This window comes from Humulus lupulus, chromosome X (assembly GCF_963169125.1).
Source record: "Humulus lupulus chromosome X, drHumLupu1.1, whole genome shotgun sequence".
Classification (NCBI taxonomy): Eukaryota; Viridiplantae; Streptophyta; class Magnoliopsida; order Rosales; family Cannabaceae; genus Humulus; species Humulus lupulus.
In genome coordinates, this window is record NC_084802.1 from 154466449 (window position 1) to 154538537 (window position 72089).

A 72089-nucleotide genomic window follows, 5' to 3' on the forward strand; every position below is an offset into this window, starting at 1 on the left:
TATCTAAATAATCATATAAACATGCTTTTAATCATTTAAATCACATATAATCCAGTTATGCCCTCCCGGCACACTAATCAAGGCCCTTAAGCCTTATTAGTAAATTTGGGTCGTTACAACTATCCCCTCCTATTGAGAATTTCGTCCTCAAAATTTACTTGAATAACTCAGGATATTGATCCCGCATCGCTGACTCAAGCTCCCAGGTTGCCTCCTCGACCCTACTATTCCTCCACAACACTTTAACAAGAGGAATCGTCTTATTCCGTAGTACTTTATCCTTCTAATCCAAAATCTGAACCGGTCGCTCCTCATAAGCTAAATCAGTCTGCAATTCCAAGTCTTCATACCTCAGCACATGTGTCGTATCTGAGACATACTTCCGGAGCATAGAAACATGGAATACGTCATGAACTCCCGACAGCGACGGTGGCAAAGCTAACCTGTAAGCCACATGTCCGATGAACCTAGGGCTTAGCTTGCCCTTCTTTCCAAACCTCCTCACCCCTCGCAGTGGTGAAACTCTGAGAAACACGTGGTCCCCAACCTGGAACTCCACGTCCCTACGCTTGGGATCATCGTAGCTCTTCTGTCTGTTCTGTGAGGCGAGCATCCTAGCTCGATTCTTCTCAATAGCTTCATTTGTCTTCTGAACCATATCCGGCCCCAAATACTTCCTCTCACCCATCTCATCCCAATGAATGGGTGATCTACATCTCCTCCCATACAACATTTCATAAGGAGCTACACCAATCGTCGATTAGTAACTATTGTTATATGAAAACTCAATCAATGGAAGATACTTACTCCACAACCCTTCAAAATCGATCACACACGCTCGAAGCATATCCTTCAATACCTGAATCGCCCTCTCAGACTGTCCATCAGTCTGAGGATGAAAGGCCATGCTGAACTTCAGCTGAGTCCCCATAGCCTTCTGCAAACTACCCCAAAACTTGGAGGTAAAAATAGAATCCCGGTCTGATACTATAGACTTAGGAACCCCCTGGAGACGTACGATCTCCCTTACGTATAACTCTGCATACAGGTCCACAGTATAGGTTGTCTTCACGGGAAGAAAATGAGCTAACTTGGTGTATCTGTCCACTATCACCCACACCGAGTCATGAAGCCCTATTGTCCTGGGTAAACCTCCCACAAAATCCATCGTAATATCTTCCCATTTCCACTTAGGAATACCCAAAGGCTGAAGCAACCCTACCGGTTGCTGATGCTCAGCCTTCACCTGCTGGCAGGTTAAACATCTGGCTATGTACTCCACCACATCCTTCTTCATCCTGGGCCACCAATATAACGTCCGTAGATCCTGATACATCTTCGTGGTACCCGGATGAAGTGAGTACAACATAGTATGTGACTCATCCAATATCACTCGTCTAACCCCCTCATCAGCTGGAACACAAATCCGTCCATGATACTGTAGCAAGCCAACCTCAGAAATAGAATAGTCCTTAGCTACTCCCGCTAAGACATTCTCTCTAACCTCCAGTAACTGTGGATCTACCAGTTGACCCTCCCTAATCTGATCTAGAAGAGTCGACTGCAAAGTAATGTTGGTTAACCGGCCCACCACAAGTTCTATCCTCGCTCTGGTCATCTCATCATCTAATTCTCTGGAAATCTGAATAGAACTGAATAACTGCCCCGAGCCTCTCCGGCTCAATGCATTCGCCACTACGTTGGCTTTCCCTGGGTGGTAAAGAATGTCACAGTCATAATCCTTTACCAGTTCCAACCAACGTCTCTACCTTATGTTCAGATCCTTCGAGGTGAAGAAATACTTCAGACTCTTGTGATCAGTGTATATCTCGCACTTTTCCCCATACAGATCGTGCCATCAAACCTTCAGGGCGAATACCACTGCTGCTAACTCTAGATCATGGGTAGGGTACTGCTGCTCATACTCCTTCAGCTGTCGTGATGCATAAGCTATGACCTTCTCATTCTGCATCAACACACAGCCTAAACCCAACCTTGATGCATCACAATAAACCACAAACTTTCCTTCCTCCGAAGGAAGACTCAACACGGGTGCGGTAATAAGTCGTCGCTTCAATTCTTGGAAACTGTTCTCACACTTGTCTGACCAGACGAACTTTAAATTCTTTCGTGTCAATTTTGTCATTGGCGCTGCTATCTTTGAGAAGCCTTCCACAAATCGTTTGTAGTAACCCGCTAAACCAAGAAAACTTTGAACCTTTGAGGCGTTCCTTGGCCTCGGCCAATCCCTAACTGCCTCCACCTTAATCCCATCTGCACCAATAATATGTCCAATGAATGTCACTTCTTGTAACACCCTGGATAACCAAGACCGTTACACTGTGTGTTTGAAATAGTGCGAGACTTGCTAATCAAGTCATTTAAGTAAAAATGTGAGTCTAGCGACACAAACAAATTAGGTTTAAAAGATTTTGGTTATAAGCGAATAGTTTTTCATTAAAATCAATGTTTGGTACATGGGATCCCAAATCAGGGCTTAAATGACACATTTAAAGGGTTTCCAAATGTTATAAACAATCAAAGCCACTTTAATGGCAAAATACACGTTTTAGGTTTCCGTCCCTGTACAATCCCTCGACCGTGGCGGCCGAGCAGCTGACAATGTACACCTCACCCCCAGAGCTCTCCAACTCATGGTCAACTTATCTTACCCTTGCCTTTACCTACACCATGTAGCACCCGTGAGCCGAGGCCCAGCAAGAAAACATAATATCGTAGCATAGACAGTAACAGTAACTAGGTAGTTCACAGAGCATAACCAAATGATTTACAAGACATTAATCAATTACCCAGCAAGCCATAGCATTCATTCAATCCAGGTCATCAGGCAATAACCAACAATCTAGTTTCCAGATATTTAGCATATCATATACATCAAATTAACAAAAGTATACATGTCAAGCAACAACTAAGGTTAACGCCCGTAGGTCGCACCCTCTATTTAACCCACTGTTTTTGGCTCGCTTAGGCCAAGCCCAGTGTTCACCCCACTGACTTCGGCCCGCTTAAGCCGAGCTCAGTGATTATTAAGCTGTCCTCAGCTACCAGTGGCTGAGTCGCGCCCTGTGCGCAAGTATTGATTCCGGCACTCTTAGGTCGTTTATCATATGTCCCCATGGCATAATACCACCTCATGACATTCATACAAGTATAGGGAACTCTTAGTCCCAACATGCTCAAATGGTTTATCACAACCATATAACAGTGCATACAAATATAGGGAACACTTAGTCCCATCCTATCCACATATATGGGTGCAGTTTTCTTACCTTTAATTCCAAGTGCTTTGATGAAGAAAGGCGACCCCCGAGCACGATCCTGCCTCGAGCCCAAGCGTATATCTAGTCAAAACCATGATAAATGATTCCATAAATAATTGTATAAGGGTTTTCGGTTAGAGTTCTAGCCTCTGGGACATCGAATTCCACCAAACACGGTAGTGGGATCGATCCCGAGCACCCTAGGTCAGGTTCCCACGCTTAAAAACTCCAAAAGGCCAAAAATGCCCTTACGGGCCGCGGCTCAAACTTCCCATGCCGCGGCATGCCCCCAACCAGAGGCCCAGCCTCGCCCAGAAACAGACACGGGCCGCGGCTTAGCATACCCCATACCGCGGCCCGCCCTTCTTCCTTAGCCTCCATCTATTTCGAAGGGCCGCGGCATGCCAAGAACTGAGCCACGGCCCGACCCCTTCGAATCTAGAAAAACCATCATTTTCTCTACCAAAACCAAACCAATTACCCCTTAAATCAATCTAACAACTTAATTTAATCATCCCAGAAGTTCCACTATGATTCCAATGGCAAAACCTAACAAACTCTAGCTTTAAAACTCATCAAACTCAAGATTCAATCTCCAAATTCAACACCTCAAGAGAACTTGAAACCCAGCCAATAATCACAGAAGTAGATAACTAAAATCACAGTTTAATGCTTACCTTAGCTCTACTTGAATACACAAATTGACACAGAATAATCTCCAAGTTTTAGAGCCCTAAATCCTAGCTTTGTTCTTCAAAATTCCCCTTGGTATGACTTAGAGAAAAAGAGAGAGAGAGAAGAGGGTGCCTTGGGTCGGTTCACCAAAATTCTGAAAGCTTATTGGTTTTGTTTTATTTAACTTAAGTTCCTAAGGTTACCTCAAAGGCTCGGGGTACCGAAAACGTCCCCGAGGGCAAAATGGTAAAATTCCCCGGTATTCCCACCTAGGCTTCCTAACCTCAAATATATCTCCAATTATTTATTTTCATAACTCAGTAACCCAAATAAATGTCCATTACCCAAAATAACCCTTGACTCGCCCCGAGTCAAGTACCGGGTCCCGTTGTGACTTTCCCGCTACTTGCTCCCTAGGATCGCCTCGTGCCAAACGTTGCAAATATATATCCACGTAATAATGTGGTCTCAACAGTGTATCACAAATAATCACGTTTATGCCCTAACGGGACAAAATTACAATTATGCCCTTACAGACTAAACATGGCCCACATGCTTATCTAACACTCATAAACATGCATTCTCACCATTAATTCACATAACTTCCAATTATGCCCTCCCAACACACTAATCAAGGCTCTTAAGCCTTATTAGTAATTTTGGGTCGTTACACTTCTGGTAGCCAAAATTCACATTTCTTAAACTTGGCGTACAACTGATGCTCCCTCAATTTCTGTAGAACCTGTCGTAGATGCTGCTCGTGCTCTGCCTCTGAACTGGAGTACACTAAGATGTCGTCGATGAAGACAATGAAAAACTAATCCAGAAAATCCTTGAACACCCTGTTCATTAGGTCCATGAAGGTTGCCGGGGCATTGGTCAAACCAAACGACATGACCAAAAACTCATAGTGCCTGTACCTTGTTCGGAAGGCCGTCTTCAGTATGTCATCATCCTTGATCCTCAGCTGGTAATAACCAGATCGAAGATCAATCTTCGAGAACACCGTCTCACCCTACAGCTGATCGAATAAGTCGTCAATCCTTGGTAGGGGATACTTATTCTTGATAGTTAACTTGTTCAATTCCCTACAGTCTATACACATTCTCAGAGTCCCGTCTTTCTTCTTCACAAACAAAACTGGAGCACCCCATGGCGAGTAGCTAGGCCTGATGAACCCCAAATCCAGAAGCTCCTATAACTGTCTTCAATTCCTTCAGTTCTGGCTGTGCCATTTTATATGGTGCCCTCGACACTGGCTCTATCCCTAGCACCAACTCAATAACAAACTGAATCTCCCTACGCGACGACAATCCGGGTAAGTCCTCATGAAACACATCCAAGAACTCGCAAACCAATCTGGTCTCCTTCGGTCTTGTTGGCAAAACCCTAGTGGTATCTACCACACTAGCTAGGAAACCTATACATCCTCCCTTTAATAGGTCCCTAACTCTTAACGCTGAAATCCTAGGTACGCGGGGTCCATGCACCGCTCCCACAAAGACAAAGGGATCCTCGCCCTCTGGCTCAAAGGTCACCATCTTCTTCCTGCAGTCAATAGTAGTTTCGTATCTAACCAGCCAATCCATGCCTAAAATCATGTCAAAGTCCTCCATACCCAACTCAATCAAGTCTACTGACAATTCCTTACCATCAACCATCACTGGCAGTGCTCTAATCCACCTCATAGAAACTACCAGTTCTCCTGTAGGCAAAATAGTCCCAAATCCCGAAGTATAGTACTCACTAGGTCTACACAGTCTATCAATTACCTTACTAGAAACAAATGAATGTGTAGCACCAGAGTCAATCAATACAGTAAAAGGAGAGCCAGTGCTAGAAAGCTGACCTGTCACTATCGAGGGACTAGCCTTCGCCTCCGCCTGCGTCAGGGTGAACACTCGAGCTAGAGTCAAGCTGTCCACCTTCCCTGCATCTCCTTTCTTCACTGTTGGGCAGTCCTTCTTGAGATGTCCCACTACCCCGCACACATAATAGGCCTTAGCCTGACATTCGCCATGATGGCGTCTTCTGCACCTCGTGCACTCAGGATAGCTCCTCCATGAATCACTGCCTCCCTGACGGCCACCCTGAGTACCCCGACTTCTTCTATCAGGACCAGGAGCGGTCAAAGCATCAGGGGTCTTTCTTTTCAAATCACTGGGGCCTTCGCCCCTACCAGAACCAGAATATGGAGGCACCGCCCTACGACCCTCCCGCCTTGCTGCACTCTCTCTCCATATCTTATTCTCCGCTTTCTCAACGGTAAGAGCCTTCTCAATAGCCTGGGCATAAGTTGTCCCCCCCCCCCCCCCCTCCAGGAATTGTTGTAATCCTCACATCTCAGGCTATCATAGCATTAAGCCCTCTGATAAATTTGTCCTGCCTAGCTGCATCAGTAGGCACAAGATCTGGTGCGAACTTCGCAAGCCTGTCAAACTTCAGGGCATATTCTGTAACTGTCATGCTGTCCTGAACCAGCCCCATGAACTCATTGACCTTCGCTGCCCTGATGGCAACATTATAATATTTCTGACTGAATAGATCCTTGAATCCTTCCCAACTTAGAGTGGTAACATCCTTAGTCTGTGATGCCACTTCCCACCAAATACGGGCATCCTCTCTCAGCATATATGTGGCACAGGCCACTCTGTCATATCCTTCTACCCTCATGAAATCCAGGATTGTAGTAACCATGGTCATCCACTATTCAGCCTGCAATGGATCAGGTCCTCCCTCAAAGATTGGGGGTTGCTGCTTCCTGAACCACTCAAACAACGACTCCCATCTGTTCCCAACTTCTACTGGCTGTACAACTGGTACCACTATAGGTGGCACAATAGGGGCAACACTCCTTGATGGAGCCTGTTGTCACAGAATACATATCTGCTCATCCTGGTTCTGTAACCGTGCTTGCATGTCTGCCATAAGTTGTTGCCAGTTCTCAGGGACTGGTGGAGGGGTCTGGCCCTGGTCATCATCCCTTGCCTCAGACCTACTGCCGGTAAGTCGTACAGATTGTCTTGGACACATAACTATCCAAGTTAATCTGCAATCAACGACTGGGCGGTCAGGCTACGATGACAGGGTAATAATCCTTCCATGGTCCACCATTGGAACTCAAACATTCACAAACAATCAAGATATAACAGTTTATTCAAATATTCATTCACATACACATCAATGCTAATAAGCACGCCTCAATATCACCACACAGCAGTTAAGGGCCAGGCCCTATCAGTATCTCATGCTCCCTATTAATCAAGCAAATATCGACATTTATATTCCATTCTAATAATTTAAGCATATAAACATGTATGCACAATTACCAAACCCTGAGTCGAGCTTGTCTTTAACAACGAATGTAGATGTCCAACCAGTTTTCAGGAACCCTTAAACCTAGGACGCTCTAATACCAAGTTGTAACGCCCTGGATAGCCAAGACCGTTACACTGTGTATTTATAAAAGTGCAAGACTTACTAATCAAGTCATTTAGTTAGAAACATGTTACTGAAACTATAATTGAACTAGGGTTAAAAGATTTTGGTCATAAAAGTTGCATTTCATATATTTAAATATTTTAGTACATGGGATCCCAAAAGAAATAATGTTTAAAAGACAGTTTACAAAAATTAAGGTTATAGGTCTACTAGCCACTCTAAGGGCAAAATAGACATTTACGCTTTCCCGTTCTGTACCACTCCTCGACCGTGGCGGCCGATCAATTGACTATGTACATTCAGCCTCAAAGCTCTCCCACTCAGGACTGGTCCACCTTACCCTTGCCTTTACCTGCACCACGTAGCACCCGTGAGCCAATGCCCAACAAGAAAACAGAATAACAAAGCATAATCATCAATTAAACAATCAGATAACTCGAACAGTATAATCATATACTTAACAACCCAAAATATCCATAATCAGGTATTCAGCATACCAAGTTCGTCAACTCACATTAATAACCAATTCCCATATAATAACTAATTCACATATAATAACCAGGGTCGGCGCCCTTAGGTCGCACCCCCTATTTATCCTACTGACTCCGGCCCGCTTAAACCGAGCTCAGTGAATATCAAGCTGTCCTCAGCTACCAGCGGCCGAGCCACGCCCTATGCACAAATATTGATTCCAGCACTCTTAGGTCGTTTATCACATGTCCCATGGCATAATACCATCTATGACATCATACAGATATAGGGAGCTCTTAGTCCCAATACAATCACATAACCGAGTGCAATTTTCTTACCTTTGGATTCTGGTAGCTTTGATCAATGATGACAACCCTCAAGCACGATCCCTTCCGAGCCCTAACGTACACCTAGTCACGGTCACAAGTTAGAACCATTACCAAACTTCAATCCCAAAACTTAACCTCGGGACCAATCCTGAGCCCTCGGGAAGCCCTAATTCCACCAACAAGGTGGTGGAATCAAACCCCGAGCCCTCGGGCAAAAACCCTAAGAAATAACCCAAAAGCCCCATTCTGAAAAACAGGGTAGCGCTACAGCGCCATAAAGAGGACGCTATAGCGCTACAAGCAAAGCCAAAAAGATCTAAAACAACAAGGCCTAGCGTTATAGCGCCCAATGACTAGCGCTATAGCGCTAGTCACAGCACAGCCAAACCTAGATTTTCTTCCTTCGATTTTCCCCGAGCTAAACCTCTCCAAAACTCATCCAAACCTCAACCATATCCCAAAACAAGCCTACCAACATCTATAACTCATCCCATAAGACCCAACCATATGAAAATCAACCACATGCACCCCAAGATAAAGAATTCACCATGATTGAGCTTAAAGCTCAATACTCAGCAGAACAATAGAAATTCAGGACTTTGAAGCTATAACTTCTTACCTTTGATGGATGATTTAGACCTAGGTTATCTTCCACACCTTCTTAGCTTTCACTCCTCAAAACCACAGGCTTAATTCCCTAGAATTCCCATCAAAACTCAGCTTAGAACAACCATTTCAACACCAAAAACCAGAACTGAAAAACACTTTGAAACTTACCTCAAATGGACTGAATTACTCTTGCTAACTCCTCAAGCCAAATCAAGGGGCCAAGTGTGAAGTCTTAGCCTAAAGTTCCTCAGAATTTCAGCCTCAAATTCCAGCAGAAAGGGTGAGAGAAACCTAAACTGTGAGAGAAAAAACAAGACTTTTGTTTTTCCTTCTTTCCTTTCCTTTTCCTTTTGTCTCTTTCCTTCCTTCAGACTTCTAAAGTTTTCTACACATTCCACTAAAGCAATAAAGCAAAATTAATACTTATCTATGATTTTTAAACAAAATGACCAATTTTCCCTCCCATAATTCCTAAGCCTTTAAATCAATCTAGGGGCATTTTGGTCATTTGCTCCCAATTCCTGCTAATTCCTCGAATGTCTCTAATATTTACCGCTTACTTTCTGACACCTAACTAATCACCAATTATATTCCTCAATATCAAATAGACTCCAATATATTTCCTAAATTCCCAGAAATACCCTCAGGCTCGCCCTGAGCCGGATATAAATTCTCACCGTGACTTTTCCGCTAGATCGCTCACTAGGATCACCTTGAGTCTCAAGCTGCAAATATATCCACATAATAATGTGGTCACAACAATTAACACAAATATTTACATTTATGCCCTCAACGGGCCAAAATTACGAATATGCCCTTTAAACCTAATCAGGGCCTACATGCATACTAGTACACATAGTCATGTATCACATATATCTAAATAATCATATAAACATGCTTTTAATCATTTAATTCACATATAATCCAGTTATGCCCTCTCGACACACTAATCAAGGCCCTTAAGCCTTATTAGTAAATTTGGGTCATTACATGAGAACTCCAAAGTTAAGCGTGCTTGACTTAGAGTAGTCTCAAGATGGGTGACCTCCTGGGAAGTTTTCCCAGGAATCGTGCGAGTGAGGACAAAGTATGCTGGAAAGACTCGTGTTGGTTTGCAGGGTCAGTCGTCATTCTAGGAAGCATCCATAGTGACGTGGGGCGTTACAGGGTTGGTAACACTCTTACTTTGAGAGGAAGTGTTATTCTTCTTAGTCATGGAGGAGGCTGTCTTGGACTGCACTTCTTCATCCTGTCTTTGGGAAAGTGGCTTTGAGAGCGTCCTTGGGGTTCGACTCCTCCCTTGGGACTCCCTGTTATTATTGTCACGCATCCTTACTGCTTTGGCCTGAGCCTCCCTCATTGCCTGAGCAGCAGCTTCAGCGTTAGGTCGGGGTAACTGGGCAACCGCCTTCAGGGTCACAGCAGCCTCCTAGTTCCTCCGGTTAGCTTCTTGCTCCCTCTGGATCATCCTCTAGACCTGCTCATCTATCTCCTGCCGTTGTCATTCCATAGTCGCCCTCTGGAGGGTAATTTCTCCAGCAAAGGCCTCCTGCCTCGCCAGAAATTGTGCCATCTCCTCCTGGTGAGAGTCTTGTGGATCCTCCGCATCAGGTTGATCTCTAACCTCCACCCGAGGTTCGTTAATGGGATTGACGGGATCCTGAGTGGTGGACTCCCTGGGAGCCGTCTTCTTCGTCTGATTGGGTTTTGGAGGTATCGTAAAACTGATAAAAGTGTGTTTTTTGATTTCTTACTCTCAATGAAAACACCAAAATGTTGACCTGTGAAATTGGCCAACGATCGTATGTACGGTATATGATACCTTTTGAATGGGATAAATATAAATATATGAAAAAGTACAAATATCTAAACAAAACACACATAAATTTATAGTGGTTCAGCTCTGTTTTGATGAACAATAATAACCTAATCCACTTAGTCTTTAGTATTGAATCACTCGATTGACAATTACAAAGATGAACTGAAGAGTTCACTTGTCACAAATTTGCCAAGAGTTTCTCCTCGAAAAAATATCCATCCCAAAAAACCCATCCCTTTAAATGAAGCCCTGGGTCCTTTATTTATAGTACTTAGGGGATGTTACATGATCAGTAAGACTAGGGATCGTGGTTTGGTACACGGTCATTAGGAGTGGAGATACGTGTCCACCTCCCCATGATTATGAGATCGTGGGTCTTCTTGTTTTTTCTCTGGATCGTGGTTGACGATGCACAATTGAAACCTTTGGGAAAATGCTAAGTCTTGGTTGGTCTATGAGACTTAGGTGCTAGGTTCGATGACCCTTTAGAGCTTGGGTGCTAGGCTTATTGATCTTTTGGGTGCTAGGCCTGTTGATCTTCTGGGTGCTAGGCCTGTTGATTTTAGCTTGAACGAGCGTGAACTTTATCCAGTGAAGTATATTTGGGAGTTTAGGCCGACCACCCTATGAACAATAAAGTGGGCCGACCCACCCCATGCAGTTCTTAAGCATGCCAGACCGACCACCCCTAGGGGTTGGGGTTAGGTCTACCACCCCTAGGGGGCACGGGCCAGGCCGACCACCCCTAGGAGGTTTAGGCCTGGTCAACTTCCCTATAGGTCCTGGACCTATCCATTTTTGTTAATCGATCTTTTTTCAATACTTTGTCGTTTTTCCATGACTTGTGATACCATGTACGGCTTTTTCATTCGCCACGTCATCTCTTGAATTTTGAGGGATAACACTACCAAACAAAATTATAAAGAATTCCTATTTTACAAAAGAGTATAAAAGATAATTTATCTCTTCTCTATTTTTCTTAATCAGTCTATCCCTTAACCTAATCTAAGCAAACCATGGAATGTGCATTGTGCCTTCTACACACTAATGTATTCCATTATAGAACATATGACATGAAACTATGTAATGAATCATCTTATAAAGAAAATATAAGAACTAAAACTATAAGAAAGAATTATATCAAACTAGTTAATGATTCAATGAATCAATTTGAGTAGGTGAGTAGGGATGCAAATATGGACCTGAAAACCTGAAGGACCCGCCCAACCCGCACCCGAAAAACCCAAAAAAATGATGGAACCCAAATGCTCGGGTTGGGTCAGTCTCAACACAAGTGATGCGTCGGGTCAGGTTCGGGTGTAGTAATTTACATATGTCGGGTTTGGATTACGACCGAGTCTTATTATTATTTTCTTCAATTTTTTAGTTTTACTTTTATTACAGTTTTTAAAATACCAAAAAAAATAAAAAACTAAACCCTAAAAAACTAAAAGTCCCGAGCCCCCACCCTCTTCCTTTCCTTCTTCTTCTCCCTCTCTCCCTCACGACGCCATCACCCAGTCGATACCATTTTGGGCAAGTTCGGTATTAACTTCTCCCACCAGAAACATGAACTCGACCAACCCGTCGGATGTGCACCCAATATATAGAATTAATCAAAAAGCCATATAGTATTCTCAATAATTAAGGATTTTTTTTTGAGATACATTAATCAAGGATTTGATTGGTTAAATAGCCAAATACCAAATCTAAATTTTATTGGTGATCCCGCGCGTGTATAGTTTTTCTTTTTTCTTCTTTATTGTTTCGATGGGAGATCCCGTCGGAGCAAGCCACGTTGGCCATTGACTCTCTTACAACGACAACACATGCACGTTTCCCAAAATCTCTCGCACACTCCTCACTCACCGATCATCATCCCCACCAACCTTCCCTACTCTCGCCGCACCATATTCCCCCCTTCTCCCTCTCTCTCTCACTGCTCACCTATCAAAAATAACACCCTCCCTTCCTCTCTCTCTGTCTCTCTTCCTCCTCTGATCACCGAGCACCTCGCGGATCGGATCTACATCGTCCGTACAGCTCAGTACCCCGAGCCCCGATCGCTACGCCTCGGAAGAAGACTAGTCTATGACCCACTTCACCTTTTACTCTTTTGCTTTGAACAATTTATTTGTTATTTTTGTCTAGGGCTTTTGATTTCCCGCGCGATTCTCTTGGGTTGTAGGGGAACGATCATGAAGTTATGTGCAGACCTCGCTGTGGGTTTGATTCGTTGGAATTGTGTAGTTTGATTCAATTTAGCTTTCTCGGGGAATTTTGCAATTGGAAATGGCGGTTTCTCCCGTCAAGTTCCTTTTCGGCTTCTTGCTGTTTTGTATTCTATTGTGGTTGCTCTTCATGTAAGTATTTTTCTTTTCTCTTCCCTGCATTCTTTATACATGCACATTATATGAAATGATAATAATGTATAAGCATTGATATACAACTGTGGATATTATCTAGAGTGATAATTTGCTGTTTTTATAAATTATATTCCCCTGTTTTGACTTGATTGAATTCAGCCCAATTCGTTAGTTTTTTTAGGGTGGGGGACTTCAACTGATGCAACATAAATGGTTACGGAATAGTGTGTTAGTAATAATGACAGTATCGATTGATGAACTTTGAGTGCAAGTGTTCAATTTTCATATTTATTATTAGTTTTTTTAATGGGGGTAGACTCTAATTTTGGGGATAGTTGTGGGTTTCTTTTAATATTGACTTCTAAGATTTTGTTCAGGGTTCTAAAAAATCTGATATCTTTCTATTACGGGACTCTGAATTTTGTTTACTTCTTAGACGGCATGTGTCCTTATATTGTACAAATTCTTTTAGTTTTAATAAAGTATATAGTTAAAAATACTTTTTCATTATCCAAAAATTTCCAACGATACATGTACATGTTCTGCCCTGGACTTCGTGATTCATAATCTTGCCTAGGTTTGATAAGCTTTCTTATCAATCTGTCACACAATCTTCTGATGTCAATTGTGCAAGCAATACGTGTTCATAGGTAACACCTCTCCTTGCAAAACGGAGGTACCAAATTCGAATTCTAGCCAAAAGTAATTTCGTTTAATACCATTCTAAGAGAAGTAGAATGGCAAATGTTTGAAAGGAGGATATGTGAAAGTAACAGGATGTTTACTGTCCTGAAACATTCTTATAATTTCGCTATTTGTTTATTACTATAAACCAATGTTTGTTTCTATATTTTATTCTGTTAATTAAGGGTCCTAAGTAATTTATTCATTTCATCATTTTTCTAGTTTTTACGTCCTAAGGACTTAAGTGTTTAATTACCAAGTTCTCACTGAATATGCTTTCATAGATTTGCTTCGAGGCTTCTCGCTTGGTTTTTAAGTCGCAAAGTGGGAGCATCTGTCAAATTTCGTGTTGGTGGATGGAAATGTCTGAGGGATGTTGTTGTCACATTCAAAAAGGTTTTTATGATACTTTAGCCTTTGAATTTTTATAGTAAGAAGTAGGGCTTATTTCTTGTGTTTTTCTTTTGTCTGTTAGACTAGATTTCATTTGTCCAACTAATTGTTTCAGGTGAGATTTATGTTATTCTTCTAATGTACAGGGTCCAGTTGAATCTTTATCTATTGGGGAAATTAAAATAAGCTTACGTCAGTCATTGGCCAAACTTGGGTTTGGTTTTGTTTCCAGAGATCCAAAGCTGCAATTGTTAATATGCGAATTGGAAATAGTAATCCGACCTTCAACTAAAAGCACATCCGCAGCTAAAACTAGAAAGCCACGTGCTTCAGGCAGGGGAAAATGGATGGTTGTTGCCAATGTTGCAAGGTTTTTATCTGTTTCTGTGACAGATTTGGTTTTGAAGGTATAAGCACTAAGTGATATTTGCCCATGTTTTGGGAGGGCAGTTAAATTCACGGCATTAAGTGTTATTTTTTGCTGCTAATGTGTTTTGATATCTCAATTGCTTGTTTTTTCACAGTTGATTTTGTTTTCATTGGGAAAGTTTACAAGGATTTTGGTGTAGTGTTTTAATCCATGGAATCCCTTGTAAACAGCTGTGTGAACTTTAAATCTTTCTTCTAGTTCCACCCTTCTCTCCCTCCCTCCCTCCCTCTCTTCAACTACAAATCCAACCATAGATAAGCACAGATTTTGCTATCTGCTAAGAAGAGTACAAGCAAAACTTTTTTGCGTGTACTCTTCAGCAGAAACACTCTACCTTCTCAGATCTCAGTGTGTGTCTCTCATTTCTGATGGTTGTTTGTTTATACTTTTCTTATTTTATCTTGGTGATTTATATTATTTTGAAATGTTGCAGACACCAAAAGCTACTCTTGAAGTGAAGGAACTGAAAGTTGACATATCTAAAGATTCTCAACCTAAGCAAAATCTGTTTGTTAAGCTACATATATTGCCCATTATTGTTCACTTGGGTGACCAACGAGTTAGTAGTGATCAATCCTCCAATTTCAGCTCTGGAGGATGCCTTCCCATTGGCCTTTTGTCCTCTACCATTATGGAGAGATCACCTGCTCCTTTTATCTGTGAAGGGTTTTCTCTCTGTTGTGAATTTGGTCATGATAGGTACTGTCTAAATACCCTCATTTAGCTTTTTTATATGCAAATATATTTGATGTTACTAAGGTTCTTGTTTGTTATGCAGCTTTGTGGAGTTTTTGCGGGTCTTATTATTGTTTCATCTCTGTTATGTACTTATGTGTTGTATTTTTTTTTAAAAAATAAAAAATCAGTTCAGACCTATACTCTTCTTTAAAAAAAGCAGCTAATTATTATTATTTATTTATTTTCATTTGGACGTAGGGAAGTTGGTGTAGTCATCAAGAATATGGACATGACAAGTGGGGAGGTCACTGTGAACCTAAATGAGGAGATGGTGTCTAAAAGCAAGAGCTCATCACAATCTTCTTATCAGTCTGATGTAGCAATAGAGACAACTGTTCGTTCTTTGGACAATAGAAACGCAAACAAAAAACCACGCCCTGCTGCTGCACTTTCAAAGTACACCTCTATAATTCCAGAGAAGGTTTGTGTAGATTCTTACTCTGTGATAGCTACTTATCTTCTCTCTCTTTTTTTTTTTTGGATTTAAAAAATATTTTCTTTAAAAAGAGTTGCTAGAGGGGACCTAGGGGGTACAAGCCAGGTACTGAAGACTATATAAGCTGAAGTATCTGAACATCAAGCATTGTACCTGGGGTTTAGAAACATCTTCAGTGCGGAAGTACCTTTACTCCAGTGGCACTGAGTTATGACTGTGATTGTGTTGATAGTTCTAAGTTCTAATAGATAATGAAAGTTATTAACTTTTTGATTGAAACTTACGACTTTGGAATGTGGATGGATTTTATGAACTTATTAAACCAGTTAAGCTTAAGTTTGACATGTTCTTAAGTGAATTTGGGTTAGGAATAGGCCTCTCAACATGAAATTCAAATTAAACAAGTTATTCTTTTATTTAAGGTGGATGATTTGGTACTCATTTATTGTTACAATAATTTTATAACAAACAGACTTGTTACAAAAAAGGCTGAATTACAAAGAAAAGAGAATAAGATATTCTTATACATGAAAAGAGAACTTAAGAGGGGCAGCTCAAATTGTCAAGCCTGTGATTTGCATCCACAAGGTCTAAGGTTTGAGTCCCTGACACTTACATTGCAATTGATATAGTTTTCTGGTCACCAAATAATGCAGGGTTGGGCAGTGAGCCTAGCTTCAAATTAACTAAAATAAATTTTGAAAATAATTAGTGTTGCACCCCGAAAACTTGAAAAGAATAAAAACAAAAAAAGAGTATATGAAAAAGGATTAGGCAAAACTGAAATACAAGATGTGGAGGGGTGTTTAGAGTCATTATGAAATAGGGTCAAAGACTGGGTTGCTCTTTGGATATAAAAGATTTAAAGGTATATTGTTTTCTGATTTAGTTAAGAGTTGGATTAATTGTTTACATCTTTAAGATGATCCCCTGATTTTTATCTTTCTTATTGAAAACAATATTAGTCCCTGTTTCATATGCATAAAAAAGAAGAAGATGGTTTTGATTAATTAAGAAAGTGTTTTTTTTTCACTCTTGTCATACATTTATTGAGTTTTAGTATTTATTGTATTAGTTCAAATTTATGTAAAGAATAAATATCTCATTTCTATAGTAGCTATGGCATGTATGAATTTAAGCAATTGTTCCCATCTTTGACAATTGAACTTTCTGAAGAGGGAACTTTTTTCTTAGATGCAAAAAGTGGTTCCGTGACTTTTTTTGAATTGGTGATGTGGGTGTTCCATTTGGCATTGGATATTATTGTTTTATTATTTGTCTATGTTTATGAATTCAATTGTTTTGGGCTTCATGTACAGTTTTTAATAGATGTTTTGTTTCTCGTAAGGTGCAAATAATTCTTATCAATTTTATTATTTTATCTAATTATGGAAGAAAATTGGGTTTTCTGTTATTGCCTATAACAAGCACATTTCCTGGTTTTTGTCACTTGCAGTGACTTTTCTTTTTTTCTTTTAAATGTTAAATAAGATTTCACAGTTGTGATTAAAGGGACTTAAACAATGTCAGAAATAATTTTGAACTGACTTATAAATCATTGCTTCCCAGAAAAAATAAAACAAAAATTTCTGACTAACAAAGTTTTCATGCTTTTGACAGTTGTGCTTCAATTTACCAAAATTGGATGTGAAATTTGTGCACCGAGAACACAATATTGCTGTTGAGAGTAATATAATGGGAATCCAGTTGAAGAGCATCAAATCACAAGCCAGTGAAGATGTGGGGGAGAGTACACACATTGACATTCAGTTGGATTTTAGTGAGATTCACGTAAGGGTGCTGTTGTTATCGAAACACAATTAGTGTTGTTATGCAATTATGATGACAGCTTGACCTCTTCTTGACATTTTTTTTCCTATTGCATTTTAGCTACTTAGAGAAGCTGGCACTTCTGTTCTGGAGATACTAAAAGTGGATGTTGTCTCATCTGTCTACGTTCCCATACAGGTAACTATGGTGCTATAAAATTGTGGTATTATTGTGTCTGAAGTCTGTGCCATGCCTATGTATCTGTATGGGTGAGATTAATTTCAGTGGTATTAGAAATCTTTGAGCTGGTGATGTGGATAATATTATTATCATAGTTTAATTACTCACTGGATTAATGTATGCCAGTAAATGTTTTTGTTCTCATGAAGCAGTACCTCTTTCTTGATTAATCCATATACCATCAAATTTTTGTGCTCTTGAACCAGTAATTGACTACTTTTTATGTTATTGTTGAATGGTTGTGACATCTAAGAAAGACTATGATGTCCGTGCTGGAAAGAAGTTTAATGTTTTAAGTGTGCAAGAGGTAAAACTGTGTAAGAGATCTCATGATCAGATAGATGACACTAAATCAGTACCATACTCTGATAAAATGCTCATTTCAAATAGTACTCTTGCTAATGATGTCTATATAAACATAATATAGGAAATATATATTCTTTATTTCTGAACACAGTACATGGTGCAAAGAAAGCTAGTCTGCCATACAAATCATTCCTAAATAAGGAGTGAAATATATATTCTTTATTTCTGAACACAGTACATGGTCAAGGGATGCACAATAAAGCTTGCTAATTTATTAAATTTTGTTAAAGACGAAATCTTCTATTTTAAACAATTAAATCCTAAATATCATAACATTAAATTCAGAATTTCCACACTATGTTTTGTGGTTTTTCTTGGCCACTTGAGGCTAGCTCAAGTGGTTGGGTCTGTGAGTGTGTGCGTGAGTGGTGGGGTTTCAAATCCCTTAACTGTATAAAAACATGTTTGTGGTTTTTTTTGTACATGGATATGTAATTTTAGATTAATGATTTGGTTGTGATTTTCGAGTATTGACTGACTGATATAAATGCGAATTTACAGCCATCATTACCTATTAGAGCTGAAGTTGATGTAAAGCTGGGAGGTACTCAATGCAACATTATAATAAGTAGATTACAGCCATGGTTACGCCTCCACTTGTCTAAAAAGAAGAGAATGGTGCTTCGGGAGGAGGTTTCTTCTATTAAAAGCCCACCAGTTAGTGATACCAAAGCTATTATGTGGACTTGTACTCTTTCAGCTCCTGAGATGACTATTGTCCTTTACAGTATCAGTGGCGTGCCATTATATCATGTAAGTGATGTGTTTAATAGTGTGCCTAGTTATTTTTGTTATATGTGTTGTATATTATTATTGTTATTTCCAACCTTTGGGTTTGTAAGCGTCTTTCCTCTGACACTAAATAGCAGGAGATTTTGTTTGTATGTTTGGGTAGTCAGTGCTCTTCCCCTGTTATATTGGTTTTATTTCTAGTTTTTTTAACATCATTGGCCATTATTATCTTATGCCCTTTAATACTTGTTTTAATTCACAGTTGATTTTGATTTTTCTACTATAGGGTTGCTCTCAATCATCACACATTTTTTCAAATAACATTTCTGATACTGGAACCACTGTACACATGGAACTTGGAGAATTAAATTTGCACCTAGCAGATGAATACCAGGAATGCTTGAAAGAAAACCTTTTTGGTGTTGAATCAAATTTTGGTTCCTTAGTGCACATAGCAAAGGTTAGTTTGGATTGGGGCAAGAAGGATATGGAATCATCTGAAGAAGATGGTCCCAGGCGTAAATTGGTTTTGTCTGTTGATGTAACTGGCATGGGTGTTTATTTGACTTTCAAACGTGTTGAGTCAATTATATCAACAGCTATGTTTTTTCAAGCTCTTTTGAAAACTCTATCTACCTCTGGAAAAAGAACATCACAGGGGCGTGGAGGGCGTTCGTCCAAATCCTTGGGGAAGGGAACTCGACTTTTGAAGTTTAATCTTGAAAGATGTTCTGTAAATTTCAGTGGTGATTCAGTTCTGGAAAATACTGTTATTGCAGACCCTAAGCGTGTAAATTATGGATCACAAGGTGGTCGGGTTATAATAAGTGTCTCAGCTGATGGCACACCTCGATGTGCAGACATAATGTCTACACTTTCTGATGCGTGCAAGAAGTTAAAGTATTCCATTTCTCTTGACATATTTCATTTCAGTTTGTGTGTAAACAAGGAGAAACAGTCAACACAGATGGAACTTGAACGAGCCAGATCGATCTATCAGGAATACTTGGATGAACAAAAACCGGAAACAAAAATGACATTGTTTGACATGCAAAATGCTAAATTTGTACGTCGTTCCGGTGGTCTTAAAGAGATTTCTGTCTGTTCTCTTTTCAGTGCAACTGATATTACAGTTCGGTGGGAGCCTGATGTACATCTAATGCTCCTTGAACTGAGTTTGAAAATGAAGTTACTTGTACACAATCAGAAGCTTCGGCAACATAGTAATGAGTTTATGGGAGATGCTTGTAGCATGAGAGATGCTGAAGAGAAGAAAGATGCCACTGCTGAATCAGGAACTTCTGATAAGCACAAGAAAAAGGAATCTATTTTTGCTGTTGATGTGGAGATGCTGATCATATCGGCTGAGGTTGGAGATGGGGTTGATGCACTGGTTCAGGTTCAGTCAATTTTTTCTGAAAATGCTCGTATTGGAGTACTTCTTGAAGGACTTATACTTTGTTTTAATGGTTCCAGAGTATTCAAAAGTAGCCGTATGCAAATATCACGTATTCCTAGTGTCTCAATGGGTTCATCTGACGTGAAAGGACCTGTAAATAACACATGGGATTGGGTAATTCAAGGCCTGGATGTTCACATTTGCATGCCATACAGGTTGCAATTGCGTGCTATTGATGATTCTGTCGAGGATATGTTGCGTTGTCTTAAACTAGTAACTGCTGCTAAAACTAGTCTTATTTTTCCGGTGAAGAAAGATAACTCAAAAGCTAAGAAGCCCAGCTCAATAAATCTAGGCTGTCTCAAGTTTTGCATACGCAAGCTAACTGCTGATATTGAGGAGGAGCCACTGCAGGGTTGGCTTGATGAACATTATCAGCTGATAAAGAATGAGGCCTCTGAGTTAGCTGTTAGACTGAAATTTCTTGACGATTATATAAGCAAGCTGAACCAAAGCTCTAAAACTGCTGAAACAGGTGAGGAAAGAAAGGTTTGCTTCAATGGAACTGAGGTCCATTTGCAAGACCATTCAGCTGTTAGTAAAATGCAGGAAGAAATTTATGAACAGTCATTCCGATCATATTACAAGGCATGTCAAAATCTATTACCATCAGAAGGTTCAGGAGCCTGCCGTAGAGGGTTTCAGTCCGGTTTTAGACCAAGCACTGCTAGAACATCTCTTCTCTCCATTACAGCTACTGATTTAGATTTAAACTTGACAAGGATTGATGGTGGGGATGATGGCATGATAGAGGTTTTAAAGAAGCTTGATCCTGTCTGTAGTGAGCATAATATACCATTTTCTCGATTATATGGAAGGAATATTAACTTGCATACAAGCTCTCTTGTTGTACAGCTGCGGAATTATACTCTTCCCCTATTTTCTGCAACTTCTGGGAAATGTGAAGGTCGTGTTGTGCTTGCGCAGCAGGTAGGTTTCCTTCTGTCTTGTGCCAAATTGTCATTATTCCTCTTTTTTAATGTGCGATTGTCTGGTTGGTATACTTCTATAAGGAAAGAGGTAAGTAATGCATATTGAATAGGGTAAAAGGAGTGCTGAATCCAGGTTTTTACATGAATATGCCTGTTGTGTGTGTGCTACTAAAATAGCAAACTTGGTGTTTGTTGAGAAGTAATCTTGTTTGGATTATCGAAAGTCTTGCACAAAACCAAAATTTAGCATGCGTCAAAAGCATAGAAGATGCACACTCACACACATATATTCTAGTTTTGTCATTTTTTTTTTGCTACTTTTACATGGGTAGAATAGAAATATTAGACTAATATTACTGAAAGAGAGTTGAAGAACTCTTTATGAAGTTTGCTTCTTGCTTTTGACAACCACCATAGTGCAATATTTTTCTTCAGTATTATTGTTTGCATATTTTCTTTGTTCTGGTCAACACCTCTATTTTTTAATCTTATGGCATTTTTTATAAAATTTCTTTTATAAAGAAATGGCTAGCTTTTTAGTTGTAGTTGGATTTATATGATACTGCTATTTGTGTTTCACATGTTCTATCTTCTCTTAGGGCGGCTAAGCTCGTAGGGGTATACAGGCATGCCACGTATTCAGAGGACATGGCAATTAGGGTCTTTATTGTGCCAGTCCCTTGCCCTTCTTTTGAATTGGATAACTGTTCAATATGATTTATATTGATGTTAGTATTGCTGTTTACTTTTATGCACATTCAATGGTTTGGTACATCATTTATCATGATCAATTTCGATTCGGGTGCACTGAGATTAATTCTGGTCTCATTTCTTTGTATTTTTCACAATATTAATACAAAGAAGTTTCTTTTTTAAAATAAGTATCAATGGATAATCTATTAAAGGGCTTGAAGTTAACCATCGAGGATTTGTTTTACTACAATGTTACGTTTTTTTTTATTCAATTCACAATCATGCACAAATAAAGTGTTCCACATTATCGTTATTTCCTTGTTTCTTTTCACCCTCAAAAAAAGTGGAACTCTTTATTTGTGCATTTCTTGTGTGAATTGAATCAATGATAACCTTCTTTTATTCGGATTCTTTGTTTCATATAATTGGATATAGTTTACTACTAGAATTTTATGTCGAGAGGTGTAAAACTAACTTTACCTATTTTGTTTATTTGCTATGGAAACATTTTTAACTTTGTGTTGTACTTCTTTGAATTAGGCAACTTGTTTTCAGCCTCAAATTTACCAAGATGTCTTCATTGGGAGATGGAGAAAGGTGCGCATGCTTCGATCTGCTAGTGGTACAACTCCACCGATGAAAACATATTCAGATTTGCCTCTTCATTTTCAGAAAGCAGAAGTGTCCTTTGGAGTGGGATATGAGCCATCTTTTGCTGATATTAGCTATGCTTTTACTGTGGCTCTTCGTAGGGCTAATTTAAGTGTGAGAGATTCTTCTGTGAACTCCATATCACAAACACAACCGCTAAAAAAGGAACGAAGTTTACCTTGGTGGGATGATGTAAGAAATTACATACATGGAATTATCACCTTAAATTTTTCTGAAACCAGATGGAATGTTCTTGGAACTGTTGATCCTTATGAGAAGCTTGACAAACTTCAAATTATCTCTGGTTTTATGGAGATTCAGCAGTCAGATGGTCGTGTGTATGTTTCTGCCAAGGATTTTAAGATTTTAGTGAGCAGTTTAGAGAGTTTGGCAAGCAGTCATGGTGTAAAACTTCGTAGAGCTGTGTCTATTGCATTTATTGAAGCACCAGTTTTTACTCTTGAAGTTACAATGGATTGGGAATGTGAATCTGGCACTCCTTTAAATCATTATTTATACGCACTTCCACTTGAAGGGGAACCTCGCATAAAAGTCTATGATCCCTTCCGATCTACTTCGCTGTCTCTGCGCTGGAACTTTTCTCTTAGACCTTCTCCTTTATGTGAAAAACAATCTTCCACCTTGAGAGATACTGCTGAGGTAGATGGAACTGTTTATGGCCCTCCTCTTAAACACGAGGATAACTCAGTTGTTTTTCCAACAGTGAATTTTGGAGCTCATGACCTAGCATGGATGCTAAAGTTCTGGAACATGAATTATATTCCTCCTCACAAACTGCGTTCCTTCTCTCGTTGGCCTCGTTTTGGCACTCCAAGAGCTTCAAGGTCAGGCAATTTGTCCTTGGACAAGGTCATGACAGAATTCATGCTCCGTATAGATGCTACTCCTACCTGTATAAAGCATATGCCACTAGATGATGATGATCCAGCCAAAGGACTGACATTCAATATGACTAAACTGAAATATGAACTCTGTTATAGTCGAGGGAAGCAAAGGTACACTTTTGACTGCAAGCGTGACCCTCTTGATCTTGTTTACCAGGGTCTTGACCTTCATATGCCTAACGCATTTCTAAATAAAAAACAAAGTACCAGTATTGCAAAAGTGGTTCAAATGATAAGGAAAAACTCACAATCTGCATCAAGTGAGAAAGTTCCTGGTGAAAAAGGTAACAACACGAACAGCTGCTCAGAGAAGCATCATGATGATGGATTTTTGTTATCATCTGATTATTTCACAATCAGAAGGCAAGCTCCTAAGGCTGACCCTGCTAGGTTGTTAGCCTGGCAAGAAGCTGGAAGAAGAAATCTCGAGATGACATATGTGAGGTCTGAGTTTGAAAATGGTAGTGAGAGTGATGAGCATACAAGATCTGATCCAAGTGATGATGATGGGTACAATGTGGTAATAGCTGACAATTGCCAGCGTATTTTTGTTTATGGTCTCAAGCTTTTGTGGACAATAGAGAATAGAGATGCTGTCTGGTCATGGGTTGGTGGTATATCTAAAGCATTTGAACCTCCAAAACCTTCTCCATCTCGACAGTATGCACAGAGAAAATTGCTCGAGGAGAACCAAGTACGTGACGGATCTGATATGCAGCAAGATGGGATCTTAAAGCCCCATACTACCAGCCAAGGTGCAAGTGTTCTTACCCAACATACAGAGACATCTGGATCAGTTTCATCTCCATCACATTCAGTCAAAGTAGAAAACTCATTGCCTGCACTTAAAATGGAGAACTTGTCATCTGTTTCTATTGGTATTTCTTGATCTTCAATTTTTATTTTGACGACTTCAATTAGGGACTTTGGGTTTCTTTAAATCTAGAGATTTTATCAATCATTTGTTGACTCTAGGTTTGGCGACATGGATTATTCAGATATAGACATTTTTATTGGTAATAATCAAATTGTAGTAGCATGACCGTTATATTCTGCTAAGAGACATTTTTGTTTGACATTCTTTTAGTTAAAGATGGAAAGCTTAATGATTCTGAAGAAGATGGAACTCGCCATTTCATGGTGAATGTTATTGAGCCACAGTTTAACCTTCACTCAGAAGATGCTAATGTAAGTTTTACTTTTTGGAGGTTGGAATCAAAACCCTCATTAATTCTTGACATTTCTTACCAAGGTGGAGTACATTTATATATGTGTTAATCAATACATAAATTGCGATTAAGGAATTCCTTTTTTATTTTCTTCCTTTCTTGTGTCTTTTTTTTCATCTTAATGTGCATATAGTTGATCATAATATAAACTTAGGTCTCATTTGGTAATTTTTTTTCAGTTTTATTTTTATACAAAGATAAAAGCATTTTTTTAATATTTGAAAATAAAAATGTGTTTGGTAACTATATTATATGTTTTTAAAAGGTTAGGATAATATCTACAAATGTATTAAATAATATAAGAAATGAAAAAAGAGAGAAAAAGTATACAAATAAAGAGACATGAGAAAGAGAATAGAGATAGATGATAGAGAAAATGGAGAAAGGGGAAGTAGACTAGAGAAAGGAGAGTGAGGAGAAAGAAAGTGAACATAGAATAATGAGAGAAAAAAATGATGAGAGAGGTGTGAAAAAATGATTATAAGTGAGGATATAATATGATGAGAGAGAATATGATTGATGAGATATAAAGTGAAGTAAGAGATTGATAAGAGGGAGTGAGGTAAGGGAAAGTTAAATGAGTGAGTAGTGTGAGAAATATAGGATAGAAAATGAGTTGAGAAGAAGAGGAGAGAGAAATGGAAGTGGGACAGTATGGAGAGAGAAAGTGAGGTGGGAAAAGCTGAGGGTGTGAGATGAGAAAAGATGAGAGAGAGTGAAGTAAGATAGGGAAGAGAGAAAGTGAAGTAGAGAGAGCGATGAAAGGGAAAGTGAAGTGAAAAAGTATTAAGAGAGTAATAACAAAACATGATTAGACTATATTTAAAAAAAATGTTTAAATAAATTTTGAAAGTAATTTTATTTTATTTTTCAAAATTTTGATTATTTTTTTGGAAAAAAATAGGCTCATCATTGCAAGTACTGACATCTTTAGGTTTTCTCTACATGCAAAACAGGGTAGATTTTTGCTTGCTGCTGTCAGTGGTCGTGTTTTAGCCCGTTCATTTCATTCAGTGCTTCACGTTGGCTTTGAGATGATTGAGCAAGCACTTGGTAGTGGAAATCTCCATATTCCAGAGTGTGAACCTGAAATGACATGGAAGCGCATGGAATTCTCAGTGATGTTGGAGCATGTTCAGGCTCATGTGGCCCCTACTGATGTTGATCCTGGGGCTGGGTTGCAGTGGCTTCCCAAAATTCTTAGAAGCTCTCCTAAAGTAAAGCGTACTGGTGCTCTTCTTGAGAGAGTATTTATGCCTTGTGATATGTATTTTAGGTACACAAGGCACAAAGGTGGGACTCCAGAACTAAAGGTAAACTAACGAGACCTTTTCATTTGGGTATTGTTGAATCCTGTAGATTAATGTATATTTGTTAAAAATATTTGGTTTATGTTTTTATTCTTTGAATGTTGTCCCTAGTTGTATTGTCCCTTGAACACATTTTTTTTTTCTTACTCATATTTACATTTTATGTTTCATTTGTTGTGCAGGTGAAGCCCTTGAAAGAGCTCACTTTTAATTCTCGTAATATTACGGCCACAATGACTTCACGCCAATTTCAGGTTATGCTGGATGTCTTGACAAATCTTCTTTTTGCCCGTCTTCCTAAGTAAGAAGTTAAATTGCTTTTGGTCTCATTGTTTATATAATGCTTTAGTAGATGCACATTAATCCTCCATGCTTCATTTTTGTATGTACGGTGTCTTCTTGCATTTTATTTTTTGGTGTGTGTGTATGCTACATCTTGACAATATCTTATTTTAGTAAGGGTTGGGGTGTTTTGTACCTTACCCTTAACATTAGAGATAAGACGTTACCAATCAGGCTAAGAAATGGTTGTTATAACGTAAGGTTGGTTGTTTATATTAGTCAAGTTAGCCTTTCAGTCTATATAACATTCCTTTATGAGGTATGGAAACTTCAGCTTTTTTGTTGGCTTTGCTTCAAACAATATAATCATTAATATTACATTGTTATACAGGAATGCTGTGTTAAAGATTTGATTTACAATTTTCTTGCAAGTTGAACTTGTTTGTTCTCCAATTAGCTTTTAGGGAAATAAGTGGTAGTTATTAAATGTCATTTAGATAGAAAATATGTAGAAAAATACTCTTGATTGTTATTTTCATTTCTAAAGGAATAGCCTTTAAATAGGCTGAGTACAAAAGGTATATTCTAGGTATAAACCAATTTACATTAATTACACCTTAGCTGTAAAACACTAACTAATAATTCAGATTATTTCTACACCCTCCCTCAAGCTGGTGCATACAAGTCCTACATGCCGAGCTTGCACACTTGCTCATCAAAGCTTTCTTTTGATAATCTTTTGTTAGCAAATCAGCGGCTTGTTTGCTTGGCACATAAACGACACAAAGTTTTTTTTTCTTCAATTTTGTTTTATGAAATGATGGTCGACCTCCACATGTTTGGTTCTATTATGATGAACCAGATTGTATGCTATATTAATAGATGATTTATTTTTTTGAAAAAGAGACAAGGTCAATCAATGATTGACCCCCAAATTTCATTAGAAACCCTCACTTAAGGCGGAGGAAAACCATAGGATCATTACAGAGAAAAACCAATACCTAGAACAAAGTACAAGTTATAAATCAGATCAGATTCTAATCATGGGCAATATCAAAGGATAAAATACAACCTCAGTCTCTATGGAGATCTTGAAATGAAAGATTTTTAAAGTATTTTGTCCTATAGACCCATGTTGCAACCCAAAATTTAACTTTATCCCACACCTCTACACTCTTCTTTTCTATATTGTAAAAAATTCTGCCATTCCTTTCTAGCCATATTGCCCAAAGGATAGCCAATACTGTAGCTGTCCATAATCTAGCAGACCTCTTCCCCCCCAGCTATCTTGCAAAACAAGAGCTCAGCACATTTCTTTGGCATGCACCAGCTTAATCCAAATTCTCTCAGTAATCTATTCCATAGACCTTGGCTAAAAGGACACTCAAGAAATAGGTGTGAAAGAGATTCATCAGCATTCTTGCAGCAGACACACCAGCCCGGAGACAACACCTGGAAAGGCCTTCTCTTTTGCATTACCTCGTGAACGTTTACCTTTTGCAAAGCTAACAGCCAACCAAACACTTTGATTCTAGATGGAGCGCAACCTTTCCACAGCAACTTAGCCCAATTTCCTTGTGAAGTATACTGGTATGAGACTAAACTTTGAAAGGCACTTTTACAAGAGAAAATACCATTAGTCCCAGGAGACCAAATTCTAGAGTCATCCACCACATCAAGAATTGGTTTCTGTTCAAGAAGCTGAAGCAGGCCTACTAAATGGGGGGCCTCCCACTCTCTCAAGTGTCTTTTGAACTGAAAGTCCCATCCAGAGTTAGATCTTGAGAAGCCTTCTCCCCCACCCGCCATTTCTTTTACACTCTTTTGTCTCCCATTAGAAATCTGCATAAGATCAGGAAATAGTCTCATAAAGGCTTCATCACCCACCCAAACATCCTCCCAAAATCTGATTCTATTCCCCTTACCAACCTTGAACCGGACCCTAGTCAGGAATATATCATACATTGCTGCAATACTCTTCCATGGTCCTCTAAACGACAGAGAATCCCCTCTTTTCGTATCCCAGAAGTTATCAGCTCTCCCATATCTACATTTGATCACCTTATACCAAAGGGTCTTGTCTTCCAACGGGAATCGCCACAGCCACTTCATCAAAAAAGCCTTATTTCTTGCTTCCAACTGCCCAATACCTAGCCCTCCTAGAAAAAGAGGTTTACACACCTTTTCCCAAGCCACCAGATGCTCACCCCCATCCAGATCACCCCCTTCCCAAAGGAAATCCCTCATCATCTTTTCAAGGGCGATGATAACAGTTTTGGGTGCTCTAAACAATGAAAGGAAGTAAGTTGGTAGGGATGATAACACAGATTGAATAATAGTTAGTCTACCCCCTCGAGACAAGTACGCGCCCCTCCACCCATCTAATCTTTTCGCAAATTTTGCTACAACCGGTTCCCAGAACGCTTGTTTATTAGGATTCCCCCCCAAAGGCAGCCTTAAGTACTTCAAGGGCCACTGACCCACTTCACACCCTACCGACCTCGCCAAAGAATCAACCACCTCCTCCACCATGTTCAGACCCAAAATTTGACTTTTACTCATGTTGATTTTCATCCCGGATGCAGAGCAAAAAGTCTTTAGAATATCAAGTAACTTTTGGACTGTACCTTCGTCTTTAATGAAGAATATCGTATCATCTGCAAATTGTAAATGACTTACCGATACCTTTTCCCTCCCCACAAGAAAACCATTATACAAAGAGGAGTCAATAGCTTTGTCTACCATCCTACCAAGTACATCCACTAGCAAAATGAATAGAAGAGGTGATAACGGGTCCCCTTGCCTTAGCCCCCTTTCCCCATAGATCTTTCCTCTCGGTCTTCCATTTATAAATATAGAGTAGGATGCTGAGGATACACAACCTTTTATCCACTTCCTCCAATTATGGCCAAATCCTTTCTTTGCTAGTACCATGTCTAAAAATTCCCAATCAACATAGTCATAAGCTTTCTCAAAGTCTATTTTGAAAACTATACCACTTAGTCCTTTGCTTCTATATTCCTCTACCGCCTTGTTTGCCACCAAGACCGAGTCTAAAATCTGTCTATTTTCCACAAAAGCAGACTGAGTTTCAGAAATAGTGTCATCCAATACCCCTCGAAGCCTGATAGCCAATACTTTAGAAATTATCTTGTACAAGCTTGTAGTTAGGCTTATCGGCCTATAATCCTTTATCTTACAGCTATTCAGTTTTTGGGAATAAGGCAAATGTATGTCTCGTTCAAATTCCTTTGGATAATACCATCTTCTGAAAACCTTTTAAACACCCTCATCACATCCCCTTTTAAAATATCCCAATTCCTCTGGTATACTGCCATTGAGAAGCCATCTGGACCTGGAGCTTTGTCCCCATCACATTCAAACACTGCCTTTTTCACTTCCTCTTCTTCAAACGGTCTTTCCAGATGTGAAACTAGGAAGTCCGGGACTGCCTTCCACTCAATACCCTCGATTCCGATCACTTCTCGGTGTCCTGATCTATACAAATTTTTATAAAAAGAAGTGATTTCATCTACTATCTCGTTCTCTTTTTCCAATATTACCCCATCCTCCCTTTCAATTTTGGATATGAAATTTTTGGCCTTTCTGGCATTTAGCAAACGATGGAAAAACTTGGAGTTTGCATCCCCTTCTTTTGCCCACTTGTATTTAGCTTTCAGCCAATTTCCTCTCTTCTTCAAAAAGCAATTGTTGCCATTCTTTCTTAAGTGATCTCCTTTCTTCCATATGTTGTAAGCTCCAGCAGTCACTTCCTTCCAAACTATCCAACTCAGAGATTCTCCTTTCTATTGTTTGTTTTAGAATCTTTTTGCTTCCAAATTCCTTAATGCTCCACTCCTTCACCTTCTCTTTGATTATTTTTAGTCTTTCCCTAAAGTTGTATTCTGTCCCAAACTTTTCTCCATCATCCTTCCACCAAGTTGCAAATTCCTTCTTAAAAGAACTGTGTTCCAGCCACATATTGTCAAACCGGAAGGGACTTGGCCCCCACTTGGGTGGGTTGGAGTCCAAAACAACCGGATTATGATCTGAAACAATTCTAACATGTACCTCTTGCCTAACAAAAGGGAATATCTCATTCCATCTGCTAGAAAACAGGAATCTGTCCAATCTACAACAAATTGGGTGCTGTCTAAAATTTGACTATGTAAATTGACCATTATTCAGCTTGGGATCAACGAGTCTCAGCTGTCTTATTAGATCATCAAACAACTTCATACTTTTGGTTACTGTCTTACTGTTTAACTTCTCTTCTAGCCTTCTAACTACATTAAAATCACCCCCTAAACACCATTTATCACCACATATAGCACTTAAGCCTGCCATCTCATCCCAAAAAGCAGCTCTCTCGTCGTATCTACTAGGTCCATAGACTCCTGAAAACCACCAAGGCTCCTTTCCCTCAGCTTCAATAAGTACCGATATAGAAAACTCTCCTACTAAAGAGTCCAACACTTTAATTTTTCTCGAATCCCAAACAATTAGAGTACCTCCTGATCTCCCCATGGCTGGTAGTAGAGACCATGCTTTAAATCTAGACCTCCAAATGCTTCCAACAAATTTTCAGTTCACCAACTCCCTTTTGACTTCTTGTAACACAATAAAATCCGGATTAATCTTGCAAATCGTAGCCTTAATATTCTTTCGTTTCTCAGCTGCCCCACTTCCCCTCACATTCCATGTCAAGATCTTCATTTATCTGTAGTCCCCTTCCCCCCTTTCTTCTTAGAGTTGTTATCATAATTTATGTTACATGCCAATTTTCTCAGTTCCCTATTCCTCCTTGAATTCTGAAATATCACCTTCATCCCCAACTCATTCAAAGATTCAGCTACCTTACTCCAATCATTCTCGGGACTCTGACTTGGCTCCATTCTCCCTTTCTCCGTACTTTCTTTCCTTGATTCCCCCCTCATAAAACCGTTAGAGGATCTGTGCTCCAAGGATATATTATCCCCCATCTCTTCCATTTCTCCATTACTCCATAGCTTTCTCAAATCTGGTAAAATCTCTTCTACTCTCTTTGTAGGAATTACAGAGTAATCATCTTCCTCCTCTGAACTACCCCCCTCCGAGCTGTCATCATTCATACCATCCTCTTGAAAATCTTCAATCCTTTCCATTTCTTCTATATTGCATTCCATATTATTTTTCATTATGTACGGGTTCATCCTACCCCCCTTAGGACTACTTTTCTTTTTCCTTCTATAAACAATCAGCTGTCCTTCTACCTTTTCCTCCTCGTTTTCTAGTATTGTTCCATCTTTTAACAGGACTGAATTCTTTTTTTTCTTTGCTGTGTTGACAAACTCAAACCAATAACTTATTGCTGCCTTTGAAAAAGCTAACCTAACCTTCGGGCTCATTTTCCTGAAACTGTTAATAAAAAAACCCCTCACTAAATCCATCTGCTCCCTTTCTTTTTGAGCCATTCTTAATTGGGGAATATTGGACCACTCTACATTTGACACCTCAGCAACATGGAGCTGCCTTTCCTTGCTGCCACGTTGGCACCCCCTTATCTCCCACCTTGGTTCTTTATTTATTTTAAATGAGTTCATTCCCCTAATGGCCCGATCCTCTATTCTCCAACTCTCCTTTCTAGATTCCAGAAAATGAATAAGGGCCCACCAAGCCCAGAGTCCATTTGGTCCCAATCTTTCTGGTTTATATTTAAATTTATATAAAACCTAGGCTCCGGTTCCTTTAAACAGAGTGAGCAATAAATGCGATTGAAAACCCTGTGGAGACTAATCGTCTTCTCCCCCCTGAGTTTCTCTGAAGTCGTGCAAAGCTGCAGCTCTTTGTTTGAAACCTCCTTGATTCCCCCACTCGATTCTGCAGGGAATAGACGCCGCCCCTTTATGCTTGATGATTGCATCTCAAAATCCTGGGTCTCTCCTAGCTCGACCTCGACATCTACGCCTACACCTACGATTTCTGCATTCCGAAGCCCTTCGGTCTTCTCCTCACCAGACTCCTTGCCGCCGACAATAGCCGCTCCACCTGCAAGCGGTACTGGAGCCTATTTTCGGTCGACCTTTTCCCCACCATAGTCGCCAATCAACCCAGCTCCTAATATATCACCCTCTTCCTGCCGTATTGTGTTGAGAAATCCATGAAATCTATAACCCCAATCATTAAGTCTGAATAATTTTAAAGAAAATTCAGAACCCTCATACTGGAGTCGAATGTTTTTAGGTATAAAACCCTCTTTATCCCCTTCCATCTTGAGTCTCAAGTGATTTAAGTACGTTTTTTCTGCTGTATCCTTCTCCACGTCTAGCAATCCTCCACACATGTCACCAATTTTCCTCATGATCTTAATATTCCATAAATTCAGAGATAGTCCTTCAACACCAATCCAAGACCTCCTGCATTCTATTTTAATATCTCTGTTTTGTTCTTCAAATGACCATCTCCTAAAAGAGACCTCCGTGCCCCCCGTACCCAGTATTATAGTCTTGTGCAATTTCATCAAACTCTCCATCTCTTCTTTGTTCTTGCACCAGATTATGATTCGATCATCATACATTTGGCTAGCCTCCCAAATCATCATACATTCCATAAATAGATGATTTATTGTCGTTGTATAGTTTCAAAAGATTTGCTCTTTGAAGTTGTAGTTCTTCAAGAACTCGTTTGATCCAGATCAATTCATATACTCCTTGAGCAAGAGCTAGCTCAGCTTCAGCAATGCTTCTTGCGACAGCATGTTGTTTCTTGCTTCTCCAAGTAACAAGGTTTCCCCATACCTTGGTACAATATCCAGATGTTGATCTTCTGTCCTCAATTGAACCCGCCCAATCTGCATCAGTGAAAGCTTCTATGCCTCTTTCTCCATTTTTTCTGAACAACAGACCTTTTTCAGGTGTCTTCTTTAGATACCGTAATATCCTGTAATCTGCCTCCAAGTGTTCTTCTAAAGGGTTGTGCATATACTTACGGACCAAGCTAACTGCAAAGGCAATGTCAGGTCTGGTGTGAGACAAATAGATCAATTTTCCCACTAGTCGTTGATACATCCCTTTGTCTATAGGTTTTCTCCTTTTCTTTCTTCTTGTACTTCCCCTTGGGTTCCAATGGTGTTGCTGCTGGTTTACATCTGAGCATACCAGTCTCTGAGTAGATCAATAACATACTTACGTTGAGAGACTGAAATCCCCTGCTTGGTTCTGACAAACTCCATATCCAAAAAGTATCTCATCTGACCAAGATCTTTTACCTCAAATTCTTGGGCTAGTAGTCTTTTAAGCTCCTCCATTCCATTAAGTTCATTTCTAGTTAGAATCATATCATCAACATAGATAATAAGAATTACTATCTTACTATCTTGTGATTGTTTGAAGAATACAATATGATCCGACTGACCTTGTTTGTACCCATGCTTCTTGATCACTTGATTGAACCTCTCAAACCATGCTCGTGGTGACTGCTTTAAGCCATAGAAAGATTTCTTTAAGTGACATGCTGTTTCTTTTCCATATTTTCCTTCGAGGCCAGGAGGAATCTTCATATAGACCTCTTCCTCTAAATTTTCTCTTAGAAAGGCTTGCTTAATATCAAGTTGTTGCAATGACCAATCAAGATTAGCAGCTATTGATAGGAGAATTCCTATTGTGTTTAGTTTTGCCACTAGTGCAAATGTCTCTGTGTAGTCCACCCCGTAAGTTTGAGTGAACCCCTTTGCAACCAGTCTCGCCTTGTATCTTTCCATAGTACCATCATCTTTGTATTTCACTGTGAATACCCACTTGCATCCTACCATATGCTTGTCTTTTGGCTTAGCAACTATTTTCCAGGTAGCATTTTTTTCCAAAGCCCCTATTTCCTCTTCAACCGCGTTCTTCCACTCAGGAATGGACAAAGCTTCATCAATATTCTTTGGAATAATTATTTCCTCAATTTTGGCAGCAAAGGTGTTGGATTTTGGTGTGAGTTTGCTGTAGCACACATACTTAGGTATAGGATGTAAAGTACAATTCCTCGCTCTTTTTTTGCAATGGACAGATCTAATTCTATCACACTCGAACTAGGATTAGAATCAAATGAAATTGGACTCAAAGAATCACTTACATTGGGATTTGTCACTGGTTCAGACTCACGGGAGACGGGCATCTTTAAGAGTAAGGAGAGGAGATAAACGGAACCTTTACCAACCACAATTGATAGAGAGCCATCAACAATTTTTATTTTACTACTTCCTGAACAAGGACTATAAGTAATGAACTGATGAGATTGACCAGTCATGTGGTCAGTTGCGCTAGAGTCGATGATCCATGGCGAAGTTTGAGCATTAAACGCAGCAGGAGTGTTTGGAGTGGAGAAAAATCCTGGAGTGCAGATCTGGTGCGGAAGTCGACTTGAGTAACCTATGGAGTTCAGCAATCTGATTTGTGGTGAAAGGGAATGTGTCACGTTGAGCACCCATTATAGCGTACCAAGTGGTGTTGGGATTAGTTCGAGAAGTGACCATGGTTGATTTTCAATGGTTCGAAAAAAAATCTGAACAAACCAAGAAAGGATAGCAAGGGCAAAAACACGCCGAGGTGAGGAGAACCACAGATGAAGGAAGTCGAAAAAATGGCCGCCAGAGGATGGACGCGCCAACACGCGCCGGCGCGTGGCGGAGAGGGCAGCGGCTGGAGGCGATGCGTGGGGCCACGCGCTGCTATAGTGGGCACCGGATTTTGGGGTTGCGCCGATTGGAGGCTGGGCAAACTCCTTGGGTCGGAGGTGAGAATAGAAGACCACTCCAAAATAGTTTTCTAAGATTTGAACCTCAAGAGTACCAAATCCTAATTTTTTTAGAAGCTCTGATACCATGTAGAAAAATATACTTTTGATTGTTATTTTCATTTCTAAAGGAATAGCCTTTAAATTAGTAGAGTGCAAAATGTATATTCTAGGTATAAACTAATTTACATTAATTACACCTTAGCTGTAAAACACTAACTAATGAGCTGGAAAACACTAACTAATCATTTAGATTATTTCTGCAAAATATTTTTGAGGTTGATATATGTTAAACTGAACACTTATCATGTTTTCCTACAACTTCAGCTGGAGGATCGTTAATTTCTTAACATTTTGGACCAGATTCCAAATCTGGCATCTACTTTATAACTCTGATGTGATAAAAAATCTGATGGGAAAGAATTAAGTTGTGTGTTGCTATTCGGTTAAAGACTGTCGAAGTTTTTCCTTGCTTTCCTTTTCTGACTTGTTAAGGGAATGGAATTGTTTGATGTAATTTTGTCTGTTCAAGTTTTAAACAGTTTTGTCAGTTTTTTGAGTTTTGTGAGTATATGTGTTGGTGTTTCTTTAATATAATATTAATTTCGTTTTTCATCAAAACAAATTAAAAATTGTTACTAATCAAGTACATATAGAGCTTTGTATTGATAGTTTTCATGTGATGTTTGATATGTATTTTCTAAGTCTTCTAATTTTCTGAGCAAAATTTTTAGGCCTCGTAAAAGTAGCCTTTCATTTCCTGCTGAAGATGATGAAGATGTTGAGGAGGAAGCAGATGAGGTGGTTCCTGATGGTGTTGAAGAGGTGGAGCTTGCAAAAGTTCATCTTGAGCAGAAAGAGCGAGAGCAAAAGTTGATTCTCAATGATATTAGGAAATTGTCTACCCGATGTGAGAATTCTGGAGACCTATACCCAGAGAAGGAGGGGGATCTTTGGATGATTACTGGTGCAAGGTCCACTCTGGTATCTCTCTGTTTTCTTCATCTAAGGCATAATTTTCCTTTTTACATGATGAAATAATTGACGATACTTTAGTAAATTTGATATGTGCAGTAGAAAATCATGATTGTACCATTTTGTAGATATTGTCTTTTTTATTAGATGCGAAATAGAATACAAGTATAATGAGTTTCACTACCCCAGGTGCAAGGACTAAAGATAGAGCTTATTAATGCCCAAAAATCTAGGAAGGCAGCATCTGCATCATTGAGGATGGCTCTACAGAAAGCTGCTCAACTACGACTTATGGAAAAGGAGAAGAACAAAAGTCCATCATATGCTATGCGTATATCTCTGCGAATTAACAAAGTGGTTTGGAGCATGCTTGTTGATGGTAAATCTTTTGCTGAAGCTGAGATAAATGACATGGTAAGCTAACCTTTTTCATTTTATTTATTTATTTTTTTATGGCTTCATTTTATTGAATATGTTTTTCCTTTTTCAGCAAGATGGTCGGTATAGTTTTTTGTACTGTATATTTGCTTAATTGTTTGTCTTTATGGTGCTGTAATTGACTCTTCTTTGATGGTTTCTTTCTCTTTATTTTGTTTCCCTTCTGGGGGTAGCATTTAAAAGTTAGTGTGATGTAGTTCTCTTTTTTCCCATAATACAGATTTATGACTTTGACCGAGATTACAAGGATGTTGGGGTTGCTCTATTCACAACTAAATATTTTGTTGTCAGAAATTGCCTGCCCAACGTCAAGTCAGATATGCTTTTATCAGCATGGAATCCTCCACCAGAATGGGGAAAGTACGAACCTTTTTTTTTTTTGACTACTACTCGAATGGTGCCAGTTAGTTGCTATTTTCAACTGATCTGTCTTTCTATATCTTCTCCTTTCTGTTAATTTCTTTTCCTTTAGTTAGTTTTGTTGAACCAGCATAAAATCATGTGGATTATGATTTCTTGCTGAAGTTGATTATTCGTTGTTTTAATGTCTATTAATTGTTTCAGGTCAAAAAATGAATTTCTGATAATATTCTGTAATGTGTTTTTCACACAAATTAATCTTCATAATTTTTTTTATATATTGTGTGTAAATTTGTGTCACTTCTGATAGAAACTTCCTGTCACAAATGGTTAGAACAAGCAGATAGAACAAAGGAGAATGGAAGATTCAATTCAGTTTGTATTGAAAATAGCCAGGAATTCGAGAGCTTGGGTCTCTCCCAGAGGAGTACAACTCACACCCTACAAATAGCCCTTCCCTTGGTATTTGTTTCCCCCACTCAGTAGCACAATAAGTGCCCCAAAACCTCTTGGTCATTCCTTACACAATTCCTGCTCCTAGCCGAGCCTTCTAACTAATTATCCCCTAGTGGGTCTTGCTCTCCTGCTGACCTGTCATTCCATTCCTTTTTCTTGTGTACACGTAGGTGAGTGGTGGCCTATCAATACCCCCTGCCCAAAGTCTCACCTTGTCCTCAAGGTGAAAACGAGGAAATTGGTCCTAAACTGTGCTGAAATCCTCCCACGCCGCTTCAAATGGTGGCAGGTTCGTCCACTGAATGAGGGACTGTGGCTGCACTTTATGTGTCCCTAGGCGTATATCTAACACTCGTTCAGGTTCAAGAGACCACTCCATCTCTGCTGTTAACCCAGAAGGCAGATTCGAAACTTGTTGGTGAGGTCCAAAAGCAGCCCGCAGCAATGAAACATGGAATACAAGATGGATGGCTGCATCCTGGGGTAGCTGAATGCAGCTGCAGTCCCCACACGAGCTAGAACTGGAAAAGGACCAAAGAACCGAGGAGCTAATTCTCATTTCTGCGTTTAGCCACTTTTTTTTGGCGATAGGGTCTAAGCTTTACGTACACCCGATCGCCCACCTCAAAGTGGACATCTCTTTGTTTCCTATTTGCCTGCGCCTTCATCTTTTGCTGAGCTCGCTGCATGTTCATCTTGAGCAACTCTAACACATCATCCCGTGCTTGAAGTTGTTGCTCCACTGCTGAAACGAAAGTACTACTATGGGCGAAACGAACAACTGGTGGAGGATCTCGATGATACACAACTCGAAAAATAGTCATCCCGACAGCGGTATGGTATGAGGTGTTCTACCAAAACTCAGCCCAAGGTAGCCAATGTGCTCATCGGATTGCGGATGATGCTGTACAATGCTTCAACATGGTTCCTTGGAAGCGAAACAACTCTTTCCAAAACAAACTCAGAAAGATCTTGTCACAGTCGGATACTATGGAACGTGGAATGCCATGGAGTTTGACAATGTCGCGCGCAAATACTGTAGCCACGGTTTCTGCAGAATAAGGATGTCTAAGTGGAGTGAAATGTCCATACTTAAATGATCCACTACCACAAGGATCGAATCAAAACTACTGGAGAGTGGCAGCCCCTCGATGAAATCCATAGAACTATCCTCCCAAATTTGCTCAGGTATAGGGAGAGGTTGCAATAGACCGGCGGGTGACTGAGCAAGGTATTTATGCTACTGGCACACAACACACTCAGCGACGAACTTCCGAACGTCTTTCTGCATTCCCACCCAAAATAAATCTGTTGTTGCTAATCTTTGGAATGCCTTGAACTCCCTCGAATGACCCCCCACGGAGCTGCCATGATACTCCTATAATAAAGGCGTAATAAAAGGCGAAGAAGCTGGTATAACTAGACAACCTTAGTACTTCAAACATCCTTGAACGAACGAGTAGCCTATCTTGTCTTGACCCCTCGGCAACTCCTGAATCAACTTGGACAATGTGGGGTCAGCCATAACATGAGCTTGGAGATGAGGGAAGGAATTGAAATGGTAGCTAGTGAAATATCCTGATACACACGTGAAAGTGCATTTGCTGCCATGTTCTCCAAGCCGGGTCGATACTGAATCTCAAAAGCACAGCCGAGTAACTTAGTGAGCCATTTTTGATGCTTTGTGGCCACCAGTCGTTGCTCCAACAAATACTTCAGGCTGCTTTGGTCCGATCAAACCAAAAACTTCCTACCCAAAAAATAAGGGCGCCACTTTTGGATAGCTAAAACAATTGCCATCAACTCTCTTTTGTACACCGACTTGGAGCGTGCCCGTGGGGATAAAACTTGACTAAAATAAGCGATGGGCTGCTGGTTTTGCATCAACACCGCCCCTAAACCTGACCTTGATGTGTCAGCCTCCAACACAAATTAAGTGAAGAAATCGGGTAATGCTAATACCGAAACCGAACACATAGCTTGTTTAAGGCTGTTGAAGGCCTCTTGAGCTTCGGGGGACCAGCCAAAAGCATCTTTCTTCAATTGATCTGTAAGTGGCCGAGCAATCTGACCATATGCTTAAACAAATTTCCTGTAATATCCCGTTAAACCCAAAAATCCTCGGAGTTCCCTCAACGACCTTGGAATGGGCCACTCTTCCATACCAGCCAACTTAGCCGGGTTGGCTGATGCTCCTGTAACCGAGCCAAAACCATCTCCAAGTGGTGCAAATGTACTTCTATTGTGGGACTATAAATCAGAATATCATTGAAGAAGACCAACACAAACTTGCGCAGGAAATCGCAGGATACCTCGTTCATCAAGGCTTGGAAAGTGGCTGGTGCGTTGGTGAGGCCGAAGGGCATCACCAAGAACTCATAATGACCTTCATGTGTTCGAAATGTAGTCTTCTCCACATCCTTAGCACACACTCGGATTTGATGATAACCCGACTTAAGATCCAACTTAGAAAATACTGCTGCTCCATGTAACTCATCAAGTAACTTATCGATCATTGGAATTGGGAATTTATCAGCCACCGTCTCCTGCTTAAAGCCCTCTAATCCACACAAAATCTCCAACTCCCATCTTTCTTCTTGACCAACAAAATGGGGCTAGTACCAAGCTGTACAATACCCGCTTGTAGCATTTCAGCCATCAACCATTCTATTTATTTCATCATTTTGAACTTGGGCATAGCGATAAGGACGAACACTAATAGGGCTAGCCCCGTCCCATAGACAAATGGCATGCTCCTTAACCCTGTGTGGAGGCAAACCCCCTGGCATATGGAAGATCGCGTCATACTTTTGTAGTAAACCTGATACCTGTGTTGTCTCGGTCTCATCCTTAGCTTCAACCTTAGCAGAGTGTATGCCCAACTCAACCAAAAACCCTGTCCTTCTTGTTGCACTGTGTGTATCATTGCCTTGAGCGATATCTGCGATTTGCATAAGCTCGGGTCACCTTGCAAGGTTACCCACTGACCACCCACCTCAAATTTCAGGACCATCGTGCGCCAATTCACCAGCATATTGCCCAAAGTTTCCAGCCACTTAATACCCAATATGACATTCGCACCACCTAGCTCCAGCGGGTAGAAAATCAGTGACGACCCTTAGAGCACCCAAATCCAACTCTACTTGGTGGAAAAGCCCCTCTGTGCGCATCTTGCCGCCTGCTCCTAATAAGACCCCATAGCATGTAATAGACGTAATTGGCATGCCTGTAGCTTTAACGATATCCATCGAAATAAAATTGTGGGTCGCTCTGCTGTCGATGAGGACCTTTACCGGTTGTTGCCCATTATGCCTCGCCAATTTCATTGTATGTGCTGACGTTATCCCCACCAGTGAGTTAAGAGATATGGTCACTAGGTCTCCTCAGCCGCACTCTCAGAAGAAGAATCCGGCGTAGGTGGTGGGGACTCCATGGAAATAGTCAACTCCTCTTTGTTTATGAGTAACATGACTTGGAGGCTCTTCTGTTCACACTCATGGCTCTGATGGAATTTTTTACATTGGGCGGCCTGGTGGTCTTCGTCGAGGTTGCCGATATGGTAGCTAGAGAAGTCGATGTAGCGATGGGGCTAGTGATGAACGATTTTGCAAGAACTGGGCTATACATGGGCCTAGGCAGTGCAATAGGGTTGGGTTTGGAATGATGGACCCACTTAATTGGGCTCGTAGCAAGCAATTCCTGACCTTCTTCAATCCTTTGTGCAATCTCCATGATTTGGGCTAGGCCCACGGGCTGGAGAATATGGAGAGGCCCTTTGATTTCTTCCTTCAAGCCTTTGACGAAACTCCCTTCCATTATGTGTTCGGGCACATCGGGTACCCGAGAAGCCAAAGTTTCCCAGCGCATGCGATAGTCTTTGACCGTCGAATCCTGCTGTATCAACAAGAGCTCTTCGGACATTGATCCAATCGGTACCGCCCAAAATCGGAGAAGAAGATGCTTCCCCGTAGCCCACGACGTAATCAGTCGGCATTGGTTCTCCCATTGGAACCATGTAAGGGCATCCCCCTCTAATCCAATAATGGCAGTCTCTAACATGTGTGCCTCAGTCAACTGGCTCAACAAAAAATACCGTTCAGCCCAAAATGCCCACCCATCAGGATTGTCCCCAGAAAACAAGGGCAGCTCCATCCGAGGCAGTTGATAATCCCTTCCACACGGTGGCCACACATCTAAATCGAACTTCGTTGGCTCCGGAACCGATCGATTATCAACTGAGAGTGGAGTCGGTGTTGCCGAAGCAGCTCCATCCATTGCTCATCGTTGGCGATCGTCACTCGCCGCCGTCACTGTTGTCGTCAGCCTCCCTGACGCTTGCAACAGTTGAATGATGAACTCCATTTTCTTCTCAATCTCTGGGAGACGTTGCACATCTGTTTTGAGCAGATCCTACTCTTGCTGAATTTCCGATCTCATCTCCAACAAGTCACGCTGATAATCGGACTTCAACAAGTCCACCCTCTCATCCAAAAACTCCAGCTGAGTATTATGTTGCTCTAATAGTTTAATGAATGAATTGCGGATTCTTGACTCTTGCTTTGAAAGCATTCATAGTCTAGATATTTTGCATAAAGAGTTGTGTAAATGTGATTTTTTTTCCTTTTTTCTGGTAAAATTTTATTTTTACTGTTCTCTTATAGATTTATGTAGCTTCTTCAAACTAACCACAAAATATGTATAAATTGATCTACCAAAAATGTCGCCTATAAAATATTATTTCTGATGTAAACATCCTGTTACTTAACTGCATTTTTCTATATTTTCAGCATCCTTTTTTATGCAGGAATATTGGTGCGTTTCTATATTCTTGCATCCTTTTTTGTGCAGAAATAATGGTGCCTTTGTAATAATTAGAAAATTCTTATGAAGTTATGTGCTGTAAATTTTTGGTGCAGAAAAGTTATGCTTCGTGTGGATGCAAGGCAGGGAGCTCCAAAGGAGGGCAATTCTCCCCTTGAACAATTTCAGGTAACAAGTTTTATGTTCATTTCATTTTGTCATTACTCATTCTAGTTTTGAGAGAATATGACGCAAAACATATGGAGGTGATGGAGAGTTGAGGAACAAGCTATTTTGTATGCCTATGGCTTGTTACACGAATATCTGTGTTGGTTCAACAAAACATCTAGTTGACTTTGCACCACACCCCCAACTTTTTTTTTTTGTTTTTGAAATTTGGCTCCTTACCTGTGCCTACAATAATTGAGGAACAAGAAATTATAGCAATCGTGTTATGTAAGTACCCAAGAGGGACTCGAACCTCTGTAATAGGAATTACTTGCACAGGCACATATCAAACACACAAGAACATGGAAATTGAAGAAGAAAGTGTGGAAATATATTGATATCCAGGAAATCGATAACCTGGTTTCTCCCAAAAGGTTACAAGACCTTGCTCAAATGGCTAGACAAAACACATAGAAAACCAACCAGTAAAGCAAGAGCTTACTTGATCCCATGCTACACTCAATAACAACCCACCTCACCAATCCCGGGGACTAACTCTCAGCTGGGAGAGCACTACTAGGGCCTGTTGAAAATGCGTTTCTCATGGCTGGGTTGGTCTTGTGTCCACCTTGGTGCCTATGTGCGCAAGTGTAGGTAATGGGGATCTATCAATACCCCTGCCCAAAGTCTCACCTTCGCCTCAAGGTGGAAATCTGTAAACTGACATTGAATGGTGGGAAAATCCTCTCAAGTGGCCTTAAAGGCAGGGAGGCCCTTCCACTGAATAAGAAGAGCTTGCGGAGCAACTTTATGCGATCCCGGATATTATTGTTCTGTGGTGACGTCCAAAGTAAATTATAGATTTTTCAAACAGCCTATTGCACGCGCGTATAAATATCAAAACAAGCACTCGTGCAATAAGCTGTTTAAATCCTGATTTAGGCATCTTAAATGATTTAAAATGTCCTGAAAATTTGGAGGGCCCCTGTAACTACATTATATAACATCATGTAAAAAAAATGGAGTTGCAACTTAGTAATGTACTAAAAATACTAAAAGTACCTATAAATAGTGATTAAAAACAATAACTACCCAATAAATTGAGGCTCTTTATAAATTGTGAGAGTAGGCCACTCATGTACATGTGGTCTTCCTCTCTTTTTCAAAAAGAAAAGAAAACTACCCAATAATTTTTTTTTCTATATATATATATATAGGGAGATTCTACTGTAGGGGTTTCAAAAAGAGCCCTACCGGTGGGACTTTTGTGTATTCCCGATCCGTGAACAGTTTTCGGTGTGAATTATTTTTTATGACTGTATATTATAGTTATTTAGAGCATCGTGCAAATTTTTAGAAAATTCCGAATAATTTATAGTAGCGAAAACTAGGTTCAAAACAGGTTGTTGCATTCGTGATTAATTTTTTTATACACGTGGAAATTGAACCTAGTCTTCGGCACTGTAAATTATTCGTAATTTTATGAAGATTTGCAGGATGTTCTAAATAACTACAAAATACACAATTATAAAAAAAAATCGTGCCGAAAACTGTTAACGGATCGGGAATACACAAGAGCCCCACCGGTGAGGATATTTTTGAAGCCCCTACAATAGAATTTCCCTATATATATATATACTTATATTTATTAGAGTTTTATTAATGAAATCATTACATCTAAAGGAGACCAGCTAGGCAAAACACCTAATAAACCATAGATTCTGAATTCATCTTACTGTACTAATGTGAATTGCCAACGATTACCGTAATAGATGTTTAAATCAAGGTTTTTTAATTGTTCTTCCTCCCACCATTGATACTGAAACATGCTTTTTTATTTATTTATTAAAATTTGACTTTTGTGTGAAAAAGGTGGAACATGTCTAATGAGGATTTCCTTTTTTTTTTTTTCTGGAAATTCATGCTTTGTGAACCAGTTGTTGCTTGCTTTACACATTGTTGTGATCACTACAGGTAGAGATTTACCCCCTCAAAATCCATCTGACGGAGACCATGTACCGGATGATGTGGGAATATTTCTTCCCTGAAGAAGAACAAGATTCACAGAGGCGGCAGGTCTGTTGGAGACTTTCATGAATCAAATTTACCTCATATCTTTAATGCAAGTCAAGCTGTAAAATAAGCATTTTGTTATAAATCTGGAACCATTGCTCATTCACATTGTCAAATGCAGGAAGTCTGGAAGGTTTCTACAACTGCTGGTTCAAAACGTGTTAAGAAAGGGTCTTCAACTCATGAGACTCCTGCATCAAGTAGTCATACAACAAAAGAGAATGAGTTCCCATCAAAACCAAGTGTCTCTATGTCATCCAGCAGTCAACCCTCTCTTCTATCTGACTCTTGTCAAGTGAGTTATTCAAGTCCCTCCCCTCATGTAGTTGTTGAGGTTCAATCAGAGAGTAAAATCTGCAGATGCCACTATTAAACCTTCTGTGTCTATAGAGTGCATGTCTTAGGAAATATGATAATGTTTGCCAAAAATCTTTAATACTAAGATAGAGTGCATGTCTTAGGAAATATGATAATGTTTTCCATAAATCTTTAATGCTCTCAGTACCAACACTTGATATTTCCTAATTATTTTTCTAAACCCACGTGCAGGCATTGAGCTTGCAAAACCCAACAGATAATATTGTTAGTGGGTCAACCCCAGCTTTACGGAGAACTTCTTCTTTTGATAGATCATGGGAAGAGACTGTGGCGGAGTCTGTTGCTAATGAGCTTGTCTTGCAGAGTATTTCTTCTTCCAAAAGTGGTCCACTTGATTCTGTGGAGCAACAAGATGAATCCTTAAAGAATAAACTTAAAGATCCCAAAAATCTCAAAACTGGTAGGTCATCCCATGAAGAGAAAAAAGTAGCAAAGTCACATGAGGAGAAAAGATCTAGGCCACGAAAAATGATGGAGTTTCATAATATTAAGATTAGCCAGGTTGGTTTTATATGTGTGTCAAATCTTTCATTTTTGATACTCTAATGTAGCTTTTCCAATAATATATAGATATTCTTTCTATGCAGGTTGAGCTGTTGGTTACTTACGAGGGATCAAGGTTTGTTGTGAATGATCTTAAGTTACTAATGGATACATTTCACCGTGCCGAGTTTACAGGGACTTGGCGGAGATTATTCTCACGTGTTAAGAAGCATATCATATGGGGTGTCTTAAAGTCTGTAACAGGAATGCAGGTTTGTCATGATTTCACGTTTGCATTCTACATATATTTTGATGGTCTATGCTGCCTATTGCAAACATTGGGAGGTTTGCTTTGCTTAACTCTCTCTAGATGATAATAATAACTTGGTTTTCCTCTCTCAAAGTGGTTTGGGTTGAGGCTAAAATGAAGAATCAATTTGTTATGTGGTTTTGAGAAAAAAATTGAGAGATTGCGGCATAGGATTTTGCGGAAAAATGATGAAGTCTTATTTTTCTCCTCTCTTTCTTTTTATATGGGCCCTTAAGAAATCCTAAGATTAATATGAAAAAATAATATTGGTGTTTATCTTGTATTTTCATTATTGTTATTTCCAAGTATATTGCTATCTTGGTATGCCAGAATAGCGTCATTCCTTTAGATATTGATTTTGTCTCTTTTCTGAATTTAAGCTAATTATTATGTTTAAATCAACTCTTAAGATTAGGTACTAAACTTTGATGTTGAGATGGATACATTTTTGTTCTTATTTAATGATCTTACCTCGTTCGTTACATTACCATTCATGGGTCATTCTACTCAGGATTAATGTCCTACCCTAAATATGCGTCCCTTATTTTAGTATGCTGAGTACTTAGCTTGTTGATTCTTCTTGGTATATAGTATATACGTCCCTTATTTTAGTATGCCAAGTACTTAGCTTGTCGTTTCTTCTTGGTATGGTGAAATGAATTCATAATGGAAATTCCAATGGGACAATCATAATTTTATTTCTTTGTAATTTGTTTACTTCCTATTTCCAAGGGACATGTCTGTAATCCCTTAACAGTTATGATTTGCTTTTCTAAATGGGAACATCCTGTGCAGCCTATCATCATATATGACCGTTCAATATGTTATATGATGAATTTTAAGGGCATACTTGCAATTATAAAGTTTCAATTTTAATTGAGCAAGCTAAATCCGTAATTATCATAATTATATTTTTACAGGGCAAGAAGTTTAAAGACAAAGCACATAGTCAGAGAGAACCCACTGGGTCTAGTGTGCCCGATAGTGATCTTAATTTTAGTGACAATGAAGGTCAGGCAGGCAAATCTGATCAGTACCCAATGACTTGGATTAAGCGTCCAAGTGATGGAGCAGGAGATGGATTTGTCACTTCCATTAGAGGTCTATTCAATACTCAACGTCGCAAGGCAAAGGCATTTGTCCTGAGGACAATGAGGGGTGAAGCAGAAATTGATTTCCAAGGTGATTGGAGTGAAAGTGATGCAGAGTTCTCTCCCTTTGCTAGGCAACTCACAATAACAAAGGCGAAGAGGCTTATCAGGCGCCACACAAAAAAGTTCCGCTCTAGAGGACAAAAAGGTTTGTGATAGCCGAGCACATAATGTTTCCAGCGTAAGCAAGATTGCCTCCTAATATTCCTCCATACCCACACTGAGTTGATTTTGTTCATACCTTGTTTTGTTACAGCTTCGTCCTCTCAACAGAAAGAATCACTTCCCTCATCACCAAGGGAAACCACTCCCTTTGAAAGTGATTCTTCAAGTGGAACCTCACCTTACGAGGATTTTCATGACTAGACAAACATCTTGGGATCGAAACAGAACTGGAAACAGATTCTCAGAAAGTCCTTAAGAGGCGGTGAGGAACAAAAACCGAGCATTCAGAACACTGCTCCACTTAGAGTAAAAAAGGTTGAATTTATTCTCCAGATTATCTTCCAATAGGAGTAGGCTGGAGGGAGCATCACTCATTGAGATGGATTCTAACCCGTATTGGGTATCTACTTGGAGCATCTGGGTATAGCTCACAGGTAATGGTGATTGACCACGAGTGCTGCTGGGTTGATTTCTAGCTAGTCTCTATTCTCTCATAGTTAGAGCTCAATTTTGATGGCGGAGAGGAAGCTAGTTGACTTTCAATTTTGTATAGTTTTGTTCAGAGGAATATTAAACAAGATTACTAAAATTCAATCAGCCACTGGATATCATTTCTTTGTATATACATTCAAATATATAGAATAAGATGCAATAAATTGCATTTCTATGAAACCCTGAATGTTAGACTGTAGAGGACACAGTTGTCTATTAGTCCCTTCAATCATCTTATTTATTTATTTGCCCCAACAATGAAAAATTAGGAGCTACCTCTCATTTCTATAGATTTATTTTTTTATATTTACGTATATATAGATCTTGGTGGTCTCCTTAGCACAAACGGGGACCCAAATGTTCGCAAAACATTTCTTTCTGAAATAATTTGACCCATCGAAACATTTATTAGTACGCCCATGGCGTAATGCTATTTGACATGAATTTAACACCTTTTTTTCAAAAGAAAAGCAACTGCTAACTCAGATCGTAACAATTATGTACAATATGTTTTGGTTTTTGTTGGCGGTTTTTTTTTTTCAAAAAAATCTGAAACTTTAAAAATTACAGAATTTTGATTATAATCAATATTTTACCGATGATTTATCCGTGGTCCTATGAAACTTGACATTTTTAGATAAAAAATGATGCTTAGTGATTCTTTGATGATGGTGCCATCAGAACTTGATTAGTAGGCCAAAATAATGTTTAACGATGTTTTAACGACGGTGCCAATGAAAACTTGATTTTGTAGGCAAAAAAAAGTATGTTAAATTGGCTTAATGATGGTTTTGAGATAGTTTGCGATGAAATTTGATAAAAACTTTGGTAAGATTTAACTTTTTACTGGGTTGACATTGGTTCGAGATGATTTTTCTTTTGAATTTTGGTATTTATTTTTGAGATCTATACGTTCTAAATGAGTAAAATCTTAAATTTAGAGTGTGTAGAACAAATTTTTTAATTTATTTAAGTCTCAGTCTTCGTTATGGTATAAAACAACCAAATTTGTTGTTTTAAACACCAAATTTAAGATTCTACATATTCTAAATGCGTAGTTCTAAAAAAAACCAAAATTAAAAAAAAAAAATTCAAACTGACAAACGAGTCAAAATTATGTCTCACAATTTTTTTTAATCAAATTTCATTGCAAACTATTGCAAAACTAACGTTAAGAATCGATTTACCATCTTTTTTTTGTCTACAAAATCAAGTTTTCATGGTATCATCATTAAACTTTTGTTTTTTTGCCAAAAAATCAAGTTTTCATGGGGGCATTATCGTTAAAACATTGTTTTTTGACTTAAAAAATCAATTTTTCATGGGGGCACTATTGTTAAAACATTGTATTTTAACTTAAAAAATCAAGTTTTCATGGACCATCGTCAAGCATCGTTAAACATTATTTTGCCTAAAAAAAATAAAGTCTTCATAGGTCCATCACCAAACTATCATTAAGCATCAATTTTAATAAAATCTGCAATTTTTTCCAAATTAAAAAAAAAATAACTAAATTTTTTTGTACATAATTGTCTGAAATCCATGAATTCATGTCTTGAAGTGTATTTTCTTCGGTTCAAGTTATGAATTGAATTTTCAATCATTTAAAATAAACTTTTTTTTAAAAGTTATGGGTTCTTCTATGAGTGCTTCAATAGTGTTTCAATGGTGATGGGTGGTAGTGGCATCATTAGAATGGATTGAATTTGCTTTGAATTTGTGAGGGCCATGGATTTTTAGAGGGAGAGATAGTGTTGGAATGGGAGGGACAACTTTGTCCAAAATTGTAGAGATGACATATTTTGCCTATAATCTTCAAAGTTGGCATATTTTATAAATATACCCGATTAGAATGCATATATGGTTAAATTTCCCAAACAAAATCAAACCGAAATTCGAAATTTGACAAAAATCAAGGGCGCGTCCTCCAATCAAAGACAAATTAGAGAGCAGAAAAATTATAACAAAGAGCATAAACATAACAAACTACAATCTTTTCCCTTACGAGGGGCAAACATGACGTGATAAGTGTAACATGTTAGCCTTGATGGCATGTTACAAGCTAGGATGGCGCTCGGTCAGATGCGCACGCGAGGGTGCAGGCTGGTGAGCATGCTGATGCCTAGTTTGTACGGCAGTGGCATTTTCGTAAATATCTTCAATATTGCCCGGAAATGGACGGGACTTGGTAGGTTCCATATTGAAGGGTCAATGAACGCAATGGTATGATCAGATTTGGGAGATTCGGAGAATTGGCGAGCTGGAAGCCAAATATGTCTCCCAAGCGAAAATCATATATGTTCCTGGTAGAAGGCTAAAAGCTCAGAAGGCTCTTTGTAGGGGGAGCACCTGGTGTCAGCTCTCCACCACCCCCTGGCGCAGGTGCATCAAGTGAGCTACTACTAGTTGGGAGGACTAGTAGGGCGGGCATATGAGGACCACGAGGGGACTCATACGTCTCCATGAGTAGGAGACTAGTAGGGCGGGCATATGAGGACCACGAGGGGACTCATACGTCTCCATGAGTAGGAGTACTCATGGACATTACCGGGCCGCCCTGGTAGTGTGTCGAAGTATGCTGCCAGAGGTTTAAGGGTACGGTTCCCTTGGCTTGCCGGGATGCCGCTTGCATGGAACGTGGCCCAAACCTTCGAGAGATGTCGTGGTGCGCCATGGCCACGAATCTCGACACGAGATGGCACAGGAAGTCATTCGTGGGACTTGTTAGCATGCAAGCATTGAAGGGTGCACCATGCTTGAGTAGGACAGAGGTCCAGTGTATGCTACTAGTCTGGCAGCCAGTCTCGAGGGCCTACCAGCATGCATGATGGTATGGTGCCTTGAGGATTGGACCATGGACGTATGGGAGTCCTTGGTCTGTGACGTGAGCTAATCGGATAGTATCGAATGGGGCATGATGAGAGGTGTTGGCACGTCAGCTTGGTGTTGGCTCTTGGCCACACATGCTACCTTGACTTGCGAATGTCTGGGTGAGCATCGGTGTTGGGATTTGCCTTGCCATAGTGAGAACCTATGGATAGTGTGAGTGTCTTGGCTAGATAGCCTTGATGCATGATTGCACTCATAGATGCTTGAGAGCATGACTCAGCGAGAGTTGTTCAAGAGACGGAAGTGTGCAGAGGCACACGGTCGCGCGAAAAATGTGCCCATTGTTATTCGAATGGCTGGAAGGCTGACCTTGGCTCAGAGGAGTCAAGGTGCCGCACGGGCATTTCCGCTGTCAAAATGTCAGCCCGTGACAATAAGCAGGGGGAACTTTTAAGCGTTTTTAGTAAATATGGGTTATGGTATATCTTATCGGGGCAAATTAGCCTAAAAAAGTCATTATTTAAATATTTAATTAAAAAATTAAAAAACAAATATAGAAAAACTTGTTAAAGTAAGAATAAAATAAGATAGAATAAAATTATTAAAATTAATAAAAAAAAAAATTAAAGAATGTCAAAAAAATTTAAGAAAAAAATGATTTTAAAAATTAATTTGGTGTCTATATGTATATTTGTGGGATGCAAATATAGTACTCCAAATCAATATAACAAAATACCACATATAACCTTAGCTCTTTTTTAGTAAACTCTAATTTTGGGAATTAGCGACAAAAGTACTAAATATTTTAAATTTTTTTTGTGAATTAGTCTATATTTGTTTTTTGAGGGTAAAAGTATCCTATGTGAAGTTTCGTTATTATTGATCAATTTCTGTTCTAATGTGGCGTATTTTGATTGGTCCACTTATAATATTTTAAAAAAAATTCATTTAAATTTATTTTTTTTAAAATTAATTAAAATATACTTAAAATTAAAAAAATCATTTAAACCAATTAAAAATTAAATAAAATTACAAAAACTAAGTTTTATTTAAAAAAAAAACGTTCTTGAGTTCATCATTGTTCAACCAAAATGAAAAATTACAATTCAAAATCAAAGGTCAAACATCTGAAATCAGAATCTAAAACCAAAACAACAAACTAAATCCTAAATCACCATAAAAAATCAGAACCTATAGCATATACCGAACTAATTTGTTTATTTTATACACAAATTTACCCACATATAAATGGATTCAAGAAACAAAATAACCAAGTTCATGAACAAAAACCCAACAAATAACATGCTCAAACCCAAAAATTACACAGTAGAGAAAAAACTCACAAATCACAGATCATGATTGTTTGTTCCCCTCTTCACACTACAAATTTTTTTCACAGAGGAGATGTGCTTAGTTGGGATGACATAGAAGAAGCAAAAAGCTCACCGTCGAAGAGACGAACTTGCTCCAATCTCGACTAGATATGCCTAGGTTTGCCGAAGTTCATCGTTGACAACGTCGTTTTCAGCCTCCAAATTGCCACCGAGCCTCTGTCCAGGTCTCACCATCCCTATCGCGCCTTTGCTCAGATCTCACTGTTGCCATCGCCACTGAGCCTCTGCTTAGTTCTCACTGTCGCCACCAAACCATCGAGCCGCTGTCCCTTTCGCCCTGATGCTAGCTTGTTGTCGCCATAGGTGCAGACGCCATTGCTAGGGCCGATGATGTGAGATAAGGAGGATAGAGAGTACCGGCGGGACAAGGAACGAGAGGAGGGTGAGGGGATTTCAAAATTTTTCTCTTTTATAAATATTTTAAGTTTTTCTTTTAATTTTTAAAAAAATTAAAATTTTATATTTAAGAATTCATTTTAAATAATGTTTTGTTTTTTTAAATTTTATATGTATTTAACTTTTTTTATTTTAAAATCAATTTAAATGAATTTTAAAAAAATATTATAGGTGGACCCATCATAATACGACACGTGTATATAAATTCAACCCCGTTAGAACCGATACATACAAATACCAACGAAACGTGACATTTGGTGCTTTTCCCATAAAAACACATTGGCTACCAATTGACAATTTTTAAAAAAAAAAATATTAGGTACTTTTGCTGATAATTTCCCCTCTAATTTTCACTCTTTCATCTCCTCTTATCTCACGTGATAATTCAGCATTATGCCTGAGTCTCCCGTCGCGTTCTAAGTCTCGGAATCACTGCTCACGGTGGTTGATTGACTCTTTGCTAAAGTTCGACATCCTTCTCTGCTCTTCATTGTCGACACCAGCTCTGCTTTCCTTCAACGAGTTTTGGTGATTAGTGGAGTTACAGATGTTCTTATTAATGGTTTAATATTCTTATACTTATTCCATGTGAGACACAATAGTCTAATAGCCTTCATCCTCCATCTTTGTCAGCTCTCTATTTTGACTTGTGCTCTTCATGATATGATTATTGATCATTTAACATAATCTTTGCCCTATGTAGTTTTTATTTTTCTACCAATTTTCACTTTTATATTTTATATTTTTCTACCAATTTCATTCTTCTTCATTCAACTGTGAATATAAGAAGCTGCGAAGTTGTTGATTGCTGTTTGATTAGTGAGAATGTGACTATTTTGTTGGTGATGAGAAAGCGAGTGTTGTAATATTTATATATAATTATTTGTTGTTGTGTTGTGCCTTAAAACTTAATTAATACTGTGTTTTTTATTTGGAGGATTTTCTTCTATTTATCCATGTAATGATCAATCTATCTGTGATATTTGAGACGAGAGATGTTCTAGTTATCTTTATTTGGGGTGTCTCTTATTTGTGTGTGAGGGTTCTGTGTTGTGGTTGAGTGGACAAATGCATTAATGAACTTTCCAACTATACTGTATTATCTAGCTTCACTAATTTTCTTGACCATTTACATAAATCTCTACTCCAACTATTTTTTGGGTCCCATTCTTATTGAGCTATCTCAGATTAGTAATTTGAATACTTTGAAAGTATTTGATGCTCTAATTTGGATATTTTATGGTTCTAACATGTACACTTATGCCCCTTTTTTCCATTCAAATTGTTTTGCTAAATCTTGGTATTCGCGTGGTAGGAATTTGAGTAAAAAATCCTTTAACAAGTTTTATTCTAACGGAGTGAAATGTTACTTGTCAATGGTTATTGAGTGGATTACCATGTTTTGTTACTTATCAATGGTTATTGTTTGCTAGGAACATTGTTTATTGGTATATGTGTCTAATAGCACAAATTTATTTAGCCATAATTTGCTATTATATTGGGCAATCTTTTCATAACTATATTACCTATTTTTTTTCCTTCCTAAATTCATGAAATGTCTCAGTATCATCTTAAGTCGTACTTTGCTATTATGTTGTTTGGTTATATAATTTGACCTGTAGTATATAAAATTTGTAATATAGTATATATTTCTTACGGCGACTCAAATTTTTGACAAATAAACTTCACTTCATCTTCATATTCTTAAACCAATAATAATTATCTCTTATTATTATTATTATTATTATTATTATACAAAAAACTTCATACTATTGGCTATAATTTGCTTCACTGATTTTATCGTAAAGTACTTGGGTTGTCTCAAGTATAAGGCAGTAACTGAGATATTCTTGAAAATTTAATCATGAGATGTAGAGAGGCTAACTACAGCAGTATAGATTGAGATAAAGGGAGAAAAATGATAAAATTGTACGTTGTAATATTTTCTACAAACTTTGATTTAAAATGATTTTTTTTCGATATGTCACTTATGTACTGTTGAATTTTATTAGTATATATCTTTTGATTTTAGAGTTATTAGAATGATATGTATGTATCTTTTATAAATTTTGGTATATCAATTTTGTTCGTATGTATTGTGATTTGGTTTTTCTTTTTTCTTTTTTTCCTTTTGTATAATGCACATTTGACTTCGGAATGATTGTCATCAAGCAAGCTTAAACTTTGATGTCAAGCATAAGTTTAAATGATATTGTTGACTATTGATTTGACCAACGACACGAAGTCAAATATACGACAAAAGATAAAACGACAAGTAAGAAAGATAATCTAATGGAAGAGAAGAAAATACCAATGATTTATAGTAGTTCGGCCCCAAAAGATGGTAATGACCTACATCCACTTAGTGCTATTATTAAGATTGAATCTCAAAGCAGTGATCAAAGAACTAGGGTTCTTGAGTTTCACAAACCTTAGAAGAAATACAATAAAACGATGGATAATTGTACTATAGCTCTCTCTTTTTCTCTATCTTAGCCAAAAGATTCATGGATCAAAAGTCCATTCCTTGAGCTATTTCATGCATATTTATAGGCTCAAGGAGGGTTACATGGGCCATATCTTTCCTTAATAACTGCGTATCAATGTCATAATGATGAAATATTCAATGTATTAATTATAAGATTACAGTTTAAGAAGGAAACAAATCAAGTTATACGACCAGCTTGGTCGTATCTAAATGTTAAGCCTCGACGAAGCGATGTGCTTTTGGTCGATAGTCGAGCAGTACTTTGGCCACGAGTCAACCACGTGTGAGAAATCCCTGCCACGTCATCAGCATCCATTTTTAGGGTAAACATTTGCCCCCCAAGTTTATTTATTGCGACTAGCAATAAGTAAACTTAGGAAACTGACTCTTCGGATACCCCACGAAATCTGTCAGAGCCGTCCACGCTTTCTCGAAAAAGGGTGATCAATCATGTCCAATCAAGTCTTTTTAGTTTCCCAATAACTTGTTTGATGGTCATTACACTTCCCCATGTTTTGAAAAGTTACTCTTTATGATTACCTTGGTAACCGCTCCTCGGCTAATATAAATAACCCTTCAGAATCAGTTTTTACTTTTTACGCTTAAACTTTATCCTCAAGAAAACTGAAGAACCGGGAGCTATATTTCCAGAAACCCAGAAACTCAGACGGATCACGAAGCTCCTGCCCAGCTGAATCAACTTAGCACCTTAGAACTTACTCCATCTTTCATACAAGTACGTTTCTTCAAACCTTTCAGTTGTTGATCTTGTTTATCTCTATTTCTAATTTCTAAGTTCTTGGAGATATTTTACTGCTCTTGACTGAAACTGTTTTGGGGAAATTGGGAATGTTAACCGATGCTTGAAAGGGTGATGAAACAACGTCTTGTAGAAGTTAAGAGCCAGTTTGGTAGTCGAGATTGTAGATTTAGGGCGTAAAACTGGGTTTTTCCCACCCCTTCGGAGTTGAAAAAGCTTTTTTCCCGAAAACTTTTTACTTCCACTTTTCAATATGTTTTTCAAACTGCTCGTATAGAACTTAGTGTTTTCGCTAGAATGCTGCTGGCCGTATTAAAGCTTAACTTTTATACGCGAGCAACGTTATTCTAACTTGCAACACAAATATTTAGGCTTTACGTTCTCACCTCCCCCTTTCTCTGTTCGCAGCTTTTCATGCAAGATCCATGGGGAGGTGAAAGGCCTATCGACGACGACTTGCTTGCCCAATTACTTGAAGACGAGGAGCATCCTTCACTGCTGATACCAGAAATTCCTTTTTCTCGAACCCCACCCAATAGACCTCAGTCAAACCTTCCAGCCATGGGTAGAGTAAAATCCACTGCCCATAAAAAGAAACCTTCAAACCCTTCAAATCAGCCTGCTCCTCAGGCTGGAGTTCCCTCGACCAGTGGTCGGGAAAGAAATATCCCTGACCCTAACATTCAAACTCGCGCTCAGCCTCGAAACGCCGTTCAACCAGATGTTGAATGGTACGTCGCCCCTGTCAGCTGGGTAACGATCAGGATGATCGCTAATTATATTAAAAAATACGGACTTCCCGGGGTGACACTAGTTCAACCCACTCAAGACCAACGGGCGAACTTTCCTGGAGGCGCCTTTAGCGCCTGGTCGAGGTACCACATCGAGGCAGGAGCGACGTTGCCTCGTCATCCTTTTTTCCAGGGGGTGGCAAATTACTTCGGGGTCGCCCCTTTTCAAATAACTCCCAACGAATATAGAATGCTTGTTGCACTCTATATCCTCTATAGCCACAAGAAATGGCCCGTCCCCACACCACATGAGGTCAACTATCTGTTCGACCTAAAATCTAACCCCAACCAAGAAAACACGGGGTTTTTCCACTTTTGTCACCAGGAAACAGGTCGCACTTTCCTGACTGACACCACTTATATCTCGAACGTGGGGAAGTACCATCTGGAGTATTTCCTGACGACTGACATGGTCGTGAACAACTTGGCCTTCACTCAAGGAGGTAAAGTCTTTGTACCACTGGTCGTTTATATTTCTTCAATTTTTTGCTGCATTTCCCTTAGAAATTTAGTGCGTTTCAGGCCCATGGTTCCGACCAGACCCTACTCCAGACATGGAGATGCGATCAGCCCTCCTGGCCAGCATGACCAACATAGAGAAAAGTGTCAAACAGCTGGTCACAGAGGCCAATCTGAGACTGGTTGGCCTTTTGGCTCCTCATCAGGATGTGAGGGAGTCAACTGCAGGGAGTGCCACTGGTGGAGAGGTTCCCGAGCAGCACCCAGATGTGTCACAACCCCCTAAAGGTGTTCATGGTTTGGTTTGGTGCGGTTTAGAAAATTTTTGAAACCAAACCGCTCATGCGGGTTTTTCAAAATGAAAAACCAAACCAAACCATTAAAATTAAAAAACCAAACCAAACCAAACCAAACCATAAATAAACGGTTTGGTGCGGTTTGGTTTGGTTTTAACCATATAACTAAATTATTAAAATTTAAAACTTTTTTTATTATAAAATAATTAACTAAATAATTATATTTAAATAATAATAGTTTTAGCTTTACTTTTAAGACCATAAAAGTCTACAAGAAGCTTATTGTCTTTGTTGTTGTAAGTTTAAGTATTTTGAATCATTTTATAGAAGTAAGAAAAAAAAATGTTTACTTTCTAAACAATGTGGGACTTTACATTTCTCTTTTTTTAGTTTTGGAAACTTGTGCGTGTATTAAATACCACTAAAAACATATCCTAAACAATTAAATTGTTTGGCTTGGATGGTTTGGTAGACTTTATATTAACTTAAGTGTAGGGGTTCAAACCTTTGAACCATCATTTCTAAAAATTATTTTTTTAGAAAAAATCACGGTCCGGTCCGGTTTAATTGGTTTTAAAAAATTAGAAACCGTGACCAAACCATTAAATTTGAGCGGTCCGGTTAAACCAAACCATCGAAAAACGGTTTCATTGGTTACGGTTTTTGGCGGTTTGGTGCGGTGCGGTTTGGTTCCAAACCGCGGTTTGCGGTTTATATGAACACCCCTACAACCCCCTTCGAGGAGGGCCACTGGAGTGACAATCAGGGAACCCTCCAGCACCCCGCAGGCTGCTACTCCCCCCGCCCCAACGGGAAAGGGAAAAAAGAAAGCCACCGAACCTCTCGAGCCCTTCGATGAATCTTCGGATGAGAACGGTACTGATCTCTCGCTCTTAGATAGTTTGCCGATTCCCTGTCACTTATTTGATGGCGACGACAATTTTAAGTACGCTCCCAATTTAGATTCAGACTTCTTCATGCCAGAGAGTGAGTGTAACACTAGTAAAGTATATAATGTAGCGACCAATAATGATAGCTCGGGTATTTCACTTACAATTTTCTTTGTTTCTTTTCCTGTCATAACATACTCAATTGTTTATACTATCTCACTGTTCGTGTATTTGCTTTTCTTACAGACATGGACTCCGAGAATGTGTTCGACATATACAGTGCCCCCGAGGCTCTCGAAGCTCCCTCGAGCAAGAAGAAAACGAGCAAGAGGCATCCCAGGGAAAGCAGTAAAGTGCCTCAGGCCAAGAAAACCCGTACTGCAGGACCTCCGGCAGACGGACCCTCAACAAATGTAACACCACCTTCTTCTCCTCTCGAGCAGCAAACTCCCCCTACTCCTGTCGGGTCGACACCTTCTCCACCGACCCCAACCGACCAGACTCAGCAGGCTACTCCTGCTTCCACGGGGGGCGACATATCGAGTCGCGCCTTGAGATCGGTCAAAGACAGGGTAGCCAAAATTTTGAAGCTCGAATGTTGCCGAGAGGCGATGGCTTCGACGGAGACGATGGACGTCGACCTGATCTTAACCCGCGCATTGAATGAGTTTGCCAGTGAAGTTATCTTTTTCTGTAGAGACAACCCTTTTTATATTCTACAGTCAGTCTAACCTTTGCTCTGATCGCAGGCAATGCTAACCCTTACTGCCGGTCGGCTCTGCTCGGGTACCATCACCGAGCAGTCCAAGACTTTGGAGCGACGACACATTGAAGAACTCAAAGCTGCCGAAGCGAAATACGTTGAGCAGCTTGAGGCAGTGCTTGGGGAGAAGAACAAAATGGCTGAGGAGTTGAGGGAGAAGCAGAATGCTCTAGACAAGGCCATCGAGCAAAGGGAAAATTTCAAGGAGTCTAACTGCGTGAACTATCGCGAGGCCAAAAAGCTCGAGCAGGACTTGATCGCGAGTAGACAAGAGACTACAACCTTGGAGGGCCGGATCGAGAAGCTTGAACAAGCCAACACCAGCAATTTGGAAAGGTACAAGAACGCCATGGTTAAGTGTTTCTATGACTTCTGGAAACACAACCAAGAGGCTGACTTCAGCTACCTTCCCGAGCGTGCAAGGCATGCCGAGATAGCCCGCTGTGTTGCTCGATTGGCGGAAGAAGAGAGAGCAAGGGTACCTGCGTCGCCCGAAATCTCCTTGGCAACTGGCGTGGACGAGGCGGACAATGAAGCTACAAATGTCATTGACCAGGGCACCCCTCAAGATCCTCTAGCCTCATAGTCTGCTATTTTTCTCTTTAATTTTTCAAGTACACGGCCTACAGGTCGTGATGTAAAGACACTTATTTTCCAGTTGACTATTTATTGCTGCATGGGCAGCTTTTACTTTTAATTGAACAATTATATCCGAGCAATGACTGCTCGCGGTGTAAAAGGATACATTTTGATATTATAATATATTTGCATCTTATTATAACATCTGTTCGCATGACCGAACTTAGCATAGTACTTTGGTTTGATTTAACAAAATACAAAATTTTGAAAAATACGCTAAGTACCCTAGCATGCTTTCACTTATTTTGCTCATGTGTTTACATACCTTTCATTATGCTTTGCTTACTAGATACCTTATATGCCCCCAAGTGATCGAGGAGCTTTAGGTCCTTGGCCACTTGCCTTGACCAAAACCTGTTTGAACAATACTGCTCGTAGCAAAATAATTAAAATTGTAATACAGCAAAACAACACACGCAATGAGCAAATACTTGTATAAAATACAATAATTGGCAAGAATGACTGGCTGCGCACAATCCCTTATATTTCTCGTAATAAATGGACAAAACGTGTCTGTACGAGTGATAAAGAAGATCTTACACTTATAAGCAATTAGTCACATAAAATGACCAACCCTTTTTCATAACTTGTAAAAAGTAAAATTAATACAAGCCAATCCTTTAAGAAGGATTGTTCATTGAAAGTACTTGCGTAGGTGTTCTCCATTCCAATAGCGAGGAACGAGATCTCCATTTAAGCGAGCAAGTTTATAGGTGCCTGGGTGAAGGACTTCTTCAATCTGGTATGGCCCTTCCCAATTAGGTCCGAGTACTCCAGCAGCTTGGTCGTGGGTGTTTAGGAAAACTCTTCGAAGTACTAGATCTCCGACATTGAATTTCCTTCTCGCACTTTAGAATTGAAATACCGAGCGACTTTTTGCTGGTACGCAGCTACTTGGAGTTGGGCTTACTCACGCTTCTCATCGACCAAGTCTAGGGATTCCATCAGTAGTTGGCTGTTCGAGCCTTGATCGTACGTTATTCTGCGATGCAAAGGCAGATCTAACTCAACAGGCAACATAGCCTCATATTCATAAGCTAAAGAAAATGGAGTATGGCCTGTTGCTATTCGATGGGAAGTTTTGTATATCCAAAGGACTTCAGGCAATTGTTCTGGCCACGCCCCCTTAGCTTCTTCTAGTCTTTTCTTCAGTGTATCCTTTAGCGTTTTGTTGACTGCTTCGCCTTGTCCATTTTCTTAGGGATGAGTGACTGAAGAAAAGCTCTTGATAATGCCATGCCGTCCGCAAAAATCCGTGAATAAATCACTATCGAACTGGGTGTCGTTATCCGAGACGATTTTCCTTGGCAATCCATAGCGACAAACGATGTTTTTGATCAAAAAATCCAGAACCTTTTTGGTCATTATGGTTGCGAGCGGCTCGGATTCGGCCCATTTAGTGAAGTAGTCGATGACAACCACAACATACTTGACGCTGCCCTTCCCTGTGGGCAAAGATCCGATTAGATCTATGCCCCAAACTGCAAACGACCACATACTTTGCATCTATTTAAGCTCATTGGGGGTTGCTCGTGGGATTTTGGAGAACCTCTGGCACTTGTCACACCTCCGCACAAACTCCATCGAGTCTTCATTCATCATGGGCCAGAAGTATCCTTGCCTCAGGATCTTTTTTGACAAGCTTTGCCCCCCAGCGTGGTCTCCACAAAAGCCTTCGTGTACCTCTTTCATGAATTCTTTGGCCTTTTCTTTTGGAATACATTTGAGGAGTGGCATTGAGTATCCTCTTCGGTACAAGATTCCATTGACCAGGATATACCTAGCAGCTTGCCGCTGAAGGGTCCTAGCTTTGTTTCTGTCCGTTGGTAACACGCCTTGCGTCAGATACTCTATATATGGTGCCATCCACGTATCCGCCATTTGGATACCATAGTGGTCTCCTCTGCTTGGATACTTGGCATAGACAGCCGCTCAACCAGTACTATATTCAGAGTATTAGCGTCCTTTGCACTTGCTAATTTGGCCAAAGCATCAACATTGGAATTCTGGTCTCGAGGTACTTGCTGGAGGGTGTATTTGTCGAACTGAGCCAATAAATCTTTTGTTTTGTTTAAATAGGCAACCATCTTTAAACCTCGCGCCTGGTATTCTCCCATGACTTGATTCACCACCAGTTGAGAATCACTGTAGATGTGAAGCATCTTTATATTCATGTCCCTGGCTAATCGCAACCCAGCGAGTAATGCTTCATACTCGACCTCGTTGTTAGAAGCAGTGAAGTCAAACCTGATTGCACAGTGAAATCGATGCCCTTCTGGTGTTATCAATATCACTCCTGCTCCAGCGTGGCACTCATTAGAAGAACCATCTGTAAATAATTTCCACGAGGGAGCTTGGTTTTGACACTCGGGCTCATTAGGCTCTTCAATATGCTCGCTATCTGTAAGTTCAGTGAATTCTGCAATGAAGTCAGCCAGGGCTTTCCCTTTTATCGCTGTTCGTGGCAAGTAAGATATATCAAACTGCCCAAGTTCAACTGCCCATTTTAACAATCTACCCGTAACCTCTGGTTTTTGCAGGACTTGTCGTAGAGGCTGTTCGGTCAAAACTGAGATTGGGTGAGCTTGAAAGTAAGGCCGCAGCTTCCTGGAGGCCAAAATTAGGCAATAGGCTAGCTTCTCGATGGGCAGGTACTGCTGTTCTGCTCCAATTAGCCTTTTGCTTACATAATAAACAACCTTCTGCACGCCTTCTTCCTCCCTTACTAAAACGGCACTAGCAGCATACTCTGTGATCGCCAGGCAGATGAAATTTTTTTCCTTATCGACCGGCTTTGACAGGATGGGTGGTTGCTCCATGTGAGTTTTTAATGCTTGAAAAGCCTGCTCGCACTCCTCCATCCATTCAAACTTTTTGTTGCCTCTAAGTAGATTAAAAAATGGAACGCACTTATCTGTTGACTTCGAAATGAATCTATTGAGAGCGGCAATTCTTCCGGTTAAACTTTGAACATCCTTAATCTTGGCTGGCGATTTCATATCAATCAGGGCTTTAATTTTCTCGGGATTGGCTTCAATTCCTCTTGAGTTAACTATAAATCCCAAGAACTTCCCTGATCCTACTTCGAAGGAGCATTTAAGGGGATTCAACTTCATCTGATATTTGTTCAAGACGTTGAAGCATTCCTGAAAATCCTTTATATGCCCTTCTGACTTCTTCGACTTGACCGTCATGTCGTCGACGTAGACCTCCATGTTTGTGCCGATCAGCTCTTTAAACATGTGGTTGACTAGTCGCTGGTAAGTTGCACCAGCGTTTTTCAAACTGAAAGGCATTACTTTGTAACAGTAAAGCCCTGTATCAGTCCGAAAGCTAGTGTGATCCTCATTAGGGGGATGCATACTAATCTGATTGTACCCGGAGTATGCATCCATGAATGAGAGAATCTCATGTCCAGCAGTGGCATCGACCAGGTGGTCGATTCTTGGGAGTGGGAAACAATCTTTGGGGCAAGCTTTATTAAGATCTGTGAAATCCACACACGTGCACCACTTGCCATTCGGCTTGGGAACTAGCACAGGATTAGAGACCCACGATGGATAAAACACCACCTTGATGAACCCATTCTCCTTCAGCTTTTCGACTTCTTCTTTTAAGGCCTTTGATCTATCTTTGTCAAGTAGCCTTCTTTTTTGTTGCACCGGTGGAAAACTCTTGTCGATGTTCAGGACATGGCTGATGATTGCAAGGTCTATTCCAACCATGTCTTTGTGCGACCAGGCAAAGACTTTCTGGTTCCTCCTTAAAAATTCCACTAGTGCTTGTTTTGTCGTTGTCTCTAAGTTTTTACCGACTTTCACAACCCTGGTCGGATTTTCTTCATCGAGTTGGACCTCTTCAAGGTCCTCGATAGGTTCAATTTCCTCCTCAAACTCCCCAAAGCAAGGATCCAAATCTATATCCTCACTTTGGGCAACGCCCTATTTGGTGACATTATCACTCGAGTGGGCCTGAGCATCAGTTTCCACTTGCAACTCTTTTTCGGGAACATCTCTCGATACACCCTTCTTCGTCTTGGTGATTGAGGCATTGTGGCACTCCCTTGCTTCCCGCTGATTCCCCAAGGAATCTAAAGGTTGATCGTTCTTATATTATTTCTCGCTCGAGCCTGAGGTAAGAAAACTGCACCCTGTGTATATGACATGCATGATTGTTGTTGAGGCATGTTGGTTGATAAATGTGGACATTGATTGCATATTAAATGCTAGCAAATGTTGTTTACTTGTGTATGGCACTGATTAGTCAGGGACGACACTGGTCGCGTATCATTGACCTAAGAATCAGAAACGGCATAAGCATCCTGAACACAGGGCCGAATGAAGATTAGATCTAATCGATATCAGCATTGAATGACTCTAAGGCATTAATGCTGGACCGACCCTAAGGTCGATGAAACTTATAAGTGCTTGGCTAGTCTAGGACTAGTTACTCAGAGCCAGGGCCTAAGGCCTAGGTGACTGCTTGTCACATGGCTAGGGAACGATGTTCCATGGTTATGACTCCATGGTTATGACTCTTTGGTCATGAGGTAGGTTATGTTGATGACTAGTCATCATGCACCTAACCTGTTTAAGCTAGTGAAAGGATCACTTATTTTTAAAGCCCTGGTGACCCTATCGTCACATGGCTAAAGGAAGCTATACCCATCTTAGTGACTTTTCAATTGTCACTCCTCTATTTGGACTGAAAGTCCTGAATGATTATTATGATCATTGTTGATATTATATCATGCTATATTGTGTTTTCTTGCTGGGTCTTGGCTCATGGGTGCTATGTGGTGCAAGTAAAGGGAAAGAAAAGCTCACCCAGCCTTGAGTGGAGAGCTTAGGTGGTGATGTGTACATATGCGGCCGCTTGACCACCACAGCCAAGGAGTTCTCAAAGGAACTAGGGGGTTTACCCTATTTTTGCCGCTTAGGTCGGCGGGTTGTAAATTTGAAATAGTAATGACCATTTTGAGTTGTAAATAATTTGTAAATGTTTTGATGGGTCCATGAATAGTTTTATGTTTTAAATAAAATATATCCTTTCCTTTTGATTGGTTTTCCACCTTAGCCCGTTAATAATACCTAGAAGTACGCTTTTAACCAAAGAACTCGGGTAGCGAGTTAAATTTTTGGTTCACCGTAACTGTTCTGGGGTAACCAGGGCGTTACATTGCCATTGCCATTGGGATTTTCGGACCCGTTGGCGGCTTTGGTGGGTTCTTCCTTGGGCCCCTTGTCTTTTGTGGGCGATTTCCCTTCGTTGGCAATCGCGTCTTCGAGCTTGATGTATCGATCAGCTCGATCCAAAAACTCTTGGGTACTTCTTACCCAATTCTTTCTGAGGCTACTCCAGAGGGGTGAATGGCGCCTAACCCCAGCAGTTAGAGCCATCATCTTACCCTCATCGCTCACTGTCTTGGCTCCAGTCGCTGCTCGCATGAAGCATTGGACATATTCTTTCAAGGGCTCTCCCTCTTTCTGGCGTATCTCGACCAGCTGGTTGGCCTCTGTTGGGTGTACGCGACCAGCGTAGAACTGTCCGTAAAATTCCTTTACGAACATCTCCCAAGATACTATACTAGCAGGAGGGAATTTAAAAAACCGCTCCTAGGCGGTGTCAGACAGTGTCGCAGGGAAGATCTGGCAGCGGGTGTCTTCTGACACTTTCTGTATATCCATTTGTATCTTAAACTTATTAACGTGAGATACTGGGTCTCCGTACCCATCAAAGTTTGGTAATGTAGGCATCTTGAACTTACTGGGGGTTTCGGCCGCAGTAATCCTCTGTACAAAGGGGGTGCCCCTCCTCCTATCGTACTCAATATAGGACGTTCGTCCCCCGACCAGTTGCTGTACCGCCTGGTTCAGAGCATCAATCTGAGCCTGAACAGCTTCTGGGACTGCTGGGGCCACCGGTGCCGGGGGAGCATACTCGTCATGCCTCTCACGGCGGTCGTTAAGTACATCCCTTAGATCATCGTCTCTACGTCTCTGCTCACTAGCTCCTAGCCGACTAAAGACGTTCTGCTACCTGGGTTGCCCCCCAGCGATGTGGCTAGCTGGCCTATTTTCTCTAGGTGGGGGGCTTCTGCCTCCACCTCTTTCTTCATTTCTCCGGCCAGCAATTCTTCTGCCAGAATCAGCTTCATTATAGTCATGGCCATCTCTAAATTGTGGCTGACTACGACGTGACCAGCTGTTCACGATATTTCCTCCTCGGGCTGGCATTTCCCGAGCATTAGGGGGAGGCCTGCGCTGGTCGTTGGGTCCCCGTGCATTGTTATGCCGTGGGGGGCCCCTGATCGCAAAGCCTGACTCAGTGCCTCCTGTTGGCAGAAGGATGTTGCCCCCTGCTTGGTAGATTCGGCTCTTCATCCCCTGGGCGTCTAGGGCTACGGGGCGGCTGCCCTGCCCTATTCTGCCTCGGGCGCTGGGGATTGCCTCGAACATCCTGGGATGGAGGTTGCTGCTTAGGATCCCTAGGTGGGACATCATCCTAAGCCACAGGCGGCTGCTCCGGCCTTTGAGGGCTTGCTGGTTGGAGCGGAGGGCTTGGATTGGGACCTCTTTGAGGTGGTGAATTCGGTGGATGATCTGGCTGGGAGGCTAGCACAGCCTGACTCCTGGCCAGTTGAATGGCTGCTTCAAGGGTGGCCATGGCATCCCTCTACCGACGATCCATTTCTGCCTGCCGCTCAATCAGCTCTTGGCGTTGACGTTCTATTTCTCTTTGCTGCAGGGCCATTGTCTCCGCAACATTCTCCTGATTGGCCCTCAGATTAGCCAACTCATCTTGCAACACTCCTAGTGTTTCCCTCAGTGTTTCGGAATCTAATTCCTCCTCATCGAACTCCAAATGTGGTTCATTCTCAGCCACATTTGGGGGAGGAGGTTGGGATGGTGCAGCGCTAGCAACCTGTCCAGTCTTCTTTGATGTTTTCGCCATCAGATTTTTTCACAGTTTTTTGTCAAACTATCAATGAAAGCACCAGAATGTTGACCCTTGATTTGGCCAACGACACGGAGTCAAATATACGACAAAAGATAAAACAGCAAGTAAGAAAGATAATCTAATGGAAGAGAAGAAAACACCAAGGATTTATAGTGGTTCGGCCCCAAAAGATGGTAATGACCTACATCCACTTAGTGCTATTATTAAGATTGAATCTCAAAGCAGTGATCAAAGAACTAGGGTTCTTGAGTTTCACAAACCTTAGAAGAAATACAATAAAACGATGGATAATTGCACTATAGCTCTCTCTTTTTCTCTATCTTAGCCAAAAGATTCAGGGATCAAAAGTCCCTTCCTTGAGCTATTTCATGCATATTTATAGGCTCAAGGAAGGTTACATGGGCCAACGGGCCATATCTTTCCTTATCAAGGTCATAATGAGGAAATATTCAATGTATTAATTATAAGATTATAGTTTAAGAAAGAAACAAATCAAGTTATACGACCAGCCTGGTCGTATCTAAATGTTAAGCCCCGACGAAGCGATGTGCTTCTGGTCGATAGTCGAGCAGTACTTTGGCCACGTGTGAGAAATCCCTGCCACATCATCAGTAGCCTTTTTTAGGGTAAACAGATATCACACACAACATGATGCCTTTCTTTCGAAAAAAAACTAGTTGGTGAACTAAAAGCTTGGGCAAAGGAAAAATAGTGAGAGTGATACTGAAATAGGTTAGAAAACTTACCACACTACACCACATGTACCTTCCGCGCAGCCCGTGTGTGCGAAGAGGCCTGGGAAGCCTTTGATTTTTTTGCCCAAGCACCGCGGAGTAGGCAGGGCGCGTCGCGGCCCGTGTTCCCCAGATGAGAGAGCCAAAGCTCTCTAACTTGGGGAGGGCCGTGACTCAAATTAGGGAAAATGACCAAAATAGGGTTTTAAGCTCGGGAACCCAAATCTTAGGGCTCGGTAAGGATTCTACTACCCGGTTTAGTAGAATTCGAGGCCTAGAAGGCTAGTATTTTAATATTAAGTTCTTAATTGGTTAGGGCTTCATGGATGTCCATTTATTGATGCGTTGTGACTAGGCTTTACGTCAAGGCTCGAGTTTAGGGGATCGTGCTCGGGATCGCATTAATCAATCAACTCAGGACGCAGGGAAGAAAATTGTTTGTGCCCGCAGAGCAAGGCATGACCTGATTATCTGTGTTTAATGCCTTATGTGAATGTTTATGACTTATTGTGCAATGTTTATGATTGTGAATGAACGATGAAGGCTGTGAAGGACAAAGGCCGGGAACAATGATGGATGAGAACGGCGAAGGCCGAGAACGGCAAAGGCCGGGGACGGCAAAGCCTGAGATCGACATTAAGCATGCTGAGTGCAGGTCGCTAGGGAGAGACCCTCTAAGGGTGTTGTATTCACCCGCTCAGTGAAGACCGCGAACCCAGTGCCTGGTAAAGCACCTGGGTTGGCATAGGCCACTATATGTTTAATCTGCTATCTATTTAAGTTGTGTATTACTGGGTTGAATTGTGATATTCTATGTGTTGAGTTTTCTTGTTGGGCCTCGGCTCACGGGACCCAGTGCCTGGTAAAGCACCTGGGTCGGCATAGGCCACTATATGTTTAATCTGCTATCTGTTTAAGCTGTGTATTACTGGGTTGAATTGTGATATTCTACGTGTTGAGTTTTCTTGCTGGGCCTCGGCTCACGGGTGCTCTATGGTGCAGGTGGGAAAGGTCGACCAACCATGAGTTGGAGAGCGTGGAGCGGCATGTACATGTTCGGCCTACCTGGCTACCATAGTCGGGGTTATTTTGTGGGATATGCTGTAAATAGTTGGTTTTCTCGCTTAGGTCGACAGTATCTAAATTTTTGAATTGTATTACATTTTTTTGAAATAGTATTTTGGGATCCCAATGTATAACTCATATGAATTTAAATGAATGTCTAAATCTTTATAACTAGCGTTTTTCAAATGAGTCTTTATTTTGATTTGATCGCACCTTTCAACTTGAAACCTCGATTAGCGAGCTAATGACAAATTTATAAATCACATGGTAACGACTCTAAGGTAGTAGGGCGTTACAACTTGGTATCAGAGCATGCCAAGGTTTATGGTTCCTAGAGATTGACCAAACATGTACGCTCGCTGCCAGAGACAAGCTCGACTCAGGGTTGGTCAGTATTAAGTGAATTATGTGTTTAATTGCTTGTCTGTGTTGCCCTGTTTGCCTGAATATTATAGATAGAGCATGATGAATATGTATGTATATATATGATGCCAGGGCACGACCCCTTTGATTGCTATGTGCTTATGTTATGTGTATGATGTGTTGTTTTGTTGTTTGTATTTGATTGGTGGGACTAGGAGGTGGTTTTTGGATGTTGTATCACGCTTGACGTGCGACGTCATTGATTGCAGGCATATTGAAGTTATGCCTCAGCGATCGATTAGACTACATGTGTAACACCCTGGATAGCCAAGACCGTTACACTGTGTGTTTATAAAGGTGCAAGACTTGCTAATCAAGTCATTTAATTAGAAATGTGTTACTGAAACAACAGTTGAACTAGGGTTAAAAGATTTTGGTCTCAAAAGTTACATTTCTTATAATCAAACATTTTCTTTTACATGGGATCCCAGAAGAAGTAAAGTTATAAGACAATTTACAAAATTTCGGGATTAAAATACAGTTATTAGCCACTCTAAGGCAAATCAGACAATCAGGCTTTTCTTGTCCTGTTCCACTCCTCGGCCGTGGCGGTCGATCAGCTGATTATGTACATTCAGCCCCAAAGCTCTTCATCTCAGGACTAATACAACTTTCCCTTACTTTTACTTGCACCACGTAGCACCCGTGAGCCAAGGCCCAACAAGAAAACACAATAACAGAGCATAATTATCAAGCAAACAACCAGATAACTCATACAGTATAAACATGTACTCAACAGCCCAAACATTCATGTTATTTAAGTATTCAGCATACCAATTACATCACTTCATATCAGTAATAATTCACATATGATAACCAGGGTTAACGCCCTTAGGCCGCTCCCTCTACTTATCCCACTGACTCCGGCCCACTTAAACCGAGCTCAGTGAATATTAAGCTGTCCTCAGCTACCAGTGCCCGAGCCGCGCCCTGTGCGCAAGTATTATTTATGACACCCTTAGGCCATTTATCACATGCCCCATGGCATAATACCATCTATGACATCATACAGATATAGGGAGCTCTTAGTCCCATCACAAACACATAATCGGGTGCAGTTTTCTTACCTTTAGATTTCGATAGCTTTGTTCAATTCTATCCTTAAGCACGATCCCGTTCGAGCCCTAGCGTACACCTAGTCACGGTCACAAGTTAGAACCAACTCCAAACCTCAATTCCAAAACCTAGCCTCGGGACCAATCCTGAGCCCTTGGGAAGCCCTAATTCCACCAAACGGGGTGGTGGAATCAAACCCCGAGCCCCGGGGAAAAAACCCTAAGAAATAACCCAAAAAACCCCTTCCTGGGAATAGGGTAGCGCTACAGCGCCCTAAGGAGAGCGCTATAACGCTACACGCAGAGCCAAAAAGCTCTGGAACTTCAGGGCCTAGCGCTGTAGCGCCCAATGACTAGCTCTACATCGCTAGTCACAGCAAAGCCCATCACAGATTTTTCTCCTTCAAATTTTTCCCGAGCCAAACCTTTCCAAAACCCAACCAAACCTCAACCAAACTTCAAAGAAAGCCTGCCAACATCTCTAACTCATCCCAAGTGACCCAACCATAAGAAATTCAATCACATGCACCCCAAAACACAAAATTCACCATGGCTGAACTTAGAGCTAAAAAACTCAACAGAAATCAACCGAGATCAAAGAATTTAAAACTAGAGTTTCTTACCTTTGATGGATGAGCTCAACCTAGGTTGCCTTCCACTCCTCCTTAGCTTTCACTCCTCAAAACTTCAGCCTCAATTCCCTAGAATTCCCACCAAAATTCAGCTTAAAAGTCTATATCAACACCAAGAACCAGAATCTGAGTTATAACCTCAAAACCTTACCTAAATTGGATGCCTAACCCCTGATGACTTTCCAAACCTGATCAAGATCCCAAGTGCAAAGTCTTGGCCTAAAGCTCCTCTGAATTCTAGCTCCAAGAGACCTCAAGAGATTGATGGAGAAAAACCCAAACCGTGAGAGAGAAACTTCTATCTCCTTCTTCCTTCTTTTCTTTCTTTTCTTTTCAGCTTCCTTTTGTTTCTAAACTTTCCACTAAGTGTATAAAGGCAGAGTAATGCTTATCCCTGGTTTTTAAACAAAATGACCCATTTTCCCTCCCATAATTCCTAAGCCTTTAAATCAACCTAGGGGCATTTTGGTCTTTTGCTCCCAATTCCTGCTAATTCCTTGAATGTCTATAATATTTTCCGCTTACTTCCCGACGCCTAACTAATCACCAATTATATTCCTCAATATCAAAATAGACTCCAATATATTCTCTAAATTCCCAGAAATACCCCCAGGCTCGCCCCGAGCCGGGTATAAATCCCCGCCGTGACTTTTTTTCGCTGAACCACTCATTAGGATCGCCTCGAGTCACAGATTACAAATATATCCACATAATAATGTGGTCTCGACATTTTATCACAATTATTTACATTTATGCCCTCAACGGGCTAAAATTATGCATATGCCATTCTAACCTAATCAGGGCCTCCATGCATACTAATACACATATTCATGCATCACAGATATTCATATAATCATATAACGTGATTTTAATAATTAAATCACATATAATCCATTTATGCCCTCCCGACACACTAATCAAGGCCCTTAAGCCTTATTTATGAATTTGGGTTGTTACAACATGGCAATATGGCTGAAGATGACAACCAGGGTCAGGACCCTCCACCTGCCCCACAGAACTGGCAACAGTTGTTTGCCAAAATGTAAGCGAGACTTCAACGAATGGAAGATGAGCTCCGAGAATTGAGGCAGCAGGCCCCTCCTTGGGGTATTGGGTTATAGATTCCACAGGCTGTGACACCAGTGCCATCCCAGCCTGTGATGGAGAATAGGTGGGAGCCTTTATACGAGAGGTTCAGGAAACAACACTCTCCCACCTTTGTGGGCAGTCCAGACCCACTGCGGGCAGAGCAGTTGTAACGACCCCAAATTCGCTATTAAGGCTTAAGGGCCTTGAGTAGTGTGCCTGGAGGGCATGATGGGATTTTGTGTGTGAATTTAATGAGTTTAATGCATGATTATGATTTAATGCATGTTATATGACTATTTGATTATTTGAGATGCATGACTATGTGAATTAGTATGCATGGAGATCTGATGGTCTTAGAAAGAGCATAATTGTAATCTGGCCATTTTAGGGCATAACTGTGATAATTGTATTATGTGATTTGTGCCATGTGAGTGTGGTGTTTTTATCAGGATGCATGCATCGAGACGGTCCTAGTGAGCCAATTAGTCTAAAAGTCACAACGGGATTTTATACCCGGCTCGGGAGGAGCCTAGGGGTACTTTAGGAATTTCGTAAGTTGAAGTGAGAACTTGTGGTTATAGTTTTGGCGATTGAGTAACCTGGGTAACCATTTGTAACTGCTGTGAGTAACAAGTTTTAGATAGAAAATGGTAGAAATGAAATAGAAGTGAAAGGACTTAAGTGCCCTTGAAGGTTTAGTTAGGAAGGGTTATTAGGAAGGGGTAAATTGGTCATTTGGCAAGGAAATTAGACAATTTTCAGCTGGGTTTATGGGGTACACGGTTTGGGCATTGGGTCATTTGGTGTTTTGATAGAATTGGAAGAGAAGAAAAAGAAGAAGAAAGAAAGGCTAGGGCAAGAAGAAGAAAGGAGAAGAGGTGTAGAAGGGGCTGAAGTGGGAGTTTAGGAGGAGATCAAGGAAGCTTTTAGGGTGGATTCTCCACTTGAGGTAAGGATCTTATGCATATTTAAGTTTGATTTCTGTTTTGACTTGTGAATCTAAAGCTTGAGTTAGTTTTTTTGAGTTTTGGTTTGAGTTGTTGAAATTAGAAATCAAGGGGTGGATTTTTGGGTGTGATGGTGTTTTGCTCTTGATTCTAGTATCTATAGGTTGTTAGATGGTTCATATGAGGTTTTGATTTGATTTTGGGGTTTAGGTATTTGTTTAGGATGATTTGG

General features: G+C 40.2%; 1 protein-coding gene across 2 annotated transcripts; it reads left to right on the plus strand.

Moving 5' to 3' along the window:
* The first annotated feature begins 12218 nt into the window (after positions 1-12218).
* Positions 12219-47427, plus strand: LOC133805137 (protein SABRE). Of its 2 annotated transcripts, XM_062243236.1 has the most exons (23): positions 12225-12988; positions 13960-14071; positions 14215-14475; positions 14932-15197; positions 15435-15657; positions 17293-17463; positions 17563-17640; positions 18550-18801; positions 19067-21169; positions 22405-24298; positions 24508-24608; positions 25606-25962; positions 26142-26260; positions 35733-35982; positions 36163-36387; positions 36632-36771; positions 42144-42216; positions 44170-44271; positions 44390-44563; positions 44818-45147; positions 45234-45401; positions 46360-46738; positions 46847-47427. In XM_062243236.1, exons 1-23 carry the CDS (start codon positions 12918-12920, stop codon positions 46954-46956), a joined length of 7959 nt encoding a protein of 2652 aa, XP_062099220.1. In that variant the 5' UTR covers positions 12225-12917; the 3' UTR covers positions 46957-47427. The 2 variants fall into 2 exon arrangements, 1 of the variants encoding a protein (XP_062099220.1); XR_009878858.1 differs by lacking the exons at positions 44818-45147; positions 45234-45401; positions 46360-46738; positions 46847-47427 and adding an exon at positions 42015-42039 and having other exon boundaries at positions 12219-12988; positions 44390-44541.
* Positions 47428-72089: the final 24662 nt, after the last annotated feature.

Coding starts and splice junctions, on each gene's coding strand:
- LOC133805137 (XM_062243236.1), top strand. CDS start 12,918: ATGGCGGTTTCTCCCGTCAAGTTCCTTTTCGGCTTCTTGCTGTTTTGT. Junction 18,802..19,066: donor GTGGCGTGCCATTATATCAT/GTAAGTGATGTG, acceptor TTTCTACTATAG/GGTTGCTCTCAATCATCACA. Junction 26,261..35,732: donor CTTTTTGCCCGTCTTCCTAA/GTAAGAAGTTAA, acceptor CAAAATTTTTAG/GCCTCGTAAAAGTAGCCTTT.